The sequence below is a fragment of the Gobio gobio genome, assembly GCF_949357685.1.
Source record: "Gobio gobio genome assembly, chromosome: 22".
NCBI classification, from domain to species: Eukaryota; Metazoa; Chordata; class Actinopteri; order Cypriniformes; family Gobionidae; genus Gobio; species Gobio gobio.
The window spans coordinates 9,464,317-9,515,309 of NC_137118.1; the positions used below are offsets into that span (position 1 = coordinate 9,464,317).

General features: G+C 39.7%; 1 protein-coding gene across 1 annotated transcript; it reads left to right on the forward strand.

Moving 5' to 3' along the window:
• Positions 1–17,227: 17,227 nt before the first annotated feature.
• Positions 17,228–49,745, forward strand: LOC307119155 (periostin-like; the record flags this gene model as incomplete). Its single annotated transcript, XM_079805234.1, has 18 exons — positions 17,228–17,346; positions 18,536–18,634; positions 23,704–23,768; positions 30,919–31,076; positions 31,311–31,475; positions 32,982–33,128; positions 33,244–33,385; positions 39,241–39,453; positions 39,647–39,769; positions 42,052–42,200; positions 42,439–42,575; positions 42,674–42,804; positions 42,888–43,018; positions 44,119–44,221; positions 44,972–45,039; positions 45,183–45,228; positions 45,344–45,376; positions 48,100–49,745. 18 exons carry the CDS (start codon positions 17,228–17,230, stop codon positions 49,743–49,745), a joined length of 3,675 nt encoding a protein of 1,224 aa, XP_079661360.1.
• Between the last annotated feature and the right edge of the window lie 1,248 nt (positions 49,746–50,993).

A 50,993-nucleotide genomic window follows, 5' to 3' on the forward strand; every position in this document is an offset into this window, starting at 1 on the left:
GCAAAGCATTTTATTTTGACCCAGTATGCCATATTTAAACCAGTAACAGGTTATCTACTGACTGTCCTGATATAAATGGAGGATCTGTAATGGTTTTTAATAGAGTCCTGCAGTGGTGCACAGTGAGATGGGGTGTGGTGGAGCATTAAACTGTGAGCAGGTTTCACTATCTAATTCATTTCACATTCTCCGTACTTCACCAGGGAACAAAGGCCTATCTATAATTTATTTGAATTGACACCATAGAGAGTCCAGTGTGCAGACTAAGGGCACTTGAATGAAGTTTAAAAGAGCAGCAAGTCATTTGTACTGCAGCAAAGGGAAATGCGCTGACATGCTCTGCTTTCTGCATGTTAAAATCCAGAACTATGGAGTGGACCTCACAGTTAATGGGGAAAATTGGGCGTTTGCGCGTTCCGGACAGATGGTCAGTCTGTGCATTAAAAGTGACATGTACATGTAGAGGAGACTGGGGCTAGTCGTCACACGAAGACGAAGGGTTATATTTTAGTAACTAAAAGTAAAATTACACAAATATGAATTTTCTAAGTTAGTGGCAAATAACCTACTATAATTATTAGTTATTGTCATTGAATAGGACATGGTTGGTGATGGGGGAAAAAAAAGAGGTAAAAGATGATAAGAAAAATTATATTTCAATGCTTTTTCAAGATCTCGCAATACTTTTGCATTCTCTCGCAAAAGTTTTACGTTCTTCAATTGAATGCAAAACTGATTAGGGAAAGATGGGAAGTTTTGTGAGTGTATGCAAAAGCATTTAAATATTATTTTATCCTCCCATCTCATATTTTTCCTCCATCACATCACCATGTCCCTTAGAGGTAGAAAAGTTTCATTGATGGGTGTCTCAACTTTTTCTGATCAAAATTTGCCAATGATCCAAAGAATCTCGTTTAAATTAAATGTCAATAAAACTATGTGGTGAAACTCATCAAAGACATATAGACTAAATGTGACTGTAAACAATATAAAACAGAATCTCAATTACAAAGCAAAACCTTTGTTCAGCCATTTGTCATTTGCAAAACTATCTGGTAAAATGATCTTTCTTATCAGTGCATTTCTCAGAAATGTTGGAAAATTGCATGTTAGCACAAAACGCTTCGGTTACTAACGTAACCTCGGTTCCCTAAGATGAGGGAACGAGTATTGCGTTTTGCTAAAACGCTTACGGGGGAATTCCTTTCCTCGAGATATTGAAGCAAATTTTCATCCAAAAATACCCTTTACACGCAGTGCAGCTGCACAACTCTCAGCAGGAAGCAGCTGCGTGCTGATTGGCTGTGCCGCTGCAACTGCAGCAACCTATAGCGAGACCGCGGGGTGGGACGAACCAATCAGGTCCTTCTAAATTCCTGCCACAAGGGGCAACAGAATTTGCATAGCCAAGGGTATATAAGACCCCGTCTCGCAAGGTTAGTCAGGTTAATCGACTGAAGCGACTCCTGAGCAAGTAAGCAAGCACGGCAAGCAAAACGCAATACTCGTTCCCTCATCTTAGGGAACCGAGGTTATGTTAGTAACCGAAACGTTCCCTTACGAGAGTACTCTCGTATTGCGTTTTGCTAAAACGCTTATGGGGGACCAATGCAAAACGCTGTGCTTGCTTAACGGCTCTAAAGCCGATGACACCAAACCCAGGCCAACCTAGGTGGGCCCGTAATATGATATCAATGAGCCAGACCTGAGTCGGGCCCTAAATGAGAATGAACACGATATACGTGTAATAATATAAAGTATAGACCAGACATAGTCGGGCCAGGAATAATGAGTGGCCAGATAATTCGAGCCGTATAAGGAATGTGCTTATGACTTATACAATATTTAACCCAGACCGGACTTTTCGAGCCTTAAGGGGTTAAATCTGTTTACACAGCAAGAAGCTCAGCTTGTAAGGCCGGAACATCTAAATTATAGAATCTGATAAAAGTGGACGGGGAGGCCCAGCCTGCCGTCGCACAGATATCATTCAGAGAAATGCCAGTAGACCAAGCCCACGAAGAGGCCATGCCTCTAGTAGAATGGGCTTCAATGCCTAAAGGGCAGCTGAGATCTTTAGACTCATAGGCCAGTGAGATAGCATCCACTATCCAACGTGACAAGGTCTGCTTTGTACCGGCGCACCCTCGGGTGCGGCCACCAAAGCATACAAAGAGCTGTTCAGTTTGCCTGTAAGCAGCGGAACGCTCTATGTATATCCTCAGCGCTCTGACAGGACAGAGCAAATTAGCATCTTCTTCATCTAACGGTGATGAAAGTGCTTAGAGTGAAATGACCTGTGCTCTGAACGGAATTGAAAGCACTTTTAGGTACATATCCATGTCTTGGTTTGAGGATGACTTTGGAGTTGTTTGGCCCAAATTCCAGACACGAGGCGCTCACAGAGAGCGCGTGCAGATCACCCACTCGCTTAACTGACGCGATCGGCAACAGAAAAGCGGTCTTTAGTGACAGGAGCTTTAAGCTCACCGAATGCAGAGGCTCAAATGCAGAGCTCTTCAAGGCATACAGGACCGTGGACAGGTCCCATATAGGGACTGAAGGGGGGCGAGGTGGGTGAAGCCTTCTAGCCCCTTTAAGGAAGCGAACAATAAGATTGTTCTTTCCCAGTGACAGTCCGTTCACTTGAATGTGATATGCTGCTATAGCAGCCACATAAACTTTGAGCGTGGAGGGGGAACAACCCGCGTCCAGAAGCTCTTGTAAAAATGTAAGCACTTCTGACACTTCACAATCATGTGGGGTCAGACTTCGCGCTTTACACCAGTCCGAAAAGACTGACCATTTGCCTGAATAGAGCCGCCTGGTCGCGGGGGCTCTAGCTTCAGTAGTAGTATTCAATACATTTTCAGAGAGGTTCTCATGTACCCGTTGATGGGCCAGACATGAAGCGCCCATAGATCGGGACGGGGATGCCAGATCTGCCGTTCCGCCTACATGAGGAGGTCTCTCCTCAGCGGGATCGGCCACGGAGCTGCATCTGCCATCTGACTCAGTAGTGAGAACCAAGGTTGATTTCTCCAAAGCGGGGCTATTAAAAGCACAGCGCATTCGCTCTCCCTGATCCTCTCTATGACCTGAGGTAACATTGAGATTGGGGGAAAAGCATAAAGAGGAAGGTTGGGCCATTTGTGGGCCAACGCATCCTTGTGCTTGGAGAAATATATTCGGCATTGAGTATTGTCTTGTGAGGCGAAAAGATCCACTTTTGCCTCTCCAAACCTGCCCCAAATTGTCTGAATTGTATGTGGGTGAAGAGACCACTCTGCAGGGGACACTTTGCCCCTGGACAGCATGTCCGGACCCAAATTCAGAATGCCTGGCACGTGAGTCAGCGAGCTCAGATTGTGCTCTGCCCATATTAGGACTTCTTCCGCCATTGTGTGCAGATCGATAGATTTCAGACCGCCTTGGCGATTTATATAGGCTACCACCGACCTGCTGTCCGTTTGGACCAGGACATGGTGGTGCTTTATGTACGGAAGGAAAGCTCTTAGCGATAACGTGACCGCTTTCATCTCTAGACAGTTTATGTGAAGGCTCTTCTCCGAGTCTGACCAGAGGCCGGAGATTGGCCTGCCCTCGTGAAGGGCTTCCCAACCTAGGTTGGATGCATCTGCCGAGATAACTTTCCACTTCGTAACAGTGCTGTTATGTGGGAGTGTTTAATCTGTTTCATTGCAGTTTCCCTGATCCTCACCTGCAATCAACCGGCTAATTGGTGTCACCTGAAGGGAGCCTTTTTCAATCTAGGACCCATGCTCTCTCGCTCTCTCTCGTCTTGCAGCAAGCACTGCAGTAGCAGTGGCACTGTTTTGTCTTTACAGTCCCTTTTTTCTTCTTATATTTAATAAATTTACTTTTGATTGACAGTTTTCTGTCTTTGTGTCCTTTATGTTGCATCCCTAGAGCCAGGGTTGTAACAGTGCCCAAACTCACGCCCGTCTTGTACCAGACGGGATTTTTCCAAGGAGCCGGAGCCAACACACAGCTGTGGTCTACCTTGATTTGCAATCAGCCCGACGTCAGTCAGCCGCGCGCTCATCTGGAGTGAGTCCAATACTGTTCCCAGAAACGAAACTTTCTGTGTGTGAGACAATGAACTCTTTGCCACGTTGATTCTGAGTCCCAAGCATTGTAAATGGTTGAGAAGCCAAGATCTGTGGTTTAATAACTGTATCTCTGACTGAGCTATTATGAGCCAGTCGTCGAGATAATTGAGAATTCTCATTCCCCGAAGCCTCAGCGGGGTTAGCGCCGCTTCCATGCACTTCGTAAACGTGCGGGGAGCCAGAGATAGACCAAAAAGGTAGCACCTTGTATTGGTATACTTTCCCCTCGAAGGCGAATCTCAAGAATGGCCTGTGATGAGGGGCTATTTGTATGTGGAAAAAGGCATCCTCTAGATCCACAGTGAAAAACCAATCTCCAGGGCGAATGTGCGCAAGGATTTGTTTCATTCTCAATATTCTCAACGGGCGCTTCATAAGGGCTTCGTTCAGATGTCTGAGATCTAGAATGGCCTGAGACCACCACCCTTCTTTTGGCACAAGGAAGTAGCGACTGTAAAAGCCTGACTCGCTCTGTGAGGGGTGCATGGTTTCCACCGCTCCCTTTATTTAACAGTTTGATATTTCGGTTCGAAGCACGTGACTCATGTCGCTTCTCACCGCTGTCTCTACCACAGTGTGAAAGCACTGAATTAATTTGTGGGGTGGGTCACTGAGTAACAGGGACCTGTTAGCCCGGTTGCATTGTGCTAGTAGCACTGTGAGAGGCGGCGTGCACTGAATGGTGACGCACGCCTTATTTGGGTCGCCGAGTGGCGCTTACCAAGGGGATTGTGTTTGTGTACAGAAGAGCACGTTGCTCACGGGCTCGTAGACTGTGGAAATAGTTTTCCCAGCCGCCTAAGTGCAGGGGGCCGGAGAACGCAGAATAGTGGCGAATGCTTTAATTGTGTCGCCTGGGAAATGGTGCATGTGTACAGGCGAGCGCGTTTGTTTGCGGGCTCGTCGATTGTGGGAATAATGTTTCCAGCCGCCTGAGTGCAGGGAGCTGGGGAACATAGGGAAGTGCTTGAGTGTAGGGGTACAACTTGATGTTGGCACACTGCCTACAGATGAACTCGTAACACTGTGTTTGGATAGTGTTACTGTAAAGTGGACGCATTCTTGCGGATTAGTCCACGTGCACGTTGGCAGCAGGGCTAATGGATAGCGCGTGCTCTGCAGGCGCGGGTCTGCCTAGCCACTAGAAAAGCTCTGATTCATTTTAAATAATGTGTGGTGTCGCGCACTGTATAATGGGCGCCACTACATTAGAGTACTCGCGGCGTACGCCAGCGAGTGAATTCACAGAGGTAAACGCATAACAGCGTTAATGTGCAACCGAGCATGTTTGACCACAGGCTAGTTATTGCAATATATATCTCCAGTCACCTGAACTAAGGGAACTGGGAGAATATCAGGTTTATTGAGTGATTTTGTGGTACTGAATTAACAGTGCTTGTGCAGGAGTGCACACTATGTAGTGGACACATTACCTACAGTGTTGAACCAATCCAGCCGCCTGAATAGGGGGACTGAGAGAAGTGATATTTGAAAAAAAAGGCGCAAGCTTGGCAGCCATTTTATGACACCGTTATGCTCTAGACGGAGAGCGCGTGTTATGACGCGAACGCGCGCTGTGCAGAGAGCTTAGTTTGAGTTCACTCGTGTGCAGAAGTGCACATCTTCTGTCCGCGGCGCTATCCGCGCGCCGGCAGTATAACATTCTCTGTCCGCGGCCATTTTCAGGGCGGCGGAAGTGAGAGAAGAAGGCGAGTGAAAAGCCCCGTATGTCCGTGGCGCCATTAGCGCGGCGGGGATATAACATTCTTTTTCCGCTGCCATTTTAGAGCGGCGGAGGGGAGAGAGGAAGGTGAGTGAAGAGCTCCGTATGTCCGCGGCGTCATTAGCTCGGCGGGGACATATAATATTCTCTGTCCGCGGCGCATTTCAGGGCGACGGAATGAGAGAAAGGGAGAGCTCCGTATGTCCGCGGCGGGGATATAACATTCTCCGTCCGCGGCGCTTCTCAGCGCGACGGAACGAGAGAAAGGGAGAGCTCCGTATGTCCGCGGCGCCATAGAGCGGCGGGGATATAACATTCTCTGTCCGCGGCGCATTTCAGCGCGACGGAACGAGAGAAGAGGAGCGCTCCGTATGTCCGCGGCTTTACTGAAGCGGCGGAAGACCAATGTTCTCTGTTCGCGGCGCAACGCACACACACGGCGGGCTTCGATCCGGAGCTCAGCGATAGCAGTCGCTGAAGAAGAATTAATCTGACTAACCTTGCGAGACGGGGTCTTATATACCCTTGGCTATGCAAATTATGTTGCCCCTTGTGGCGGGAATTTAGAAGGACCTGATTGGTCCGTCCCGCCCCGCGGTCTCGCTATAGGTTGCTGCAGTTGCAGCGGCACAGCCAATCAGCACGCAGCTGCTTCCTGCTGAGAGTTGTGCAGCTGCACTGCGTGTAAAGGGTATTTTTGGATAAAAAATTTGCTTCAATATCTCGAGGAAAGGAATTCCCCCATAAGCGTTTTAGCAAAACGCAATACGAGAGTACTCTCGTAAGGGAACTGTTTAGTGACCACTGGACTTTTCATGGGATTTTGTTAATGTGCAGCAAAATATAGGTAGTCATGTCTTATGTATATACCTGTTGTTTGGTACTTCTCTTAAACACAAAACCAGGAAACTATAGTGTAATGGTAAGTCTTTCTCCATCTAAATGTACTGAAATGGTGGAGGACAGGCACCCAGACTGCTCATGTTTCTCACTGTGACGCTGGATCTGGAGATGTGGAGTGTGATGTCTGTACTGGCAGAAAATACAAAGCCATCAAATCTTGTCTGGTGTGTCTGAACTCTTTCAGTCCAATTCACTTTCAACAACATGTGAATCTCTTTGAAGAGACACGATTTGATAGATGCTACTGAACAACTCCAGGAGATGATCTGTCCAATATACAATGAGCTTTTGGAGAGTATTTCTATGCTGTGTACGATGGATATCCACAAAAACCATGATGTGTCACCAGAAGCAAAGAGAATGAATCAGGTATGAATTAGACCAGAAACATTTAAAAATGCAAGTCTGCGAAAGCTTGGCCAGCACAACACATAAGAATAATTTTAGTCTCCCCAACCCTTCAGTGAACATTTCTTAAAAGTGTGAAAGACATTTTAAAGGGTTAGTTCACCCAAAAATGAAAATTCTGTCATTAAAGGTGGGGTAGGTAAGCATGATCTAAAACACTTTTGTCCAAATTTGTTGTCTTTATCTGTCAATACATACACTCTAAAAAAAAGGCTCGTAATCATAGGGGAACCTTTTTTAGTGCTATATAGCACCAATTTTGGTGCTTCAGTGGTTCTTTAGCGGTTCTTCAGAGGTGCTATATAGCACCTTAGTCAAAGAACCGGTGAAGAACCTCTGAAGAACCGCTGAAGAACCTCTGAAGAACCTCTGAAGAACCGCTGAAGAACCACTGAAGCACCAAAATTGGTGCTATATAGCACTAAAAAAGGTTCCCCTATGATTACGAGCCAAGAACCATTTTTGGTGCAATATAGAACCTTTTTTTTTTTAGAGTGTAATTAAAATTTAAGTACTCTGAAAAAGAGTGACTCTAGACTTTTTAATCTGCAATAAACACCGCTCATTATTTTCGTTCGGGCCGAATCAAGTGATTGGCTTGGGCGCCTGTCACTCTCTCTCGCTACCATGGCTACCACCGCTTTTGCTCCAGGATCTGCCCACATGCGCGCACCCCACTGTTGCCAAGTCGGGCTACTTCAAACACTGTTGCCACGGGCTGTTTTTCATGTCCGCGGGTTGAAGCGACCCCAATTATGTGATGTTTTGCCCCGGGGTTTGCGAATTTTAGCAGGCAGCCCTGCCAAAAAGACACATATTTTACCCCCCAAACACGATTGGCGCTTTATTTATAACGACGATATATTTGTAACGACGTCTTTAGTACCTTTTATGGGTCTTGAGAGTGTACAGTGCAATTTGCCAATGGAGGCCTTTCTGAGCCATCGGATTTCAACTAAAATATCTTCATTTGTCTTACGGGTGTCGAACGACATGAGGGTAAGTAATTAATGACAGAATTTTCATTTTTGGGTGAACTAACCCTTTAAGGCTTTATAAAATCTTTTTCCACTATAAAGAACCTTTTGTGATGTTAAAGGTTCTTCATGAAATTACAGATGCCATTAAAGAAAATGTATTTTTAAGAGATTGTAGTTTCTAATAATTGAATGCAAAAATTCTGGCCAAGCATTTGCACACTTGAGAAGGCTATATTTCAAGGTATTTTTCGTTAACATTAGAAGTTTAACTATAACATAAACATAAACTAACATATACACTATATAAGCTGCCCGGACGAAAAATGTCTGGATTCAAATAGGCAAATGTCTATGATTGGATCATTATTGCATTGAGTATGTTATATATTTGGCAACAGTTCTTCTAACCCTAATTGATGGAGTGTGTAGCTTTTCATTTTTTTTAAACCTAAGGCACTCGAGACAATCAGATTGTCACGAGTATCACAGCTTGCCGTAGTGGCATCCTCTACCCCCCTACCACCACCTATACATCTTGAGAACAGATATGAAGTATCAATGAATATGGGTGTGGAATCCCCAAACGGGTTGAATGTGGGTGAGAAATCCTCAAATGTGATAGGACACAGATCAAATTAGCCTGCAGCTAACAGTGTAATGACACAAGGGCAATGATAACACCATCCAGCCACAACAACCACGGCTCACGGACACATGCTCAGCTGAGCCCTGACCACAGAGTTCAGCACAGACATACTGTGATGGATTAGAACTGATCCAAGATTAAGCAGCCAGGGAAGCCAGGACAACATATTACAGCCTCCAGTAATACCAGAGCAACAGCCCCTTCACCAGACATGTTATTCCTCTCTCCAGCATCCCCTCTTCTGAGCTTCTCAGAGAAAATGGAGGAACTGTGTAACGGATTTCCACTGGAGGCAAGTTGTAGTGAACCCAAGTGCAGTTTATTTACAGACGTGAATAGATACAAAATAAACAAAAGGCTTGACTTGACTTAAACAGAATTGACTTAGAAACAAGGAACTCACCAACAGTGGTTACACATACTCGACAAGGACCATGGCAAACATGAGGGAATAAATACGCAAAGACTAATGACTAAACAACCCACCTGTGAACAATCAAGACAATGAACCAATGACAGAACTGAACTAAGAACACATGACTAAATCAACCAATGACAACAGGCTTGTTCGGCTTGATACAGCGATGCGCAGACCGATCGGCGACTGACTTGAAGCAGTGCATGCCGGTTAGAAATTTAGTAAAGTATTACATGACAATAATGTCTCTGAAACATCCGCGTATTGCCAAATATTGCATTTATTTCACTTCAGCCGTGATAAAGTATGCAAACACAGCGCGAGCATCACTACGGGACGCACAAAGTGTCCGACTTCACGTCTCCGTTTGCAGCTCCTCCCCACCTGCACGCGGCTACTCTCGCCGACCAGTTCCATCCAGCCACAGCCGATGTCGAACACACCTTAGATAACACATGAGGACAAGCGAATCACATGACAATAATCACATGACAAACAGGAACACATGACAAGACCAGGAAACATAACTGATAACTCAAACAGAAAACATGAACATGAAACAAAACCCAAACACATCCTGACAAACTGGTGTATATGTGACACCCTGTAGGTTAAGTCACAGGAATAATTATTTATTTTTCCTTTTTCTAAGCATTTGATTGTTTTATCGTGTTCATGATATTGTTTCTATTAGTGTCATTATTCTGTATTTGTTATGCGTAATACCCTCATGTGGACAGTAGGGGGAGACAAGGTGCTGATCAGAGAATATGCGGGTAACTATGAGTCGCGGAGAAGAAGCCGCCATTACGAGAGCGACTCTGTTATGGAAAGGAGCACAACTTTGTCTGTCTCTTTGTTTGTTTTAACAGGTGGGTGAAATCGATCACCAAGGACTTAAAACATGAAACAATATGTAAATAACATGTTTATGTTGTCTGAGGAGGATGATATACAGTTCCTGAGTAAAGTTAAGATGTCAAAATGAGATAGTGTTATGTTTACAAAAATTGGCGCTTCATTCGCGGATGTCCCGCGTTAGGCCTGGTATTGATGTTATAAAATCACCAGGGTAAAAGGCTCCAACACACTGAATATCCATGTTTATTGCATATATAGATTTATAATTGTGTTTATAGTATATAGAGCCATGTATTGATAAACTGTTAGAAGTATATATATATATATATATATATATATATATATATATATATATATATATATATATATATATATATAGAGTTTTTGAATATTATATACTATCAAACGGTTGATATTTGTATATTACATATTTTTATAATATTTCTTCTATATAAGTTAAACTGCTGGATCCAGTTGTTCATTTCTGCAGTGTTTAGTGGTACACATTTGAACATACAACAGAGATGGTGAGATGTGATGAATGTTTATGAAAAAGTATTGAGTTACATGATGGATACTACTTATTAGGGCTGTCACTTTTGAAAAAAAATCCTGTTCGATTTTTGAGACACAAGTGTTCATTGAATCGATTTTAAATGACGTTTTCATTTTCAACGCTAAATATAGCCTACGCCAATCCACGGACAACTAACGGCATTAGGATGAAAGTAATTGAGGGCGCTTGAGACGCACAAGTCAGCAATATTTCTGATGATTTATTTTGTGCACAATGACAAACAGGAGTGCAACATTCTGGGAAAAAAAAAACATTAAGCAGAGTGGACTGCCATAACGTCAAAGAAAAACATTAGCTACAGGCTTTAACATGGCTGTGTTTACGATTATAAATTCAACAAAAAAAAATTGTAGCCCATGAAAAGAGGTTGATAATAAAGCTTAAAAATTTACTAGCCTACACTGAATGTGAAGTTCGTGTGGATAATAACTTAACGTAATTATTCAACTGTTCAAAATGAAACTTTGAATGAACTTAGCTTGCGAACAGGCCATGTGTTTTTTTAATTGACCGTAACCGACACTTAAGCTATGCGGGCGTTACTGATGAAACGTGCAAATAAGGCTCTATTACAAATTATTGGACAGGAAAACAAGTCTATCAACATTTTCGGGGTCCAGAGCAGAGCGTTTTATTCACTATATGCCCAGCTGTTGAGAAGACGCGCTCCGACCGCACTGATGTTCCAGGGACACTGAGGCACTTCATTGCCAGCTGCGCAAGGTGGGGGTATTTCGAACTGCCAATCTTCCACCACAAAAGCGGGTCGCTGTCAGCTGGCAAAGGTGGTTCCTTTTCATAAATCAACATCTCCTGTAAGAGGTCGCTTTCGACGTCATTCACTCTTTCGTAGCCCCTAAGGGCATTTCGGGTTGAGCGAGCGGCGCTGAGAGGAATGAGAAAGCTGCTCTCCCTTCTGGAGGAAATAGCGCTCATTCTTTTCTACGCACACAGATTCAAGATTCAAGAGTTTTATTTGTCACATACACAGTTATATACACAATATACAACTGGCAGTGAAATGTAAACAGGTCCGCTCCATGGACAGTGCAAATAACAGTTACAAGAAATTAAAATAGAAATAGAATAAAATTAGAATAAAAAGTATTAACATAAGTAGAATTATAAATAAATCAAGTAAAAGATAAAAATAGGAAATAAGATAAATATAAAAATTAAAATATAAAAAAATAAGTGGATATGATAAGTGAGATAAACTGTAGACTTAGAAATAAGTGGTTAACATAAATATATATATATATATATATGTATATATAAAGAAGTATAATGTGCAAGGTTTATTACAGGTTGTTACGCAGTAACAATAGGAAAGTAAAGTGCAGTGCAATGGCAGTATGTGGATGTTAATGTTTAAACTGGATGTTTATGTGTGTGCGGGGGTGAAGTGAAGTCACGTGACTGAGTTCAGGTCACAGCATCACAATATGAACACATGCAAGTTTTAAAAACATATTTCAACATATTAATAATACCTGTTAATAACTTTTTTATTTGTTTAATTCATTCAAAAATAATAGTGTACATGTTTGGTTAAAATCGATTCCCTATTTTCGTTTTCGAAACTTGTGTTAGTTGGTCCGATCGATTGTGCTATCGATTTTCGAACGTAAAGTGACAGCCCTACTACTTATGAATAAGACGCTTACAAGAGTTATGAACATGTTTATTGGTGCTTGGTTTAAATGAGTCACATGTAAGGTGACATTGTGAATCAGACATCTTTGAATTATTGTAATAAATGATGACGAGAGCGACTCTGTTATGGAAAGCAGCACAACTTTGTCTGTCTCTTTGTTTGTTCTAACAGAAAATTAACTGCAGCACCGCCAGTCGTACGGTGGGCGTGCTACATATACTGGAACCAGACTATCACACTCCATCGGTGCAAGCCCCCAGATATCAACCAAAAAGCAGCGACCACCAAAGCCGATGGGCCCAGCTCGCCCTCCCCCTCCTCCAGTGATATTCCTTCGGTCACAACGCCAGGGCCCACACCCTCCTCCATCTGTTGTAGGTGACCCAAAAACAACTGATACCAGCTCTGAGTGATTTGTGTCGGGGGCGCACCGCTATGATAACAGTAACTTTATCAAATGTGTACAGAACAAGTGGGAACCAAGTGTGCCTGTTGCTTTCTCTAATTTTGTTCTATTACGTGATAGAAAAATCTATGGCCTTCTCAAGCCGTATGGCAAACCTATCTAATCTGCTGCCTATTAAACATCAAACTAATATTACCATGGGGACAAAAACAGGTTACACACTTTCTAAACTGACATATACTTACATGTTTATCACTTTTAGCTGTGGTTTATGTAACTTCAAATGGTTTCCTTTAAAATGACACCACAATTCTGTATTTAGACCACTGTATGTGGGTATGAGAAGATTTTCAATTTGGGTAACCCAAATCCAGGTGGAAATCCCCAAAAATGGTCCCAGAGCATAACTGAAGTCATTGCATTTGAAAACAAAGATGAAATTCTCAAGGTGAATGCATACCTTGACACTAGGAGTCAAACAACTAAAAATCAAGTCTTAATCTTGGTGTGATTCTGGAGTCTGACCTTAGCTTCAGTAGTCATGTAAAAGCAATAACTAAATCAGCTTACTAACATCTCAAAAATATATCAAGAATCAGATGCTTTGTTTCCAGACAAGACTTAGAGAAACTTGTTCATCGCCAGTAAGGTGGACCACTGTAATGGACTCCTCACCGGCCTTCCCAAAAAGACCATAAGACATCTGCAGCTCATACAGAACTGCCAGGATTCTGAGAAGAACCAGAAAATATGACCATATTACACCAGTCCTCAGGTCTTTACACTGGCTTCCAGTTACATTTAGGATCGATTTTACAGTATTATTACTGGTATATAAATCACTTAATGGCCTAGGACCTCAATACATTGCAGATATGCTCATAGAATATAAACCTAACATATCACTCAGATCATTAGGATCATAGCAGTTAAGAAGTTTCTGGAAGAGAAATTGAAACTGCGTGGGTGATTAATCGGAGCGTGGATTGAAATAGTCCAGCTCTGCCTGGCCGATTTTAGGTGAAAGATTGGATCTGCAGGAGACGTCCGACAAATTATTTAGGCGCGCTGAAAGAAATCCACAGAGAAAAAGACAACCAGTATGGGGAAGTCCCAGAGCAAATGGGGAAATTAGTTAAAGAGCACCTATCATGGCATTTAAAATGTTCCAAATATTGTTTTAGAAGTCCCCAACAACAGTTTTGCATGCATGCAATGACAAAAAAGACTTTAGTTTTCTTATAATATGCATTTATTTTTACCTGTACTTACCCACCGGCCGTGAGGTGAAGACCACATGTCCCAGGATTCTGCGCTCAAACGTGGCGTCATCAAACTACGCCTTTGTTTTGAACAGACGACCTCTAGTGGACGGAAAAGTTACATAGTGTAGCTTTAAATTTAAGCTGAAATGTTTTACCAGATGAGAAGTCTATATCATATTTTTACTCTTTTAATTCCCTTTATAACTGTATCATCTTTGTATCTCTTTTTAAATCCTTTTATAACTGTTGTCATTTTCGTTACTTTTATTTTGTGATTCATTTAATTCCCATTTCTATGTAAAGCACTTTGAATTACCATAGTGTATGAAATGTGCTATATAAATAAACTTGCCTGGCCTACAAAACCATGTAGGAAGACACATCATGACCATATTCCAGGATCTTGACCAAGAAATGTTGCACCTCTTGATGAAAATAAATGTTCTGAAGTTATTTCCATCAAGAGGTGCATACATTTTTGTCAAGATGTTGTATTGACAATGCAAGAATCTAGCACTCTGTAAAGTCTCCTCCAGCACATCCCAAAGACTTTCAATGACTCAGAGGTGCCGATTCATGTGTGAAACTGATTCTTCAAGCTCCCTCCCAACCATTCTTTCACAATTTGAGCCTGATGAATCTTGACATTGTCATCGTGGCCATAGCCATGTCTTCCATTGTTTTATAGTGTGCTTAAACTGTTTTATCTGCTTAAGATTCACAATAGCTCTCAATGGATTCAAACACAATGAATGAAATACTCCTTCTGTCTGGGGGAATAGAGTGGACACTAACACTGGCACACTTCAACGATGTCCCAATCATCCAGAGAGATTGGATTGTTGGCCTCAGGTGTTGTGAGAGTGTTTGTAGACGTGCCTACTTGGGAGGTTGAGTGGAGTGGAGTGGAGTGCTGGTGTGGGTATATTGTTGTCCAATAGGAGCATCTGCGAGACGGGAAGCGGTGATAAGTAAATTTGGATGCAATGATCATTCTATGAAGTTATACTGCTCCCCTTCTGGACGCATTGGCTGTATGCATAATGCCGGTGTAGATTATGCCATATCCCGATCTCCAAGCACAAGGAGCTGGATGAAAATGTTTAATGATATTATCAATCTGCAATCTGACTTGTGTTGCAGCCTGGAGTCATAAAGAACACCATGCACGTTCAATATCCCCCTGAATAAACCTGGTCTCTCTCTCTCTCTCTCTCTCTCTCTCTCTCTCTCTCTCTCTCTCTCTCTCTCTCTCTCTCTCTCTTTTTTCCTTTTTGAGTTTGGGTTCCTTATCATTGTCACCTTTGGCTTACTTAGTTGGGCTTTAAAAGACACTTAATATTCAGTAATATTATTGCACGCACACTATTGGGTGAGAACTAAATTTGAACTGATTTGAGATTGGTTGTGTTTCTCAAAAGCATTGTGATCCTACTTGGGCTCACAATGCTTTTGGGAAACGCGCCCCTGGACGATGACGCCACTGTTTTCTGCAGAGCTGCTTTATAGCTGATTGGACTTTGTGAAGAATTTTGAAACATCGAAACTTTACTGAAAGGAATCAACATTGAACTGACTCGAGCTGAATAACCACACTAATTGTCTTCTGTAGAGCTGCTTATAGCTGAATTGAACTAATTTCATAACTGATTAACTTTAGGCAACACAGTTATTGAACAGAACTGAATCAACACTGAACTGACTTGAGCTGAATCACTTGAATTTGTCTCATACACTGTGTGATGTTTGCATCATTCATTGTTATTTTCCTGCTTATTACTGTGAAGCTGCTTTGAAATAATCTGTATTGTATAAAGCACTATATAAATATGGATCAAAGGTTGTGTGATTTGCGTGATTGACTGCCATCTAGAATGTTCCAAATGGGTTATAATGTTCCATTTCAGTAATGATGTTAATTACAGCTTATTTACACCCAGGCTGGACTGGGGCAGAATTTGAGAAAGTTTAATGTATCTCAAAAGAGGAATAATTTACATTAACCTAGTTAAGTTCTGGCCATATCATTGTTCCTTTTGTGAGTCTGGCTAACTATCCCCTCTCTATCTGGATCAATAACAATAACATCAAAGTATAGAAAATTCTGTGGTATAAAATGACAAAATAGGTGCAAATAGGCGATAATAATAACAGCAAATCTTTTTTTCGTTTTCGAAGTGACTAAGCTGGTCCCTGAGTCACTGAATCATACACTGAACCGATTCTTTTAGAAAAGATGATTCAGTAACAATAATTTTGTGCTGTGCGCTTTGCTTGTTGCAAATCCTGCTGTGTGTGGCGTCGTTTGGAACTAACTGGAAAATGGCAACACGTCATATAGCAACATTTCTAAAAATGTAAGTTAAGCAACATTAAACTTCTTGTTTATTAAACTGTTGTATAAAAGCCTGTGGGTGTGTGGCTACGGCCGAAACACAGCCGTGTTTATAGGAACGACACCACTCACTCGTGTGACATTACATGAGCTCGTGACAGCGGCTTAGGTATTTTACAAATTTGATACAATAATTGAATGGCCTAATTAAGTGACTACCCTTATCATGTTTTATCATTATGAAAATCTGTTCTTGGCAACTGCCCTGTTACGTTTCCTCTCCTTATCATTAAGTTACAGCTTTTAAAAAGTTCGTATCTGGCTTTAACTTGTCCAAAAGACTTCCTGAGGCCTAAACCATGAGTTCCATCTTAAAACTGTCAGAATCCAGGTATGGACAGCAGCCAGTGATGAAGAAACTGGCAGGAAATTGAACAGTTACAGTACGATTAGACATTTCATCTGATTCCCTCAGTAGCGTTTTGCTGAAAATGAACATCCTGTTTCTGAGGACAAACCTGCAGAGTAAGTGATTGTGTAAATGAATAATAAAGCTTTTCCTATCACTTATAAGATTCATATTGAGCTATAGTGATAAAAAAAAGGTGTAATGCTAGCAGAAAATGTTTTTGAATGAATAATACGCATAATGTAGATATTTTATATGTAATACACCTAAACATTTCCAGATGGTCATACTATTGTAAGACCCTCTGACTCTCTTCTTTCTGTCTCTGTAAATATGGAAGGTCCTTCTTAGGCGTGCTGGGTTGATTCTCTCTCTGTATTAATCTTTGTGTGTGTTTGAGACAGTAAGATAAGGTGAGGGGAGATATAAAGGCCGGTTCCCTGTTACTCGCTCCCATTCCTTCTGTTTTTTTGAGTGGGTTTTGTCTGCAGGGAATATTCCTCAGCATGATATTCTTGTTCACGGCCACCTTCACCATCCTGGCACTTTCTTCCCTGGACCAGGTGGATTCTTCAGCCTATGACACGCAAGTCACTCACAGTCGCATCAAGGCTAAGGAGGAAGGGTAAGATTTTTTAAAAAGTTCACCTTTGCTGACTGGGAAAAGGGTGGTTAATATTGTTAATGACTTCAAACATAAAACACACATTGAAATGCTGGGACTCAAAAATGCAATTTAAACCATTACAAAACTAAAACAACAAGAAGCATTATGATGCATAAACATAAAATGATTTTGTACTGTTTTTTGGTTACTAATGTCATAATTTTTTGATTGGTACCAAGCTATATACCTACCAAATCCAATCTCATTGTGTTAGCTTTTTACTTAAATGATTCTGACATAATATTTGTAATGGGGGAAAAAATTAAAAGGAAACACAAAATAAGATTTTGATCTATTTTATCTCTCAGACTTGCATTGCATTCTTATATTAAGTCATTTTTTAAATCTTGCACAATATGAACCTAACACACAATCATATAATATATAAATAATATATATTTATAAATAAAATGTTTAAAAAGCATTCTTGCATTTAATTAGAACTGAATCTGAAAGATTACATTTTATAAATATGTTTATGATATAATATTTCTGTTTTTGAAGACAAAGAGTAAGATGTTTTTTTTATTTTGCTAAACTTATTCACTTTACAATAACAGAAATCTGTGTATCATCATGTCATTTTAAAGGGATAGTTCACCCAAAAATGAAAATGTTGTCATTTACTCACCCTCAAGTTGTTCCAAACATGTATGAGTTTCTTTGTTCTGCTGAACACAAAAGAAGACATTTTAAAGAATGTTTGTAACAAAGCAGATAGAGCAACCATTGACTACCATAGTACCACCCCCCCCCCCCACTCACTATGGTAGTCAATGGTTTCTGTTACAAAAATTCTTCAAAATATCTTCTTTTGTGTTCAGCAGAATAAAGAAACTCATTCATGTTTGGAACAACTTGAGGGTGAGTAAATGACAACATTTTCATTTTTGGGTGAACTATCCCTTTAAAATGCAGAATATTTGATTCATTAACCAGAAATGTATTTCTAAAACATAAAAAGATTAAAAAGCTAATTTTCAGGACTTTAAAGTAGTTCTTTCAAGCAAATTGTCAGGACTTCTATATAATCACCTGCCTAATTGAACACCCCTGTGGCCTTTAAGTCTGTCATGTCTGCAGTTATCAACCATCCCCAGAGGGTTATTTTTTAACACACATGCTCCCATCCCTCTTTTTTTTCCAGGCCCAATGTGTGCGCTTTACTGCAGGTCATGGGGACGAACAAAACGTACTTCAGCACTTGCATTTACTGGAACAAGAAATCCATCTGTGGCAAGAAGGCGTAAGTCATCCATCGTTTCACTCTGACACTCTCTGCTTTAGCCAGGTTTCTGCCCGTGATCTCATCAGAGGTCAAAGGTCGCTGTGAAACAGTGCCTGTGGTTCTTGGGTGAAGAGATGCTTATTTCATGTAAACAGGATTGGGTGAAGGTGGGTCACGATGGTGATGGATTACATTTATTAGGCTTGTTTTGTGCCGTAGGGTGTGTTCAAGCCCAGACAGCAAATAGTGTTGGACCAGATCTGGCCCACATCTGGTATGCGTGTAATCCACATGTTCCAGATGTGGCCCGGATGTTGCTGTGTGGGAGGCTAGTGAATGAAACGGAAGCATTTGAAGCTGTTGTGTACACTTCATAAATACCAGGGCCCGTATTCATAAAGAATCTTAATGCAAAGAGTAGCTCCTAGTGACAAAATTCTAAGAATTTTTTTTGAAATGTGGGCGTTTACTCTTAAAATGAACTAAAAAATCCTAGTAAAGAAAAAAGTAATTCAGAAAGCATCTTAACCCTTAAAAGAGGTCTTAAGGTCAAATTTGTTAGGAGCACGGATGGGGACTTTTAAGAGCCTTAAGAGTTTCTTTAGCAGCAGAGAAAATGGCAGAAAGACGAAGAGGGAGAAGAAATGTGTTGCAGACAATGGATGACAGTGACTTAATAAGACCTATAGATTAGATCGTGCAGGGATCATGTTTGTTGCATTAAACCATAATAAACCCAACTTTCAAACCACCAATTAAATAGACATGCCAGCAATCAGTGTAATTGGAAAGAGTCGAACAATGTTTATAATTCTAAGCCAATCAAATACCTTATAGAAAATTAACAGCATGGTAAATAATAAAAGGATTTATATACATATATTTATAATGTGTGTGTGTGTGTGAGTGAGAGAGAGAGAAAGGTAAAATAGGACAATTTGCGGTTGTAATTTCAAAGTGAAGGCTTAGAATAGACCCTATACTTAAGAGCGCTCCTTTATTCCCCTTTTTGGACAACCAACCAATCACAGTCTTCAAAAGACTGTGTCATACGTAGCAACGGGGTCAGCCCCTCCTCTTCAATAAGATAAAAGTTTTTGTATTTTCCTTGCTCAGAGTTGCTCTCAGATCGGTCCCGAATAGCTCTTAAGCTAAGACTCCTACGTAAAAGTTTTTAAGCTAAATTAGGAGTTTTCTGAGAGGACTCTAACCCTTGGTTTCACAGACAATGCTTAAGCTAATCCTAGACTAAAATGCATGTTTGAGCTGTTTTAACTGAAAGAATCTTGCACTGACAAATCTTAAAATATGTCAGTGGCATTGTTTTGTCTCAAGATGCACACCAGTAATGTTTTTTTTCTTGGGCACGTTTATAAAAGTTACTTAAATGTCCTAATTGAACTAAGGCCTAATCCTGGCTTAGTCTAAGCCCTGTCTGTGAAACCGGGCCTTAGAATCTTTATGAATACGGGCCCAGGGGTCCGTTCTTCGGACCTCGATTAATACATCAGAGTTGATTTGATACATCCCAGATCTTCTAATCGTGATAACTGATCTCTGGCAAGACAGCGACGTAATGACATCATATAATTAAAAAAGCTTTTCAAATTAATGCACGGCTAAGATTAACTGTACAACATGTGTGTAAAACTACAATACAATGATAAAGTAATTATTCCATCACAAATAAATATTTCAATCAAGTGGCTGTGTCTGTAGTATTATACACAACATTATAATATTATTATAAAATACATTTTTATATTATTATTATTGTTATTATTTCAAATAATTATTGCCCCTGGTTCAGTAAGGAACTCTTGGAATAAAGTAGCAGTGGTTGGGACAAATGTTAAGTATCAACGGCGCTTAAAAAGATGCAATCTAATCCTGTTTACATGAAATAAACCTCTCGAGCAGGTTTAATCTTAAGGACCTGTTGCTATGACAGCAAGCTTCTGCGAAGCTCATCCTGGACTTGCTGTCATAGCAACAGGTCCGTAAAATCAAACCTACTCGGGAGCAGGCTTATTTCATATAAACAGGATTCTTGAGGTGATACTTAAAATCTATCCCAGACACTGCAACTTTATTACAAGAGTTCCTTACTGAACCAGGGGCAATAATAATTTAAGATAATAACAATATAAAAATGTATTTTAAAATAATATTATAATGTTGTGTATAATACTATAGACAGCCACTTGATTGAGATATTTATTTGTGATGGAATAATTACTTTAAAATTTTAATGGATTCTTACACACATGTTGAGCCGTGCATTAATTTGAGTGGTGACAGATATTATGGGAGTGGCTTGATGCAGCGCAAGAGATGCAGATAACTTGATCTTGATCCTTACAGGAACAAGCCACTTTTTTTGAAAATCATTTTCCAACTTTCCCCTAGAGTTAAACAGTTGAGTTTTACCGTTTTCGAATCCATTCAGCCGATCTCTGGGTCTGGCGGTAGCATTTTTAGCATAGCTTAGCATAGATCATTGAATCTGATTAGACCGTTAGCATCTCACTCAAAAATTAAATCGAAATTTTTCCTATTTAAAACTTGACTCTTCTGTAGTTACATCGTGTTCTAATGTTGCCTTCACGTGCTCTCGGAATTATCGTAATATACAAGTTTCCTAGGTAAACATTGCACATGAACGCCCTCACATTTTGAAACTTGAATGCAATGCGCTCGTAATCACGACTTCAGAAGTCGGAATCATCAAATTTCCGATAGCACGTGAAGGCAGCATAAGACCGACAGAAAATTAAAAGTTGTGATTTTCTAGACCGATATGGCTAGGAACTATTCTCTCATTCCTGCATAATAATCAAGGAACTTTGCTGTCGTACCATGGGTGCAGCAGTGCAATGATATTACGCAGCGCCTAAAAATAGGCCCCAGCACACTCTCTGTGCAAGCAGGTTGTCAGGTTGGTTTATTTACAATATTTATTTATTGTTGCTCCAGTGGCTTCTCTCTCTGTTTTCTCCTCATATGCCACACTAATTTACTGCATCTTCGCTGAGAGGATGATGTAAGCTTGTTTCTGGGCTCTATAAGACTATGATGGAAGCCTTAGGGACTGGGGGGGTATTCCAGAAAGCAAGGTTAACTTACCGTCGCATATACCTTGAACTCTCGGTTGATTAACCCAAGCCTTGCTTTCTCGAGGTATGCTGGTTCCAAAAACGCGTCCAGAAGTAATGCTGCCTTCACGTGCTATTGGAATTATCGTAAATACAAGTTTCCTAGGTTAAAATTTACTCTGATGTCGTGTTTACCACTGGGAAGTTCGGAAATAATTTTGATACCCAAATTCCCGAGATGGCCGTGACATAAACTTTAAACATGGTGGCGGGGAGAACTACTGCTGTGGCAGGTGTGGTTTTATTAGTTTTTTCCCCAAAACAGCTAGGTCGTCTTGTCTTGACATTAATGTAGTGCATATTTACATGTACGAGTAATCATTTGAAGCATATTGCATGTTTGATACACAGCGAAAATGGCCTGCATTTGACTGAAATTACAGAATCGGCAGAAAGCGGACTATCTGGAATGTTTATAGGGTTGTGCAGTGCATGGGACACTACATATGATGTTGGTTTTAATAAGATTGTCCCAATAAATAGGCAAAAATAAACCTGGTGTCCTCCATGATTCCTGTTCATTCCGACAACAAAGCACTTGAATGCAACAAGCTCGTCATCACGACTTCTAAAGTGGGAAGTAGGACATTTCCGATATATTCAAGATTCAAGATTCAAGAGTTTTATTTGTCACATACACAGTTATATACACAATATACAACTGGCAGTGAAATGTAAACAGGTCCGCTCCATGGACAGTGCAAATAACAGTTACAAGAACACAAGGGGAAATTAAAATAGAAATAGAATAAAATTAGAATAAAAAGTATTAACATAAGTAGAGTTATAAATAAATCAAGTAAGATAAAAATAGGAAATAAGATAAAAATAAAAAATAAAATAAAAATATAAAATATAAAATAAGTGGATATGATAAGTGAGAAACTGTAGACTTAAAAATAAGTGGTTAACATAATATATATATATATTTATATATAGAGAAGTATGATGTGCATACAATCGGTATAATTGCAAATGGAGTATAATGTGCAAACAGGAGTATGATGTGCAAACAGGTTATTACAGGTTGTTACACAGTAACAATAGGAAAGTAAAGTGCAGTGCAATGGCAGTATGTGGATGTTAATCTTTAAACTGGATGTTTATGCGTGTGCGGGGTGAAGTGAAGTCACGTGACTGAGTTCAGGAGTCTGATGGCCTGGGGGAAGAAACTCCTCCTGAGTCTTTCAGTCTTTGCCATCAGGCTACGGAAGCGCTTACCAGATGGCAGCAGGGTGAAGTGAGAGTTTGCAGGGTGATTAATGTCTCTGATGATTTTAGTAGCTCTACTTCTGCAGCGTTTGGTGTAGATGTCCTGCAGAGACGGGAGAGCTGAGCCTGAGATGCGCTCGGATAAGCGCACCACTCTTTGCAGGGCTTTGCAATCGTGACTGGTGCTGTTCCCGGGTAACACACAAGACATTCTCAACAGAGTGACGAATTGATGATTCGAAGTGCGCCATTCTACTTCCTCCTTCTTCTTTTGTTGAATGCCGATTTATTTAACCTATTTAGTCCACCTATTTGGTGGATATGCAATCCTTTTTTCAATGCCTTCGTTTAAAATGGGTCTGTTGAAAGTGCTATATAAATGCAGTCCATTTACCATTTGACCCTGGAACTTAACCTCTGTAGTATGGAAGTAAAATAATGCCAAATGTTTTTTGAAACAGAATAGCTTGTTGAATTGCACTACTTGAAAAAATATAGATAGATAATGATGGTGGATGATGTAAATGTGTATCTTATTTGTAGCCATGAATATTAAGTAAATATTTTATAACAAAGGAACAAATTGGGTAGAGAATAAAATATTTTAAATGCTTACCAAAAACATATCTCAACAATGTCATTTGAATATGATGGTTATGATACTGTTTCAATTATATGACTCTTTCTTCACCCCCCCCCCCCCCCCCTTATTCTATGCAGGATAATATTATACGAGTGCTGCCCAGGTTATAAGAAGTTAGACGGGAAGCGTGGGTGCCCTGCAGGTCTGTTTTCATTCTTTCCATCAATAGGAATTTTACATAGTATTTTATATTTTCTTACGAGTTTGCTGAGTGGTTGTTAGTAATTTGCTATATGATTGCTAAGCCCAAGCAGCACGATTTGAGGTGTCCATCATGTCTGTAGTGCAAATAACTTAACATTCACATGTCAAAGGTTAATACATATGGTTATTTTTGTTGGTAAACTGTGGATTGCGCAAACAATTACAATACATTTGACTTCAGTTTAAGGTCATGCTTAGATTAAATGTGAGGTTATTCATTAGCTATGAGTTCAGTGGAGGAGAACATTAGTTTTTGTTCTCTAAACAAAACCCAGACCCAGCTGGCTGTACTTATACATGAGGTTAATGAGCCACCCCAGATAGCATGCAATCATTGAAACAATGTTGAGTCAGTGTTGATGCGTCAACGCAAATTACATTGAAATAATGTTACAAAGTGATGTTGCTTTAGCATCACTCTTGCACCCTCAGTTAATGTTGAAGCAATACTGAGATTTTAACCACAAATCAATGGTAATAAAAATTTATCCAACATTACAAAGTGATATTTTTTCAACATCACTTTTGCACCCTCAGTTACTGTTAAAACAATGTTGAGATTTCAACAAAAAAATCTATTGTAATATCATTGAATCAACATTATGAACTGATGTTAGTTCAATATCACGTTTGCACCCGCATTTAAAGGGATAGTTCACCCAAAAATGAAAATGTCATAATTTACTCACCCTCAAGTTGTTCCAAACCTGAAATAGTTTCCTTGTTCTGCTGAACACAAAGGAAGACATTTTGAAGAATGTTTGTAACAAAGCAGATAGAGCAACCATTGACTACCATAGTATTCTACATCACTGATGTTGAATCTGAAAATGCAACTGAAATGTAATGACAACATAAAACAATGTTGCCATTCCAGAAAGCAAGGTGAATTTACAACAGAGTGACGAAATGATGATTCACCATGGAAACAGACAGCGCGCCATTCTACTTCCTCCTTCTTCTTTTGTTTAATTGCGATTTACATAACCTACTTAGTGCACATCGCCACCTATTTGGTGGGTATGCAATCCTTTTTAAATATATATACTGTATATTAATTATATAACACGCATCTGAATAACTCTTAAGCAAACTAACCCTGGAGCATAACCTACTCTGAACAAAACTAATTCTTTAGAATTAATATATAATATTGTATATTATATAACTGAAAAAAAATTGGTTATATTAATAACTATATTAATGATATAAAACACCTCTGAATACCTCTCAAGCAAACTAACCCTGGAACACAACCTGCTCTGCAGCAGGTTATGTTCAGAGAGTGAGTTGCTATGGCCTGAAAGTTACCTCTGTTTTTGGAACCGAAAGTTGAGGTTATCCGCTTACTTACTCTTAAACATACCCGGGTATGTCACACAACCTGCTTTCTGGAATACCCCCCAGGTGGTCCAACGGTTCAGGTTTTAAAAATCAGGCTTGCATCAGACTACTGCCTCTTTTCCTTTGGGTTCTCTGAACTCTGAAAGTCCATTCAATTGTCATAAATACAGTCACATTCAAGAATAATCACTATACTAATCACAATATGATTCACTTAAAAAAAGTTGCTCAACACAAAATATTCAAACTATGATTATAGTAGGGCTGGGCAATATATCGCATGACATTGTTAGGCGCATCTCGTCAGTAAAGCCGGTTCCTTGATTAGTAGTAAATCGCCATCACCTGCTTTCAGATAGAGCGGCATTTACTACACAGAGCCATAGTTCACTGACAAGCTGAGCCATATCGCATTAATTATCACGGATGTATCGCCTGCGATAATTAATGCGATATGGCTCAGCTTGTCAGTGAACTACGGCTCTGTGTAGTAAATATATCGCCCAGCCCTAGATTATAGTACCGTTAAATTCTGTATATTTATTCTAGTTTTCTAAAAATCTATTAATGCCTCAAAATCAAAATAAAGGGTGTCTGATTTTTCCCACAGAGTTTATCTCCAGCCTTAATTAAACACACCTGAAGCAGCGGATCAAGGTCATTAGGGTCAATGAAAACTTCAGGCAGGTGTGTTGAGCTAAACATGTAGTAGGGGAAGGCCTAGTCCACACGTACACGGGTATTTTTATAACCAGAGTTTCTACGCTATGATTGGCTGCCTGATTTCCACATGGGTCCCATCCATGGCACCGATGCACTGAGGGATGCCATGGGCTCAGTGAAACCCTTCTACAAGTTCCTTTACTTTGGACTCAGTGACAGGGCCCAAGTGGACTATAATAGCTTCATACACTTGCCTTACTATTTTGTATTATTGCATTCTGGCACCTCTGTTCTACAATACAATGAGATAACTGTGCATGTATCTGTATACATGTGATAAGCGCTGTTAGCAGAGTTATTAAAAGCTATGTCCGCCATTGCATAGACTTGACTCATGTAAACAAAAGAGATAACGGGTCACAATCTGACGTCAAACAAAGGAGAGAACGCACACTTCGAAATCTCCGGTTTCACCATCTTCACAACGCTGCAAACAGAGTTTCTAAAAATCTTCACCCTGACCGGAGTTTTTAAAAAAAACAGGAACTGGATATTGCATTTGCATGTGGACAAACACCGCGTAGAAAAAGCTGCGGTTTTGAAAATACCCGTGTTCGTGTGGACAGGGCCGAATAAACACCTCTGGGCTATGACCATAGACCATTACATAAATCTCAGTTCATTTTCTGTGAAACTACATAGCATTCAAATAACAAGTTAATCTTGAAGAATAAAAGAGCTTAGGTTTTTTCAACAAAAAATTCACCCTGAAATGAAAATTCTGTCATCACTTACTCTTACACCCTGTACGAGTGTCTTTCTTCTGCTGAACACAAAAGAAGAAATTTTAATGAATGACAGTTGACGGTAGCCATTGATTTCTATAGTAGGAAAAAATACTATGGATGTCAATGGCTGCCATCAACTGTCTGGTTACCAACATTCATTAAAATATCTTCTTTTGTGTTAAGCAGAAGAAAGACACTTGTACAGGTTTGGAACAACTTGAGGGTGAATAAATGACAATTTTCATTTCAGGGTGAACTATCCCTTTTAAAGGCCCACTGAAGTGCCTTAAAACGCGCAGCATTATTCAATGTGTTGATGTAATTTCCCCTGAAACGGCTCCAGCTGTTAGCAGCTCCTCCCCTTTTTTTGAAACAGCCAATAGCGTTTCGTTAATACCACAGTTTGACTAGAGCTTTTCTGTTTGGTAAAGATGATAATCGCTAACCGTTTATCATCATAATCTCCTCCATATCGCTTTGAAATACAGCATTCTGTGCAGAATTTAAATGGGTCTGATATGTTTTGTTGTCTGCGCCGACCCATGCATATGATCCGCGCTGCGCTCTCATGTCTCTAGTCCAGTGTTTCCCAACCGGGGTGGCAGGGTGCCGTCTGACGAGAGCCGGGGTGCCATGTAAAAGTCCATCAAATAAATTTTTTTTTTCTTCACATTTTTCAAATAATTCTCTCTTTGTAAACTTGCATGCGAGTGCTGCCGTATGTTTGAATATGACCAGTCATTTTCGCCGTCATCACCTGGGTGTAGTGTCAGAAGACGCGAATGAGAAGTCACGCGCGCTGTGAGAAAATGTGTCTCTGTGCACTCATCCGAAAGCGCGCACACGTCTCACAGCGCGCAAATATTGAGTTCTCTTTCAAGTCTCGCTCTTGAACGGACAAACTCACACAAAAAGAATGTCAACATGTCCATCTTGATGAGTATTCTAGCAGACATAGTCTGTATATGCCTTAAGTAACTTAATATTTGAGAAAGACGACGCATATCCGAGCATTAGGTCTTAAAGGGGCAGTAGCCTTTACTGCTGTCTGTTTAATGTCAAACAACAAAAGACAAGGACATCACTCACTGCTCTTGATTGAATAGCTTTTGTAAGTTTAATAGGATTAATCTTTAATGTATACAGTCAAATATGCAATGTTACTTTACATTTGATCAATTTCTGTTCCTGAAAACTAATGTTAGACATACCTGAAAAAACTAAAAGCATAGTTTATTTTATTAGTATCTTTGCTCAATAGTATTTATTTGTGCTGCTGCTTGTATTTAAATTATTTGTTCTTATTATTTTCTTTATTTTTATTTGACAGTAGTCCTTTTTTCCCTGACCAAATCAAATACTGAACCGCACCGAAACCGTGAACCTAAAACCGTGATACAAACCGAACCGTGAGCAAACTGTACCGTTACACCCCTAGCGTAACGTATGCGAGGGGATGCCACAAAATGGAGAACATTTTCAAAGGGTGCCATGACTGAAAAAAGGTTGGGAAACACTGCTCTAGTCAACGGCTCTGGTCTAGACTGTGTGTGTGCGCTGGTGCGTGAAACTAACGTGAAACCAGACTTCATTCGCCTCAACTGAAAGCATATTTACACTGTCTGAATCGTTTCCTATCACATGTATAGTGCGCTATGTGCCATTCACCACGTAGAAAATAGTAAATGTGTGAACAGCTGACCGATTTCAGCCACTGCTTCAGCGTCTATTTATAGGGTAGGGGACGGCCGCTTCAGATTCTAGAGAGCATTTGATTGGACAGGAGATATGATGAGAAGATGAAGTCTGCGATGATGTCATCAAAATTTGTGATCCATTTTCGAATGCTTATATCTCCTAAATGTGAATTTCATCATTGTTTTGGAACACACCAGCTTATTCATAACCTTAAGGCTAACATAGTCATACTAAAAGCTAAAAAACGTCCATTTTGATTTCAGGGGGCCTTTAAAATAGCAGATTCACCTTATGTAGACCTTTTATCTCTTTAAATATCACAAAATAGCCATGTCAGTCACTTTCTCAAACACAAGATGTTTTTATCATTTGTGTTTCAGTGGAAACAGGCTGAATGGAGATCAGTTATATTGCCTAAATTGAATAGTGATTCAGGAATATGAATAATTAACTGATTAGTAAAGGAGCAAAGTGCTCTGCAAGCACTAATGGATGAAGACATGGGCTCTGTGTGCAGTGTTACATTCTTGCTCATGTTCACATCTCTTGCACTTCAAGAAATCTGTGAAATGATGTTAGAACTTTATTCAGAAATTTCCCAGTAAACATTACTAAAGCAAGATGCATTTTTTAAGAAATGTAGAAAACATTTTCTAATTACAGTTAGTAACAATACAAATCAAACGCAAATAACAAGCAGAGAAATAATATAAGGTAAATTGTACAAGAGAAATCATGTATGTCAGGTGGTTTAACACACAAAACTGTATAGGATCCACCTGTGTTTTCTCTCTAATGAAGAAACATCAATTAGACTACTGTGTGCTGCGTTCCAGTTCGTTTTTTATTATGTCCTTCACTCGCTAACTTCCCTCCGTCTCGTTCATTCGGATGTGCATCATTCATTGCTTACGTTGCATGAGTGCCCACTACTGGCGGAACCTTTGCAATGGACTGAACTGAAACGTCCTAAGCATTCACTCGGAATCCACTATGGGGTTGATTTATTGATTATTTTTTTTTTTACTTTCCTTTAAATAGTTTAATGCGGCATTCTATATGTATATAGGTGTGTTTTGGTTGTTTTAAATGTTTAAAAAAATAATTTAAATACCATTGAGTTGTTTGTGGTGGGGTAAATTAAACGTGCATTGTGGTATATGAAGATGCCTGAAGTGTACATATGAAGTAGACTCGCTCCCTCTATCAAAATCGAAGGAGCGAGGGTCTGTCCATATAAACTGCCCTCGTCCACTTCACGAAGTGGAACGAACTTCAAAATGGCGAGGGAAAGTGCTTAGGGAAATTCGCAAGTGTGTGCCTAAAAGTGGAGTGAAACGCAGCCATGCTTAACCAAAATGGGCGTTTGCCAATCAGTGGCCAATTAGTGGCCAATTTCAAACTACAATAGATTTTTCGGACAAACAAACGGAGTTGCAATGACAGCTGTCAGTGTGAAAACCTTACCACAAGATGTTTTTAGACACGGAATGTAACGTAGACCCCGTCCGAATGATGGCCAAACTTTACTGATGGGTTATGAAGTTTATTGCATCGTTTTTCACTCCAAAAAATAATCGTAAGAGCTGAACAAACAAAGCATAAGAAGTGCGCATTAACGTTGCTCTCTCCGTTGCATTACCATTAACATACACAGCAAATTACACAAAAACACTCATACAACCAACAGTAAACAGACATATACACAGAGCTTATGACTTTTCGGGGGTGAGGTTAATAACTGGTAAACTTTGTATCTGCAAAACAACTCCGATAAACTGCGTTCTAGCTCTCCCTTTTACTACCCGTAAACTAATACCCATCAAAATAAGAGTCCTCCTTAGTAAGACAGATAATGTAGACCGTAAACATATCTAAACTCACAGAAAATATAAAAAGAAATAAAAAATAAACAAAAAACAATAAATCACCATAACGTCTGTGACACAGAAGGACCACCTCTCGTCGAGTAGCATTCAAGTGGGACTTAAATATATAAAAGATTTTAAAATAAATATGGTGAGAGATTAATTTGGAAGCGATGGTTTACAGATCTCAGTGCAAACGGGAGAAGCCTCATGTTACGGTCGTCAGGATTGCAGATGACAACATCCAAACATTTAACCAGTTTAATATGGAGAAGCACTGAAATGTAGACCTTCGTGTTTTTGACCTAACGTTACACCGTTACATCACATGAGAACAGTTATTTCGGTTTGTATGTTAGCAGGGACTTTAATCATAACTTAATGAGAGTATGACAAACAGAAAATCCTCTCAGGAAACCTGGAATCACTGTTACAGTACCTCAGGCACGACGTTTTACAATATTTGTAGCATAAACAACATCAAACCGATGAGAGCTTCGGATTCTCCAATGTTTCTCTATGGCGCTGAAACCTAAAGTTGTCCGAGTTCCGCTCCCAGCGCAACTGATACTCAACTGCCATTGGCTCATCTGTGTTCGAGGGGCGGGGCTTACAGATAGGTCAATTGGATCAAAACTCAACATTGTATCAATGTCACCATGCTATCTGGGACAGCTTGTCTTGAACGTTTGTGCTTATTTCCTGTTACTTTTGTTCCGCCACCCAGTGGCCTGTTTTGACAGTGTTTACGGCACCCTGGATCTGGTGAAAGCCAGGATCACCCAGCAATACACCAACCAATCCAAACTGAGGGAAGAACTCGAGGGAGCAGGATCTTACACAATGTTTGCGCCCAGTGATGATGCCTGGGAAGAGTTAGATCCTGTGAGTTGTATTTCAGGCCATGTTCTACTTCATTTGAGCCGCAGTATTTGCATGCTATGTTTAAATCAGTTATCAAATGTATGTGTTATTAATAAGCATACTTGGAGCACTGAATGGAACTTACTAAAAAGAAGTAAAGAGAGGAATATGTCATCATCATGCTGTCATTTTCTGCTAACTTTTTTTCCTAGAGCAAAGCTCCTACATTTTAACACCATTTCTGTATATTTGCAGGCATCGAAAGCTGCCATGGTCAACCGGGGAAACACTGAGCTTTACAATGCACTCCACTATCACATGGTCAAGAAACGTCTTCTCACTAAAGACCTGAAGAATGATATGACCCTGGTGTCCATGAATAACAAAAAAGGCCTCTATATCAATCACTACTCTAATGGAGTACGTTTCTCTTTTATTTAAATTGACTCTATGTGTGAAATTGTATATGTTTTTTTTTGTTTTATTTATATACTGTTATTAATATTTTGAATTAACTTTTATATTTTTTGTTTTCATTTCAGTACACAGTTTAGTCTTTTATCTTATCTAATTCATTTCCGTTTTAGGTTTATTTATTTTATAAAATGTTTGTAATTCAATTATTTTAACATTTCTCATTTTTGTTTCTTTTTTAAGCTTACGTTTTTTCATGTAATCCTGTTTTATTTCTGCTTGATTTCAGTTACCGGAAATTATTTTTAAAATGTTTTTAGTTTTAGCTAACAATTGCAAAACTGTTGCGAAATGCACTTTTAAGATCCTGCCATCATATAGTCATATATGTTGTTTCAAACCTGTAAAAAAAAAATTCTGCTGTGAAACAAAAGAAGATACACACACACACACACACACACACACACGACCCACCGGTGGGTCCAATATTGCATCATCAATTAAAAAAATCTAGAAGTCGTGCAGCACAAAACTAGACATATATGGTATTGTTTAAAATATTAGAACCTCAGCTTTCTTGATAACACAATCACTTTTGCAGTTATGTTACATAGAAGAAGATAATAAGGTTTGAATTCGACCGATTGTTTTGATCGTCTTTGTTAGCTGCGATTGTTGGTGACGTCATCACGTATTGTGTCATGCTTCTAGACCAATCAGAGCCCGAGATCTCCCTTTACAAAGTTGAGGAGGCAGGCCTTCTTTTCAGTGGGCCTTTTAGCTTCAATCAGCGCAGATGAGTAGGAGTTATTAGATTGTTGAACAGATTAATCTCAATTACTTTTTTTTAGAAGGAGATATCAAGAAGATTCTTTTTTCCCTTTTTACTGCCACCTAGTGGAATCAACAGAAACTTTCTGAAGGGACATAGACCAAACAAGTTCAAAATTACAGATTTTCAAATAAAAAAAAAATATTTAAAAATATATAAAAATATGACTTTTTAAATGTGTTTATCATAAAATTGTGAATAAATACAATACAATATATGCAATATAGAGCGTTATAGATCTGTAAAATTCGATTTTCTTTCAATTTACTCCAATGTATGATGGTAGGACGATCTTTTAAATTCAGATATACCTAATTCTCTAAAAAATATTAAATATACTGCAGAGCTGAAGTGGTTAAAGAACATTTCAACCATTTTGTGCATTTAATGCAATTCAAATGGGTCCAAAAAAAACATTGATTGGACCCCATTGACTTTCACTGAGTGGACAAAAGAATATTATTGGTATTTTATTTCTGACTTATTTCAGTTAACTAAAATAATTGAAAACTGTTATGAAATGTACTTTGAAGATCCTGCCATCATGTTGTTTCAAACGTGTATAACTGTCTTTCTTCTGTGAAACAAAAGATATTTTACAGAAGGTTTCAGCAATGGGGTCCAAAACAACATTGACAACATTGAAGTCACTAAACTGATCTGTTTAAATGGTTTTACAGGTTGTCACTGTGAACTGTGCCCGGATCATTCACGGCAACCGGATCGCCACTAATGGAGTTGTGCATGTCATTGATCGGGTCATCAGTGCCACAAGCCAAACGATAAAGGATGTGCTCGAAAACAATGATGAGCTGTCTACACTGAACGTATGTGTTATTATGGTTTTGTAATCAAATATTATTAAAACTCCTTGGAGGCTTGCTGAACTTTTGAAATGATTTTTGAAGTTTAGACAAACATTTTGTTTAACTTCTTTTATAGAGGGTTTCTGTGAATTCGGGTCTATGGAACAAACTGGGCGAGCCCGGACACTACACACTTTTTGCTCCAACCAACAAGGCCTTTAATAAACTAAACAGGAACACCCTGGAAAGACTTTTGAGGGACAGAATTGTACTTAAAGGTAAACATCTTACTTATATTTTCTAGTAGACCACAACTACAGAACATTATTTAGACAGTATAAATGTAAGGATTCCTGTTTTGAAGTGGTTTCAGGTTGAAGTCTTGATGCATAACAAAGCTAGTATTAATACTAGCAGAAATACTGCTACTGTGGTTTTAAAGTCTTTATCACAAAGTCCATTTCCTTTTAAATGTTTATGGTCAGTAAGATATTATTTTTTAAAGAATTTAATTATTTTATTCAGCAAGGTTGCATTAAATTGGTCACAGTCACAGTAAAGACTTTTGCAAATAATAAATGTTGTTCTTTCTAACTTCCTATTCATCAAAGAATCCTGAAAAACTGTCTTGATAATAATAAGAAATTATTCTTCAAATCAGCATATTAGAATGATTTCTGAAGGATAATGTGACTCAAGACTGGAGTAATGATGCTGAAAATTCAGCTTTGATACATGTATTCACTGGAATAAATTACATTATACAATACATTCAAATAAAAAACACTAAATTGTAATAAAACAGTATTAATATTTTTACTTTATTGTGTGACACTGATGAGTAATGGCTGCTGACACAGGAAGAAATATATATATATATATATATATATATATATATATATAAATTTTTTTAGGTATTTTCAAATTTTATTTTTTACAATATTACAGTTTTTACTGTATTATCAAATAAATGCAGCCTTGGTGAGTAGAAGAGACTTCTTTCAAAAACATTTAAAAATCTTTCCGACCCCAAACTTTTGAACGGCTGGGTATGTGCACACAGAACATGCACAGGATGAAATAATCACCTTCAAATAAATACTTAATTGGATTGTGGTGAAAAGGTTTAGGTATTTTGTGGCCAGACAATATAAGTGTTGTAACAGACAAAAGTATGCCTGTTTTCCCCATGGCACAATTTCACAAAGAAAAGACAGCAAATATTGGTTTAGAAGTGGGTCTCTTTACAACTAATCTAATCTGTGTGACCTTTTAGATTAAATTATCATTAAAGGAAAAGTGTTATAAGAAAATAAAGTCTAGCTTTGATGCCCGTTGTACCTCTTCAAATACTGATATGTAACACAGAATACTACGCACATACATAGATACACAGGTTCTCCAAGGTTGGAGTTGGTTGAGCTCAACTTGAAAACAACATAGTTGTTTTTTTTATTTGTATTATTATAATTCACTCACAAATAGCAATTTCTACCCAATAAAACATTTTAGAGCTTGACATCATTAAATAAATCCCAATAGCTGTTTAAGATTTCACAAATTTCCTTGACTTTTTTAGTCTAGAAATCACACCTTTATGTGTTTTACCCTCATATGGTTTTTAATAAAGGTGACAGTCGAGGGAATCAATTAAAATATAAAATATAATGAAAAAATAAAATATAAAGCCAGTTAAAGGAACAATATGTTAGATTTTTGGATTCAAATATCCAAAAACCACTAGAACTATAATGACTCGTCACTCGAAGTGGGATCCATGTGCGAGCTTTAATAATAACGTGGTCGTACAGTCATAGGTCAAGCACCAGCAAACACAGCAAACTGAGAGAGCACAATCGTGGTAGATGGACAGGCAATAGGTCAAGGCAGGCAGCTATCAATCACAAGTTCAAAACAGAGCAGAGAGTCAGAAGGGTTGTAGGCGAAATACACAGCGGGGTCACAACAGGCAGGCAGAAAACAGGGAAAAACGTTCTGAGATGTTCCCCGTAGCAAAACAAAACTTTGCAGTGATGAAAGGGAGAAAGTCAGCTTAAATGGGCCAGGGGATAGGCTACAGCTGGAGCGGCTGATCAGTGCCAGGTACGGGGCTGATGGGAAATGTAGTGAGGGGAATTGAAAGTCAATACTCTGGTGGTCAGAGGAGGGAATCATGGAGTTTGTCTCTGTGACAGAGCCCGTAAGTCCCTTGTGGATAACCACACCCACTGGCCAGGGCTGTACTCAGGGCTGGGGCGGCGGCAACAATCAGCCTGTCTTCTCTGTCGACCAATGGCACGTTGGAGGTGAGTGTGAGCTTGGTTCCATGTCTCCTCACTTCTGCATAGCCAGTCATTAACAGCTGGGACATCAGTGGGTTCTCCTGACCAAGAAATAAGGGCGGCTGAAATCCAAGAATGCATTGGAAGGGGGTAGAGGGCTTCTGTATGGAATTCTGGGCGTACTCAGCCCATATCAGATAGCGACTCCAATCGTTCTGATGCTGGTTGCAGTAGGATCGCAGGAAACGGATGATCTCTTGGTTTAATCTCTCAGGTTGACCATTGGACTGAGGGTGATACCCAGATGTTAGGCTTACATTGACCTCAAGTGTCTTGAAGAATTAGGTCCAGACTCGTGAAGTGAACGTGGGGCCTCGGTCGGAAACTATATCTTCTGGTAACCCATAGAAGCGGAAGACCAGGTTGCAAAGGTGTTCGGCTGTCTGTAGGGCAGTGGGGAGCTGGGATATTGGTATGAGGCGACAGGCCTTGGAGAATCTGTCTACGATGGTGAGGATAGTGGTATGGCCGTTGGAAACTGGCAGACCGGTAATGAAGTCAATGGCAATGTGTGACCAGGGACGTTGTGGGATAGAGAGAGGTTGGAGTAGGCCGGCTGGCAGCTGCCATGGTGTCTTCTGTGTGTGGCATCGGTGGATAAACGTGGTGGTATCTCTGGACAAGGATGGCCACCAAAACCAGTTTTGTAGGAGTGAGATGGTGGCCGTAATGCCGGGGTGACCAGAACTGGGTAGGGAATGGACCTGCTCTAAGACCCGGTTACGGAGGGCTTCAGGAACAAAGATCTTGCCAGGTGGGCAATCGTTGGGAACTTCCGCCTGAGACTGAGACTGTTGGACTGCTCAATTTCAGTCATAATGTCCCACTGGACAGGAGCGACAATGAGACTGGGGGACAAAACAGTTTCAGGATGTTGTGGCGATTGGTCGGGCTCGTGTTGTCTGGACAGGGCATCAGCTTTGGTGTTCTTGGACCCGGGGCGGTAAGTGACCGTAAAATTGAAACGGGTGAAGTACAGAGACCAGCGTGCCTGCCTGGGATTAAGTCTCTTGGCTGTCTTTAAGTACTCTAGGTTCTTGTGGTCAGTCAGAACAGTGATAGGGTGAGTGGACCCCTCTAACCAATGGCACCACTCCTCGAGAGCTGCCTTCATGGCTGAGAGTTCCTTGCCTCCAGCATCATAGTTCCTCTCTGCTGCATTCAATTTCCTAGAGTAGAAAGCACACGGGTGTAATTTGGGAGGTGTACCTTGTCTCTGAGAGAGGATGGCACCCAGACCTGTGTTGGACGCGTCTACCTCAACGATGAAGGGGAGATCGGGATCAGGATGGCGCAGGATGGGAGCTGTGACAAACCGTTGTTTAAGCTGTTCAAAAGCAAAAGAGAGAGTGGAAATATGCGACCCTTGGGAGGGGTAGAACCAGGGAGCAGATCGATGGCGCAATCGCAGGTCCTGTGCGGAGGCAGTTTGGAAGTTCTGGGCTTACTGAAGGCTATAGACAGGTCAGCATACTCGATTGGGAGGTTGGGGTCAGGAGTGCTTTCTTCCGACATGAGGATTATGTCGACGGAGCCAGGGCAAACCAAGGATGACAGGTGTGTGTGATGTAGTCCGTTTCTGAATGGAGTATACCAGTGTGCATCAACAGTTCTTGTGTGATAAATTACACCTGTCCAGAGCCCAGTGGACGTCCATCTATCGCTTCCACTGTTAGGGAAGAAGAGCATCGTGTGAGAACAATATTGTTAAGTTGAGCGAATTCTTTGGACATAACATTTCCAGCTGCCCCTGAGTCCAATAGAGCAGTAGTGGAGATTGTAAGACCATTGGCAGTAATAGTGATAGGTACAGTAACACAGGTCAGGGTTTAGAGCATCTATGGCAACACTCACCGACTTCTGGGATTCAGGGTCTGGCCTTGAAGGACAGGAAACTCGTAGATGGCCAGGTTGTCCGCAGTACAAACATAGGCGCTGAGCCAATCGCCAATCTTTCTCTGTAGCGGATAAATGGTAGGTGTTAATTTGCATGGGCTCTGTTTCGTCTATTTCGTCTGTGGGTGGAGGTCAAACACTCGTGGTACTCGGAGGGTGCCATGAGTGTTTGACCTTCGTGATCAGATAAGATTATCAATCCGAATGGCAAGCTCAATGAACTGGTCCAAATCCCTTCTCTCGTCGCGACAAGCCAGCTCAGATTGTAGGTCATGATGTAATACCTTTCTAAACAGCCCTCTGGTGGTCAGAGGAGCGAATCACGGAGTTTGTCTCTGTGACAAGAACAATGTTAAATATTTTGTTGATTTGTGTACTTGCATTATCCCAAATGTTTCCAAGAATGTTTCAATCTAATTTGAACCAGGACACGGACACCTATCAATGATATAATACCCGCTTTACCCTAGATTTTTATTTTATTTTGTAGAATCCATGGAAACACCAAAGACGCTTAAATATAAATGCCGTTTTATTAGACAGGTGAGCCACTGTTTGGATACAGTCATCGACAAAAAACGAAATCATTGTTTTATAGCGGCCCCGATCAGACAGAACGCGTTTTTTCATTAAGAGGCACCTTTTTTGAATTCTGTTGGCAGAGCGCATTATGCATGCTGCTTATTTACGCTGCTTATGCGCCCCGGGCGCCTAGCGTTTTAACCACCTGCTGCGCCTCGCGTTTTTGAAGGAGTGCTCTGAGTGCATGAAGTTGAAGAAAAAACAACTCTGAGCAGAAAGCCCTAACATCATCATGTTTTTTACCCCATTGTCCAATCGAACGAATGGAGAGCCCGGTGTGGCCTTCCGTTGTGGTGGCGGTTATCTTGATTAGACTGACAGCACAGCTGATTCAGGGGTTGCCTAGAAACATAAAAAAAAAATGCAGCGCACTGCTTTTTTCTAAATTAAAAAATGTCAACCAAAAAAGGCAGTGAGGTGCGCTTCGCGTTTTCAAACCTGTAAAACACGTTCTGTCTGATTGGGGCCTTAGTCTAAATCCTAAAAATCCTTCTAAATTCTAAAAATTCTAAGTACCATGTTTTATCATGCCTAATATGGATCTAATATGTCTTGCATACATAGTAGCCACCGAGCGAACGCACAGAGAAGCATTAAAACATAACTTTCAACACACTCAAATAATGTATCTAATATGATGCATGACCGGAAAAAGCGGAAGCGGTTTTCTGCGGCATGATAAAAGTTATAAAAATACAGACATCATCAAGCTACGCCTTCGTTATAGCTTATTTTAAAGTTTGCTTTGTTTTTTAAAATGAATTTTAATCATCTTACGGCCCCTTTAAAAGTCTATTGAGGCTGTCAAGTGGAATTTTAAACCACTGCTCAAAAGTGTCTAATTTTTCCCTTTTTGGCCACCCTTGTTGACCTCACAGCAGACTGTTTCACAGTAGCCTATATTGCAAAGTGTAGATACAGAGAAGGCCATTTTGAAAAGGGCCTAAGTGTCTTATGAAGGTGATTTTAGTTTGGCGAGACACTTAAAAGTTGTCAGAATGCACATACATGTACTGTTTAAACAGATGCAGGAAATAAGCTCAGCGGCTGGGAAAGGGACATCACAGCTCACAGTTGATGTAAGAGCCTCAACTCTCCACCAGATTGCCCCCGCACAGGAAGAACTGGGCGGATGTCCCAGTGGTCAACATGACCTTCTGTGTTTTTAATTGTCTTTGGAGGTCTATAGCCCGAAGCTTACTGGACTATGATGATGAAGACAATTCAACAGATTAGATCACCACACTCTTTATTTTTCACTAATCTGTCACTTAATCTTTCTTTATCTCTCTCGTTCTGGTTATTTTTCCAAGCCATTTTAAAGTACCACCTCCTGAACTCAGTGCAGTGCTCTGAGGCCATTATGGCGGGCTCCATCTACGAGACTCTTGAGGGCAGTAATATTAAGATCGGATGTGATGGTGAGAGCCTTACAGTCAATGGTATCAAGATGGTGCTGAAGAAGGACATTGTCACCAGAAACGGAGTCATTCATTTGATCAGCCAGGTGCTCATGCCTGACTCGGGTGAGACTCTATACAAGCCTTCTGGGTTCAACCTGACATTATTTGATCTTAAAAGGATAGCTCACCCAAAACAATCACACTAACGTGTCATACATTAGCAGATATTAAAATATACAACTTTACTGGCACTAACATAACATCTAAATCTCAATCTGAAGTTGTGATTAGTGTGTATCTTTTGTATGTCTTGCAGCCAAGCAGGTGATGGAGCTTTTGGGCAAATCTGGGCGCATCTTCGGTAAGATGGTGTCTGAGCTCGGCCTCTCTGCTGAGACTGAGTATACTCTTTTCGCACCACTAAATAGAGCCTTCTCTGGTGAGTTTACCTCATGACTCTGTAAGCAAAATACAGGACGTTTCTGTAGAGATAATGGTGAATGTTTTTTTTTTTGTATTATAGAAGAGACCTGAATAAACTATGTAGAATATGTAAACCTAACATAAAATATGTAGAATGTTGCTATACACCCATACGCACACACACGTTTGGTTAACTATCTTTGTGAGGAATATCCATAGATGTAATGGTTTTTATACTGTACAAAACTTTTATTGTTATCAGGCGTAACATTATGACCATTGACAGGTGAAGTGAATAACAGTGATTATCTCATCACAGCACCTGTTATTCACTTCACCTGTGAGTGGTCATAATGTTATGCAGCAAGTGAACATTTTGTCCTCAAAGTCGATGTGTTAGAAGCAGGAAAAATTGGCTAGCATAAGGATTTGAGCGAGTTTGACAAGGGCCAAATTGTGATGGCTGAAAACTGGGTCAGAGCATCTCCAAAACTGCAGCTCTTGTGGGGTGTTCCCGGTCTGCAGTGTCAGTATCTATCAAAAGCGGTCCAAGGAAGGAACAGTGGTGAACCGGCGACAGGGTCATGGGCGGCCACGGCTCATTGATGCACGTGGGGAGCGAAGGCTGCCCTCGACACATACACACATAGGCCTATATATTTTTGTCGTATAGAAGTGTAACTAATATAGTTACACTTTTGAATACCGCACAGTCCTTAAAGGGGTGGTAAACCACGATTTCACTTTTCTAACTTTAGCAAGTGTGTAATGTTGTTGTTGAAGCATAAACAACATCTGCAAAGTTACAACGTTCAAAGTTTAAAGCAAAGGGAGATATTTGCTTTTAAAGAAATCAATTTCTAAGGACCACAGCAAACGGCCAGTAGGGACTACAGACATTCCTCCAGGGTCTCTGACATCACCAGCCCCAATATTTACATAAACCCCTCCCCTGAGAATATTAAATAAGGGGGGGCGAGGCCATTTTGTATCGCTGCGGGTAAGCGTTGTTGTGGTATAGTTAGTTGGCTGGAGAGTTGTTGCCGCAATACAGACGAAACGCTGTTATTTTCATCCGGATTGCATGTCCACTTTGTTCAGCCTTCCTAGGGACCCCCGGTGCGTTGCAGTGTGTTTAACATACAACATGTTATATGCATGTGTGTATGAGACAGAGTGGAACAGGTCGCATTTGCAGCAGATATATGCTGCCCATTATAAATCAAAGCTCGAGACCGACAGGGGTCGGAGGAGAAGACCGGAAAATGTGACATAATGGACAATATTTGTCTGTATTTGCAATACACGAGCCAAAACGAAACGAAAAGCGGACGAAAGCTTCCACAATCTTCGCGAGTTCAATGAAGGATTTGCATAACGGCTTTTCCTGAAATATGGATTTAAAAACAGAAGCTGTTTACGGGCCACAAACTGTAAGTATAATTTATTTTTCGTCGATGTGTTTTCCTGTAATAGTTCGTATTGTTAATTGTACATTGTAGCAAGGAATTACACAGATGACAACGCTGTTTGGCTCTGCAAACCAGTTTGTTAAATGCTCATTCATACTTAAACGACAAACACCTAATGTTACAAACTTTTTTTAAAATCTAAACAGCGAACTTGGCATTAGTGTAAATTATTCTTTGATTGGAGCTTTTATGTATTGTTTCTCTACAGGCATGATAAACATGGTTCTGTGTTTGATTTGGCTACTAGTAAAGCCAATGTTTAGTGTTCGTTTTGGGTTAATAGTTCTTGCGACAGATGTTTGGCTATAATCGTTCTAAAAATACAAAAGTAACAGTGCCATTCAGTAGTGATCACTATAGATCCGCAGTCTTTACTCTTGAGGACTGAACAGGTTGAACAGGTTCTGCTCGATCATCTTCACTAAAATTGTCTTGGTCCGATTCAGGCTCAAATTGGTATGGTTTTATTGACGCCATTGTTTCTTATACTACCAAAGCACAGTCTACCGGTAAAGGTAAGGGGCGAGACATTTCCGACAAACGTGCACTAGGCGGTTCGCGAATCACACTGGGCCAGCTAACCAATCTGAGCCCATTGCGTATTTTTGAGGGACCGGCTTCATAGAACCCGGAAACCATCAGACCTTTTACAAGGAGGGACAGAGCAGTGTAGAATAAAGTTCCAATATATGAAAAATAATGCAATTTTTTCAAAACAAAGCATGAACACATGTTACAGTGCACCCCACAAACACAATCAAGCCTTCGAAATAATGTGTTTTACCACCCCTTTAACATGTCAAAATAACTTCAAATGTCTCCTCAGATGAGGTAAAGTCCATGGATCAGCATCTCCTGAGGATTATTCTGGAAAACCACATCCTGGATTTCAAGGTCTCTCTGAATGAACTCTACAACGGCCAGCTGCTTGAGACCCTTGGAGGAAAACTGCTCCGAGTTTTTATTTATCGCACGGTGAGAAGGTTTTTGTCTAAGAGAAAGAGACGTAGAGAAAGATTGAGTACCTTCAAACAATTATTGTGTTTACAACCACTTGTTATACTCTTTATTGCTTTGTTAACCTTTATACACTTGCATATTTGCTTCAAGTAAGACCTGAAATTTCTCCTTGTCTGACTATATTGTTTCTCAATACTCTGTAAAATGTCCAAAGCACAACTATGATTTCATTCTCCTCATGTGTGTGTATTAGGCTGTGTGTATTGAAAATGCATGTATGATCAGAGGCAGCAGAGAAGGCAGTGATGGAGTCGTTCATTTCATGAGGTCCCTGATCCAGGCGCCCCAGATGACCGTTTATGAGCTGCTCTTGAAAGAAGGACGATTCAAGTGAGATTATCATCATGATGTGAACATTATTACTATTTTATTCATATATACACATTTTTAAAGTACAAATGATTTATCAACTGGCTGAATGGTTCCAGAATCTTCCTGTCTCTGATGGAGAGTGCTGGACTGACAGACATCCTGAAGCAAGAGGGATCGTACACACTCTTTGCCCCTATCGATGTTACCTTTGCCATTCTAACAGAGCAAGACATTGTTCTTTTAAAAAGTAAACCATTTTTCCCTCTAACATCTCCAACAATTGCTTGGTCTGTTACCTCACAGATGACCAGTGACTATTCTCTTATCCAGGTGACATCAATGCCCTCAGGGCAATCCTGCTCTACCATTTTTGCAATGGTGTCTTTATTAGTGGAGGACTGGAGGGTGGAGTGACTAATCTTCTCAAGACCATACAGGGCAACAACCTTCAAGTGCTGTTTGTGAGTACATTGATAGGATTTTAGCGACTAACAAGCCAAATCTATTGGATTAACACCTTAATCAGTGAAAACTATAGACTGTAAAAAAATATGGACGTAGTGTCCGTGACATCACCCATAGGATTCTGAAGAGAAGTTTTGAAGCATAAAGTAGGGTCATCGCGCGTCACTGCCAGATAATAGAACATGGGCAAAGAGGTGGGATGTGGGTGGAGCTGAAGTGACGCGATGACTAACAGACAGCAGATAACCTGTTACTCAAAGTGGCCACGCCCTTAATTATGCAGAACTTTAAGGCTTTATATAATGTAAACAAATGAGTTATAATAACATTCACCCCCCTCACAGTTGTCATGAAGGGCAAAATTAGCCGTATTGACCGAAACCACAATTTGTACCAGGCTGTAAACGTGTTTTTCTGCTGTAAAGTTGGGCATTTTAATATGGGGCTCAATGAGATTCTGCTCCTTTCTGAAGCCTGAATTGCAGTTTAAGTCACTTCCATATTGGCTTCAAGAGAAACTGCGGGAGGTTACCGCTTGGTGAAAACACATTTCCTGTGATTTGTGTATGGCAGAGGGCTTTTTTTGTGTGTTTTTAGAGCATTGCTTAGTGATAAGGTCATAACTTCCAGACGGTTTGTTGCCATCAATCAAAACATAGAAAACGATTTTCTGAGAAAATCTCAGAAACGCCTCCATTCGTAACTCCCTCTAAAAGCTGGAACAATAGGTCTCCTAATGTCCAGACACTTCCTTTGCTGAAAACAGAAATCAGTACTGTAAATGTACATATACTTATTTAGAGATATGTTACAAACAGAGCCAAAGCTTGGAAGTGACTTCTTAATATGATGTCCAGCTGCTGTATTTGTCTACATGTGCTGAAGTGTTTCAAAGGGTTTTGTAAGATCATCCCATTTAGGCTCACATAAATCTTGGAGTACAACATTGTTATTGTTTATTTATTTTGTATTTATTATTATTATTTTATTCACTTTAAATATATTGTTGTATATGTAAATATTATGATTTATTTATATCTAATTATTGGTAATTTTCAAAAAGCCATTTAATGATTTAACACCACCTTGTACTCAGGTTAACAACTCCATCCATGTAAATTCAGAGGAGGTTCCAGATTTTGATCATATGGCATCCAATGGAGTGGTTCATGTAATGAAGACTATGTTATACCCTCAAGGTATAGTATTAAAAGCAATGAATATGCGTTTATATGCAATACAATTTACTTACACTTTATTTTAAGGTGTCATTGTTACAGTGTAGTTATATATTTAAGTACTCAGTAATAATAATGTATTTACTATAGGGTTTGGGTAGGATTAGGGTTTGGTTTAGCGTTAGTTACTTGTAATTATGTATAATTTACTTTTATTACTATGGTAAGTATATACGTAAGTACAAGTAACAAGGACACTGTAAAATAAAGTGTTACCCAAATATCTTTAAGATGTTTAAGTCAAGTCAAGTCAACTTTATTTATATAGCGCTTTTAACAATGTAGATTGTTTCAAAGCAGCTTTACAGTGTTAAACAGGAAAATAATGCAGCATAATTTTATTCAGCTGTATAGCCATTCTGGAAAAAACGCTGATGTCATCAGTTCATTTCAATTATCATACAGTGACAGTGTGGGCTTTGGATCAATAATTAGATCAGTAATTTAGTTTATTAATTAGATTTATTTCGATGTTTAGTTGAAAAATTTACTGTCCCCAACTGAGCACGCCAAGCCAGAGGCAACAGTGGCAAGGAAACCTATTTTATGTAATAAAATATTACATTTAAGATGTAATATTTTGGTCAAAATCAATTGCATCGACTATATATTCAATGTACCTGTTTTTTCCACTCTTATATAACTGTACAATTCCTGAGACATAAGACACAGTCCCCAAAGTTTAATAAAGGATTTTACGGAATTTCACAGATCTGCCAGTTGGCAGTGAAGACATATTGATTCTGCTGAAGAAACTCATCAAATACATGCAGCTGAAGGTACAGTAAAACAAACTCATAAAATCAAATTTGAACACTGGCTCACATTATACAACAGATCCATCGCCGTACGATCACATGTCCTGTTTTATCAGTTGGTTTTATTGTATTTATTTATTTTTTTATTTTTGGTTTGTGTATAGTTCGAATCTGGATTCACCTGTCGTGAGATTCCACTTACATTCATCAGTAAGTTCAGTTTCATCCATTTCAGTTTCAGTTCCACATGACATAACATCATCAAGGACATATGGGTTATATTTAACATGCTTTTAATTAATGAATATTGTGTTTCCCCTTGCAGAGAGGACTATAGCTACACATGTCGTTGAAAAAGGTAACACATATTACATCATATTTATTTTATTTTATTTTATTTTTGCCATCCACTTACCCCTGCCCTTTCTACGTCCATAAGTAATCATTTATTTTATATGTTATACTGAGCTCCTCTGGCAAGCAAGCCCTTCTCCGCCAGAAGCTCTTTTAGGTATTTGTACAATTACGTATTTACTCAATCATTATTCAATACAGCCTGAACTTCGCCTCAGCTGTAACTCCAAGTAAACCGATTCATCATAGAGCCCCAGAGGAGAGCGAGCACATTTTGTTTTGTTGGCTGGAACCAGCACTGGCATCTCCTCTGGCAGTAGCTGGACAGATACAGCAGATAAAGAGCCATTAGAGACAGAGAGGGGGAGGGTTTCGCCTCAGACCATGGCAGGAGACCTACCTGTTGAGAAGGAGGGAGTGTCGAAAATTTGAAATGGAATTTATGTGAATTGAAGCTATTGGAAACTTGGCTTAAAGTGTGTATATGTTAAAGTAAAAACTGATTAAGGCTTAGGTACTTGCAGTGTTTGTGAGAGTTACGACCTAGAGCAGAGCTACCTTTCTTCTTGAAAAATTAAATAAATAAAGTCACACAATTTTGTATAATTAATGTGTGTAATTGTCAAAACAGCCCCAAATCGGCTCAAGCAATATATACACTGATCAGGCCTAACATTATGACCTAATACTGTGTTGGTCCCCTTTTTGCTGCCAAAACAGCCCTGACCCGTTGAGGCATGGACTCCACTAGACCCCTGAAGGTGTGCTTAGTATCTGGCACCAAGATGTTAGCAGCAGATCCTTTAAGTCCTGTAAGTTGCGAGGTGGGGCCTCCATGGATCAGACTTGTTTGTTCAGCACATCCCACAGATGCTCGATTGGATTGAGATCTGGGGAATTTGGAGGCTAAGTCAACACCTCAAACTCATTGTTGCGTTCCTCAAACCATTCCTGAACCATTTTCGCTTTGTGGCAGGGCGCATTATCCTGCTGAAAGATGCCACAGCCACCAGGGAATACCGTTTCCATTAAAAGGGTGTACATGTTATGCAACAATGCTTAAGTAGGTGGTACATGTCAAAGTAACATCCATGTGGATGGCAGGACCCAAGGTTTCCCAGCAGAATATTCCCCTAAGCATCACACTGCCTCCCCCGGCTTGCCTTCTTCCCCATAGTGCATCCTGGTGCCATGTGTTCCCCAGGTAAGCGGTGCACACTAACCCGGCCATCCACGTGATGTAAAAGAAAATGTGATTCATCAGACCAGGCCACCTTCTTCCAAACTCCTTGGTCCAGTTCCGATGCTCAAGTGCCCACTGTTGGCAGTGGACAGGGGTCATTATGGGCACCCTGACTGGTCTGCAGCTCCATCCGCAACAAACTTCAATGTACTGTGTATTCTGACACCTTTCAATCAGAACCAGCATGAACTTGAGTAATTTCAGCCACAATAGCTTGTTTGTTTGATAGGACCACACGGACCAGCCTTTGCTCCCCACATGCATCACTGAGCCTTGCATTGCAGGAACCTTTGCAAGAGTACACCTGTAAGAGACCCAATCCCACAGGGACTCTTCTTTATTTGTGAAGTGAAGTGAAGTGAGGCCAAGTATGGTGACCCATACTTGGAATTTGTGCACTGCATTTAACCCATCCAAGTGCGCACACACAGTAGTGGGCAGCCATTTTGCTGCGGCTCCCGGGGAGCAGTTGGGGGTTCGGTGCCTTGCTCAAGGGTCTCACCTCAGTCCGGGTGTTGAGGCAGTGGTTATTCACTCCCCCCACCAACAATTCCTGCCGGACCTGAGACTCAAACCCGCAACCTTCGGGTTACAAGTCCGACTCTCTAACCATTAGGCCACGACTGCCCCCCAAATGATTGACAACATTTTTCCATGAAAGATCTTTTAATGACAAAAATATATATGAAATACAGATGGGACTAATGAAAGTCAAGTCATTTGGAGTCTTTGTACGACTTAATTTAATAAGTCGATGTTAAAGTGAAACATTCACATGTGTCATTCATTTATCGCATTGTGCATCTTTCATGGTTCCAATCAGTTTTTAAAACCACACAGAGTACAATGAAACCTTTAGAATGACAATATGTTTGGTTTAATCGTTGATTTAAATGTTGTGTGACCTGTAAGCCATAACAGTAAGATTACATTTTTTGAAATAAATTAATACTTTTATTGAGCAAGGGCACATTCATCATGGTAATTATAATAATAATAATAATGTTACAAAAGATTTCAATTTAAAATAAATGCTGTTTTTAACTTTCTGTTCATCAAGAATCCTAAAATTTGCATCACATTTGTTGTTTTCCCACAAAAATATTAAGCAGCACAACTGTTTTTAACATTGATAATAATAAGAAATGTTTAATAGTAGAATGACTTCTGAAGGATCATGTGACACTGAAGACTGGAGTAATGATGCTTAAAATTGACAGCAACAGTGACTATGATTGGCTTTAACTCCCATTCTCATCTTTCATCATTTACTTGTGTATTTCAAAAGTGAAATCAGTTTACCTCCATTGGAAGCAAACCTAACTTTAACTTAAAAGTAGTGTATAAGACAGTTGTACTTGATGCCAAGAAAGAACAATTTCTCTGAATAATATGTTTTTCACATGTACCGAGAACATTGTTGAAAAGATCATGGCCACTATGATGTGACCTGACACCTGACAAGATCTGTATCTTTCCCACAGGTCCCGTCAAAGTTACAAGAGAGGATGAAGAAAAACCCAGCAAAACCAAAGTTTCAAAAGAGGATGAAGGAAAACACAGCAAAACCAAAGTTTCAAAAGAGGATAAAGGAAAACACAGCAAAACCAAAGTTTCAAAAGAGGATAAAGAAAAACACAGCAAAACCAAAGTTTCAAAAGAGGGTGAAGGAAAACACAGCAAAACCAAAGTTTCAAAAGGGGATAAAGGAAAACACAGCAAAACCAAAGTTTCAAAAGAGGATAAAGAAAAACACAGCAAAACCAAAGTTTCAAAAGAGGGTGAAGGAAAACACAGCAAAACCAAAGTTTCAAAAGAGGATAACGGAAAACACAGCAAAACCAAAGTTTCAAAAGAGGATAAAGAAAAACACAGCAAAACCAAAGTTTCAAAAGAGGGTGAAGGAAAACACAGCAAAACCAAAGTTTCAAAAGAGGATAAAGGAAAACACAGCAAAACCAAAGTTTCAAAAGAGGATAAAGAAAAACACAGCAAAACCAAAGTTTCAAAAGAGGGTGAAGGAAAACACAGCAAAACCAAAGTTTCAAAAGATTCAAAAGAGGATGAAGGAAAACACAGCAAAACCAAAGTTTCAAAAGAGGATAAAGAAAAACACAGCAAAACCAAAGTTTCAAAAGAGGGTGAAGGAAAACACAGCAAAACCAAAGTTTCAAAAGATACAAAAGAGGATAAAGAAAAACACAGCAAAACCAAAGTTTCAAAAGAGGATGAAGGAAAACACAGCAAAACCAAAGTTTCAAAAGAGGATAAAGAAAAACACAGCAAAACCAAAGTTTCAAAAGAGGATAAAGAAAAACACAGCAAAACCAAAGTTTCAAAAGAGGATGAAGGAAAACACAGCAAAACCAAAGTTTCAAAAGAGGATGAAGGAAAACACAGCAAAACCAAAGTTTCAATAGGGGATGAAGGAAAACACAGCAAAACCAAAGTTTCAAAAGAGGGTGAAGGAAAACACAGCAAAACCAAAGTTTCAATAGGAGATGAAGGAAAACACAGCAAAACCAAAGTTTCAAAAGAGGATGAAGGAAAACACAGAAAAAACATATTTTCAATATGGGATGAAGGAAAACACAGCAAAACCAAAGTTTCAATAGGGGATGAAGGAAAACACAGCAAAACCAAAGTTTCAAAAGAGGGTGAAGGAAAACACAGCAAAACCAAAGTTTCAATAGGAGATGAAGGAAAACACAGCAAAACCAAAGTTTCAAAAGAGGATGAAGGAAAACACAGAAAAACCATATTTTCAATATTGGATGGAGGAAAACACAGCAAAACCAAAGTTTCAAAAGAGGATGAAGGAAAACACAGCAAAACCAAAGTTTCAAAAGAGGATGAAGGAAAACACAGAAAAAACATATTTTCAATATTGGATGGAGGAAAACACAGCAAAACTAAAGTTTCAAAAGAGGATGAAGGAAAACACAGCAAAACCAAAGTTTCAAAAGAGGATGAAGGAAAACACAGAAAAACCATATTTTCAATATGGGATGGAGGAAAACACAGCAAAACCAAAGTTTCAAAAGAGGATGAAGGAAAACACAGCAAAACCAAAGTTTCAAAAGAGGGTGAAGGAAAACACAGCAAAACCAACGTTTTCAAAAGAGGATGAAGGAAAACACAGCAAAACCAAACATTTCAAAAAAGGATAAAGAAAAACACAGCAAAACCAAAGTTTCAAAAGAGGATAAAGAAAAACACAGCAAAACCAAAGTTTCAAAACAGGATAAATGAAGACTTTTCAATTGTACAAATTAAAATCATCACATTGAAATAAGCCTCAATGGAGCTAAAAATTTATAAATAAAGCAATTTATGCTAAAAACAACTTAAGATTTTATTGTTTACCTCCAAAACTATAGTTTGTCTGTTTTTTTTTATCTTTTGTGCATTTATTGTTTTATGAATCATATTAAAATTCTGTCATTAATTACTCAACCTCATGTCATTCCATCTTCAGAACACAATTTTTAGGTTTTTTTTGGATGAAATCCATGAGCTCTCTGACCCAAAAAACAAACAAAAATAATAACTCTATTCAACACTTTCTTTGTCTCTGACGCTGTTCACATAATCACAGTGCAGAGCTTCCTGGTTCTACATCAGAACGCTGGCTCACTATTGGCCGACGCTGTTCATGTGAACACAACAACGCATGTGTGCATTTACATGCAGTATATGATATATATCTAAGAAGTATGTGTTAATAATTATCTTAACAATAGACATCCCTGGGAGACAGTCACAAGTATAAGTGTTTGTTGAACTTAATGTACTGTATATTCGGACCATTAAAACACCAGGTCTTTGAATAGTAATTGTCTGTGGAGGAAATAAAATGTTCCTGTAAAGCACACAAGAGAAAGCACGTGCCCTAAAACATCTACAGGGTCTATCAGTCCCCTGATGCCATAAAACTATTATGACAAATATTCAACTCATATCCAGAGGATACGCACTGTATATGCAGATTCCAGCGGCTACAAATATTTGACCAATGTTGTCTGCAACAACGATATACACATTAGGCATAAAATTATGACCTATTATTGTGATGGTCCCCCTTTTGCTGCCAAAACAGCCCTGACCCGTCGAGGCATGGACTCCACTAGACCCCTGAAGGTGTGCTTGTAGTATCTGGCACCAAGATGTTAGCAGCAGATACTTTAAGTCCTGTAAGTTGCAGGGTGGGGCTCTCCATGGATCTGACTTGTTTGTTCAGCACATCCCACAGATGCTCGATTGGATTGAGATCTTGGGAATCTGGAGGCCAAGTCAAGTCAAGTCAACTCAACTCAACTTTATTTATATAGCGCTTTTAACAATGCAGATTGTTTCAAAGCAGCTTCACAGTGTTAAA